A 72,089-nucleotide genomic window follows, 5' to 3' on the forward strand; every position below is an offset into this window, starting at 1 on the left:
TTAACATAACAGAAGGAACAAACCATAGAAAGCCTAATTACAAATAAAAGAATGTGATAATTCTATTTACAAAAATAAAAATTAATTAATTCGGAAGGAGATATTTTCCTGTATTCTTTCCGTATTACTCCAATATTACTTCATTACCCTTTCCTCTTCCCTCCGCAAGTTGGAGATAGCCTGAATCACGAAGAATATTTTAAGTGTATTTTCGTTGAAAAAGAAAAATACTCTTAGGAGACCTAAAAACTTTCAAGCCTATGAAGTATTGAAGTCGTCCAAGATTTGTAAGAGAAAATCGTTTCTCGAGACGTTGTCTAAGGGAGTCAATTTCTTTGTTGCCATTGCCCGTAATGATGATGTCATCTACATAGACAAGAATGTAAATAGCAGTCGGACTATTGAAATAATTGAAAAGAGAATGGTCTGACGAAGATTAAGAAACACCTTCGACTTTTAAATCGGAGGATTATTTAGTAAACCATTACCTGGAAGCTCGTTTCAAACCATATAATGATTTGTTCAAACGACAAATTAGAGTATCACATTTGCTGCTAAAAACAAGAGGAATAGTCATATACATCTTCCAAGTCTCCTTGAAGGAAAACATTATTGACATCTAACTTATGCAACGACCATCCCTGAATAGACGCAAAGCATAGTAGGACATGAACAGTTACCAATTTTACAACTGGAGCAAAAGTATCATGATAGTCGACTCCGTCAACTTGAGTATACCCTTTGGCAGCGACTCAATTTTTATGACGTTCAATCGAACCATCGAACCGATATTTAATTTTGTAAACCCATCTACAACCAATGGTTTTTTTTGCCAGGATCCGCCCCCCGCCTGAGCCAGATGTATCCGTGGGCATCCGCTATCCGAGACGGACACTACCTGTCCGGACCGCCAAGTTTAGTCTGATAGGCACGGACAGAAGGCTTTAATCGACCTACCGTCTGAGTTCGACTTATTGATATTTTTGACTTACTTAGACATTTTAATTGCACATAAATAGTTATAATCGATTAATATAATTAACATTTAGGCTACACACTTACAAATATGTGCATGGAAAGACTAAGGTTCTTATTTATAAAGCTTTACATCTCTTTCATCTCAAAGATTTACAATATGGGACTATGTTATCGTTACAAATAAATTTTATTCTTCACATTTTAATCCCACATGACTAGTGATAAAAGAAAAAGTGATTGGGATTTTCTTTATAAAAGATTTGAGAGATAGGACACTCTTGTTTGGGTTACGTTTAAGGGTTTTGCTTGGGTGAAATTTGAATGAGTATCTTTTATGGACACTCAAACAAAAAAATAGACATTGTGTCTGAGATCCGGTACTCGGATTGTCTGACAATTTAGGCAGGCTCAGACGGACAACAGACAACCAAACTTTGGTAAGTGTCTGCCTGCTTTGTCTGGATGTCCGAACAGACAAATTGACCACCAAGACTATAAACTACACGTCAGGTCCGTTCCTCACCCCTAGACAACACCTTTATTATCAACCTTTTTCTTGATCATACTTTCAATTGTAAGAACAAGAATGTACAAGCAAAACATTTTGGAGCTAGGAGAGTTTTATTCCATTCTTCAAGTAAACTATGTCAAGTTCAACAAAAATAAATAAAAATAAACTATGTCAAAGACTATAAAACAGACACAAAATAAAGAGTCTCTACGTTTATCAATTATCCCCCCTTCTTATTATTTTCGTTTTGTTATTTTCGTTTTATTAAGGACCGAGTGTCTTGATCATAGACCGCTATCGGGAGTTTCTTCATCAACTTACAGCTCTCTCTACCGATGTACCGGTATCAGAGGCGCTAACTGGATATCTGCACACCGACGGTTGACGACGAGAAGAGAAGAAAGTGAAAGAAGCTTTAGTTGTGTCTTTGTTATTTAACTTCATGTTGTAATCATCATTAGCCTTTTGGCCTTTAAATGAAGTTTTGATTTCTTAAAAAAAAAAATAATATCCCCACTTCAAACAAATGAAAGTACATATTACACCAATAATAAAAAAAACTTAAAAAATTCTATCTTTTATTTCATTTGATGTTAAAAAACCTACCAAGTACTCCACCACTCTTTCAACAAAAAAAAAAAGAAAGTACTCCACCACTGTAAGTGGTTGATTTAGAAACTTGTCAGCTTTCACAATACAGTGGCAAAAATCTGACTATAACATCGGTTTTTCTACAACCACCCCAGTCAGATTCAGACTCTTGTCGGTTTTTTTCTATCTTAAAAAAGAAACAAAAGAAAAAAAAAACCACCTAAACACATTTGATGAAAAGAGAAATTAAAAGGGTTATTATTCAATGTGATTATTAATTGGTTGATGAGAAGGTGGTGGTGGTAGTGGTGGTGCTGAATCAGATGACGGTGGTGATTCAGAATCCATTTCCGGCAGAGGTGGTGGTTGGTGCCCTTGTAGTGGCGGTGGTGGTGGTGGTGGTGGTGCATTGCCAATACTCTCCCTCTTCTTGTAAGTAATTTTGTTATTATGCATCCAAACTTTAAGAACTTGACGTTTAACACCAACTTCTAAACAAAATTGACTAATTGCAAAATCATCTTGTTTTTTTATCCTCCACCCTAATTTCTCTGCAAATTCTAACATTTTCTCTTTCTGTTCTTGACTGAATTTTGTCCTAAATCTCTTATTACTACTATTACTACTTGATAATTTATTTCCTCCACCACCACCACCACCACCTGATCTGATCTCCTCCGGTGTCTCCGATCTTCCATCGTCACTACTCTGATTATTAAGACCTAAATCAACTCCTCTACCATTATTACCATTACTAAATTGTGGTAACGCAATTGATGAAAGAGAAGGAAACCCATCTCCTGTTTTCTTCTTTTCCTTCTCCCATCTAGCTCCACCTAGTGGTGGTGGTGGTGGCGGTGGTTGAAGGTGGCGGATGTGGCCGTCTCTTCCCCCGCCGCCGCATTGAATTTCTTTTCGATGAAAATTACGATGACAACCACAGGCAGCACATCGAAGACCTTCAATTCCTTGCATGAATTCACCACACCCATCATTAGCATGACCACCAATTGAAGCTGCATGATTTCTCATACACTCTCTATACCTTATCAAAACCTTCCCTCCTCCGCCGCCGTCGCCTACCGCGGCTGAAGCCGGTTTAGCTAGTATAATCGGTTCGACCATGAACCGACCACGGTCAATTATGGTCGGTTTAACGTCTGGTGTTTCGTAATCATTACCGCCACTTTGAGATTTGTCGTCGTGGTGGTTGTTTCTCATTTGTTGGTCTTGTCTTCGACTGTATGGTACCATTTTCAAGTCTAATAACTCACTCTGCATTCTTCTGCAGGGGCCTTTTTTTAGAGAAATAAAGAGGTTTTAGAGAGAGAGAGAAAATGGAACTCTCTCTTATTAACTTAACCGAGATGATGATGATAGTTAACTAATGTACGCAGGGGGTGTGCTTTAATGAATCGGGTGTCTTAGGCGTGACCAGGATTAATAAGACTAGTAGTAGCTTTCACGACTAGTCGACTACTACCTTATCTCTCGTTCTAATTATTTGCACCCAACTTTCTCCTTACCTAATTAAATTGTGGTGAACAAAACCAAAGTTATCTTGGAGTTTCTGGGAAACCAAATGGATCTGGTTTGTCTTCAGTTTGAACATTCTTTAACCCTCTTAGAGATAGACCCAATTTATGTTACATTGTTCATAAATTGGTGTTTTTGATAGTTTATAACATGGTTATCCCATTACACAATTGAGTCATATCCAATTGTTTATATTCTACCCAAGTCTTTTGTATCTAAACCAAGTTCTAATGTTTTCTTGAAAGGGAAGTTTTAACGGTTCCCACTATCTATTATATTAAAACAGATCAGTCGGTTATTCAGGGGATAAGTCTGGCCGTCCATTTTATTTTAGAGATTTACCTTTGATTAGATCGAACGACTGATATAAAATCCTTTTTAGTGTAATTTGACTTAAAAAATAAGGGTATTAGTGTAAACAATTTCATTATTTTGAATATTCGGTTACATCTATTATATTAAAACAGATCAGTCGGTTATTCGGGGGATAAGTCTGGCCGTCCATTTTATTTTAGAGATTTACCTTTGATTAGATCGAACGACTGATATAAAATCTTTTTTAGTGTAATTTGACTTAAAAAATAAGGGTATTAGTGTAAACAATTTCATTATTTTGAATATTCGGTTACAATCTCCCTAAAATAACTATATCTCAGGCATCTTCTCACTCACGATTGCACATCCACTTTCCCCTTAATTTTAGTGGTTCGGTTAGACTTCTAAGTCAGTTCAAAATTGTATAAATACGGTTCTCCCTCTCTACTCTTCAAACACATGGTTATCACTCTCCCTTGTAATTTTATCTTATTTATGTTGTGATTTAAATTTATTTTCTTCTCTTCGAAGGCGTTAGCCAAGAGGGATCTTCCCCGTCCGTAGGACGGGGAGGGAACCTAGTTAATGTTAAAAGCTCTCCCATCACTAACAAGTTTTCGTTAATAAAGGCGCCTATAATACTTGGAGGGTTTGTCTTTAAGACTAACCGTCTTAGAAACAATCAATAACAAGTGTGTTTTGTTTACCCACTTTTAAAGTGGGTTCTTAAATTAATTAAATAATAGTAATCTATTATATAAAACAGAAGGGAAAACGATGACTGGGACAAACATCCTTTTTTAATTATGCATATTGTTTAGAAGCCCTTCTCAAATTTAAAATATAATCCTTCGTAGAAATAAAGTTACCTATTTAAAAAACAATAATCGTTTCTTTCTTAGAAATAAAAATTCTAATTTAACAAAAAAAGAAACAAAATAAATTTCAAGGGTTAAAAAAAGAAATTAAAATCTCTTTCTCAATAAAATAATAACTAATTTAAGAGAAAATAAACAAAAATAATATTAACTAATAAAAATCTCCCTCTCTCTCAATAAAATATAATTAACAATAAATTTCGTAACATTTGATTGATACAAGTGTCCGTGCCCTAGGGCACGGGATATACCCTAGTTTTGTATTAAAATGTAAGTAAATTATAGTACTTATGAGCATTGAATTTAGTAAGATTTCACGGGATTTTGTGATATAAGGTAGGCCCATAAGTAGGGAATCATAAAACAAGAAAACGGTCCAATATTTTTTTGTAGAATGAAGAAAAATAAATCAACGTGGGGGATGATGATTGGGTTGACGACTGTCTTTTCCCTGGGCTCGTGACATGTTTGTCCAATAATGGGGGGTTAAAGTGGTGCCCATAATGGTGATGTGATGATAATCTGATCCAACGGTTGAGAATTGAAAGAATCAAACAACTTGATATATATAGAGAGTGAGTGAAAGAGAGTGACGAATGAGGAAGTATGGGGGAGGCTATTGTGTTGTCTCTCTCAGAGTTTTAATCCACACGTCACACTTTTTTTTCCTCCATGCTTATGAGGTTGGTCCCACATCTAAGAAGAACAACAGATTTGAGAGAAATGAATGATGAGAGAGAGAGAGAGAGAGAGATTTGAGCGTGATTTTCAAGGTAACAGACACCACTATCCTCCACCGTCCATTACACTCACTAAAATTACTGACACCGTCGTACCGCTTGAAATGTGAGGTTCTATGTTTAGAGGAGGTGAAATTTATTCTTGTTGATTAATTCTTTTTACAAAATAGGGAGGGGTATAAATAGAAAATCAGACCCAAATTTAAATAATATATGAAAAAAAATTCATTTTGTTAAAGTAAAATTTTACTCCTGAAATTAAAGTGAAAAATATTTTTAAAAATTTCTGACAAAACTTAATTTCCTTTCAACCATTTTGTAAATTTTCAAACAAATTTGTTTTTGTTCAAAAATTATTTTGAAAAAATGTTTCGCATTTTGTCTTTTGCATTTGGCAAATACAGACTGACACTAACATTTTTGTTAAAACATTTTTCGATTGTCTTGTAAAGAAATGCACAATTTTTGTTTTGCTTTTGACAGAAAAATTAGACTAACGTATTTTTATTATTAGATTAATATATTATTTTATTTGTCTTTTTACAAAAATTAAAATGTTATGCATACTATCCTTTACATTTGACAACCTCATTAACGGACAAGTAATTGCACATATTGTTAACAAGATAATTATATATGTTGTCAATATTTTACAACAAGTCAGGACAACAACATATGTTATTAACATTTTATAACAAGTTAGGGCATAATTATGTAGGTTATTCACATTGTAAAAGGGTAAAAAGTAGATAATGAAAAATGTGACTGTCTTCTTATGGACATAACTATATATATATATATATATATATATTGTTGGGCCGGTAATTATAAGGCCCAAAATGGGGAAGTTAAAGAGAATCAGGCCCAGTGTAAAATAATAATGAGAAATAAACCCACTGGGTGAAAGTACGTAACTACCCTCATTTATATAAACTAAAGACTAGAGAGCCCCAACCCTAGTTTTGCCGCCCAAAATTCATTACGTCCCATCATCTCTATTTTCAACCATCCCTCTTTATTAGCCGAACAGAGTGAAACGATTCACTTCGACTTCTCCTTCTCTCTCTCTAACTTTTTTTTCGAAAATCTCTCTACAAAACGTTCTTGAGCTCCAACTCCATAAATCTTATCATTCTTCTCATCTTCTCCGTTTTGTTGTTAGGGTTCCGGTTTGAAAAGGTTTTTTCTTGGGTTCGATTTTGAAAAAGGGAACTAGGGTTGTGTCGTTTCCGGTGAGAAACACCTCTATATTCGACGCCGATTGAGAAGCAACTGTTTGAAAGGTATAAAAGAGTTGTTTATGTTGATCCTATAAATATTTTTGTTCGAACTCAAAACCCCCAAATGTTTCGTTTCCTGTAAGTGAACATCCACATAAAATTTCGTATTTTAGGGTTTTTTTTTATGTTTTTGATTTTAGACTACTAATGTTTTGTTCGGACTAAGCAGCCTTAAACTACTAATGTTTTTTTGATGTTTTTGATTTTTAGACTACTAATGTTTTTTGATTTTTAGGGTTCTGCTTTTTTTTTGTCTGAAGATCTTCTGAATGTTTCTAAAGATCTTCATCATGTTTGTGAAGATCTTCATCATGTTTCTTAAGATCTTCATCATGTTTTGATGTGTTTAAAAAATATAGATTTTGTTCTTCAGAAATATTTGGTATGTTGAAACCTTGTGTCATTTTCGATGGTTTTATCTTCAGATTTACATATAAAAATTCTTCGGTTGTAAACATATCTGGTTTTGGTGTTACTAGTATGTGAGATTGATGGGTATACTTTGTTTTCATAACTTGAGGGTTTGTTTTTCAAAACCACAACATATTTGTAAACAAATTTCATATTTGTTTAGATATATGGTTTTGTGCATACTGCTTTCTTGATTTTTTTTAACATCTGGTTTTATGCAGTAGCTTAAAACATTTTGGGTTCTGTTTCAAACACTTATGGTTTTGTTGTAGTTATTTTGAATTCTGTCTCAGACATTCAGGGGTTTGTTGGTGAATTTTGGGTTCTGTCCCAGACATTCAGGGGTTTGTTGGTGAATTTTGAGTGTTTTACTAGGACATTCTTATTGTCTGAAAGATTTTGTTCTCTGTTGCATTGAACCTCTTTGTCTATAGAACATTCTTATTGTCTGAAACATTTGTAAATATGTTTGTTGTTGAAAGATATGAGTTTTGACATACAAATTGATTGTTTGCATATAGTTAAATGTTCATATCTTGGCTGTTATTATTTTTTTGATGCTTCTAATTGTACTGATATTTGGTTATTTGTCTGATTCAAGGAGACATCTGCTGCTGCTGGAGGCAGAAAAGATAAAGCAATTGCGGAAGACAACAAGAAAAAGGGCCCATCAATACAGTTTAAATGTAGCTTATATTTTTAGGAGCAAATCAGGTAACTAAAACAAACATAGTTATAATTTTTCTGAGCATATACTCATGTGCTCTAAACATACTAAAATATGTTTTGTTTTACCCGTAAAAATTAAGTGTACATATCCCTAAATTATTATCTGATGAGAAAACTTTAACTTTGAAAACATATATTTTTCTAAAAAACATAATTTCATTTGTTCTAAATATATCAACATGTGTTGTCACTATACTTTAATGTGTTTATATATCTACTGGAATGCTACGGAAGAGGTAAGAGAAGTCTTAGTTGATAAAACTCGTTATTATTTGAAACATTAGTAAATATGTTTGTTGTTGAAGAAATATGTTTTCAGCAGTCAAAATGAGTTATTTGCATATAGTTAAATGTTCATAACTTGTATGTTACTATATGTTTAATGTTTTTTAATGTAGACAATTGATTATTTGTTAGCTGCAAGGACAAATCTGTTGCTGTGCGAGGGAGAAAAAAGATCGACATTAAAGAGAAAGTCATCGTTGAAGTTAATAAGAAAAAAGGGACATCACAATCTAACATATGTTAGTGGATTGGAGGATTAAGGTGTCATGTTGTGGATATTTTTGTGAACAATTTAACATATGTTCATCTGTATCGATATTTTGAAAAAACAAAGTTTGGAAAATGTAAACAATAGATGAAAAATGCTCTCGTATGATCGGCTTGTGCTACTTGCAATTTCGGAAAAGCAAGAACAACTTAATATTTGCTTTGAGCATATATATAATTTTGTTGAGAATACTTATTTCTGTTGTAAAATAACAATGAATATGGTAGGAAATCTTCTAAACACAAAACTAAATGTTGAGGAGTTCAGAAATAAAATTGTTGAGAACATTTAGTAGAAAGCAAAATAGATTGTATTTAAAATTGTTGAGAACATATGTAATTATGTTCTGAACAACATATATAATGCATTAGTCAAAATAATATTTGTTCGTCAACGGATTTGTTCAAAAATTTACAAACTTGATGAGACAAACTAAGATTTGCTCAGGAATTCAGAAATAAAATTTAAAACATCTTAATATTAGGTAGAAAGAAAAATAGATTGTATTCAAAACAAAATATTGCAAAAAAAAAAACAATTTTTGGAACATTTGGTAAAATGTTGACAACACATATAACTATGTTCTCAACAACATATATAATGCATTGGCAAAATATTATTTGTTCTTTAATGAATTTGTCAAATACAAAGAATAATATGCATAACATTTACTCAGTAAAACACCCAAAATTCATTAACAAACTCATAATGTCTGGGACACAACCCAAAATAACTACAACAAAACCGTAAATATTCGAAACATAACCCAAAATGTCGTTAACATAACTTTAAATGTTTTCAAAACCACCCAAAATGCTAACCGAAGACAAAAGTTTTTTTACGAAGTAAAACACTTAAAAATCATCAACTTTTCCCTGAATGTCTGAAACAATCACAAAGGATAATTTGTCTTCCATATTCACTTGAAGAACCAACTTTTCACTGCATTGTAACAATCTTGTCTCCTCTTCACTCTCTACTTCCAGCTCCTCCTTAACCTTGAAGAACATATAAACAATTTTATTATTTGAACAAAGTAAAATATTTCACAAAATATATGTCTTATTATCTGAACATATTAAAATATGTTTCATGCAAAACTGGACAGATGTTGGCTAATGCAGACAAAGTTTAGTATGCAAGTAACACATTTTAGGTATTTCAGAACATATCTGAATATGTTTACATCCAAAAAGAAATTGGCTCATCCAAATAGAAACATATCTGAATTTGTTGACATCCAAAAAGAAATTGTTTCCGAAATTACCTAATTTGCTTTCAGCACATCAATTTCTTTCTCCAAACCTGCAAAGAAGTAAAATAAAACATGAAATCTGAAAAACATGAAACATCAATGAAAACATACAGATGAACAAGAAAGTTTTATCAAAACGAAATTTCAGAAAGAGAAAGTTCAAAGAAAAAAATAGAAAAGGTTCAATGAAAGGCTTCCACTCCTCCATCAAATATTTGACCAATATGAGTAAACACAGGGCTCCAAGATTCAGATACTAGTGGTTGGTCCCTTAATGGTGCCTGATCTGGGTGTAGGTCAACCTCCATATGCAAATACTGTGAAAAAATGTCTTCAAATTAATATATATTATAAGAACACAAAACTTTATGTTGATGGAGAACAAAAAATACTCTGAACAAAAAAGTTTGTGTTTGTGGAAGTGAAAATATGTTTCATGAAATTTATTAAAACAGAAAACATGAAATCACAAAAGGTGAAAACAAAAAAATATATGCTTCCAAAATCAGGGAATTATCTGAACAAAAAAAGTTTGTGTTTGTGGAAGTGAAAATATGTTGCATGAAATTTAGGAAAACAGAAAACATGAAATCACAAAATTCGTGAAAACATAGAACATATGCTTCCGAAAACAGAAAATACTTTGAACACAAAAAGTTGTGTTTCTGGAAGTGAAATATGTTTCATGAAATTTATGAAAACAACAAAAAATGAAGTTTATGAAAACAGAAACACATGAAATTTATGAAAACAGAAACACATAAAATTTATGAAACAGAAAACATATTGGGGTTTTGTTAGGACATAACTTGCTGTGTAACAAAATATGAGTGTGAAAACCAAACAAAATTTCAGAGAGACAGACTTTAAAGAAAAAATAAATGGAAAAGAAATGAAGATGAAGAACAAAGAAGGTTAAGATGTTTTTTTTGAAGAACACAAACTCTCTACAAACTAAAGAAGACTCCAAAATACAGCAAACATTTTTTAGTTTGCTCATTGTATTAACATCGTGCTAACAACATATTCTAAAATGCTTAAAATACTTGTCAATTTGTCTGTTAAACATCAATATCTACTAAAACGTAATTTCTAGAGAGAGAAACCGAAAAATAGATCTAAGTTTGTACTTTTTGAATTCTTAAACAAAAAACTCTGTAAAAGTTGTTCACCATGTTAAGAAATTAATTAATGAGGAAGTAATACTCAGAGACGAAATTTCTAGAAACATCAAGAAAAACTTCATTAATGGTGTTTAAAATCTTTAGATCTGAATTTTTTTTCTCTAAAACATCAAGAAAAAACCTCATTAAATGAAGATGAACATAGAGAGAGGGAGATTGTTAATATGAAATGAAGATGCAATGAAGATGAACCTAGAGAGATAAAGTTTAAAGAAAACAAAAAGTGAAGATGAAATGGAGAAAATATGTTTTAGTTTGAAGAAATGAGGAAGATGAAACAACAAGTAATCATTTATTAAGTTGCAATAAAAGATTAAAGATGAAGATGAACATACCTTGACTGTTATTCCAAATGAGTTGAAGACCAAGGAAGAAGAAAATAATCAAATTGTGATGAAGATGAAGATGAAAACAAGGTTGTTGAAGATGATGACGATTTTGTTGAAGAAGATGACTGTTATATGGCGAAAAATCCGGTGGAGTTATATGAAGAAAAAGAAACTTTTGTTTCTCTTAAGGAGAGGGAGAGCAGAGAGAGGAGAGAGAGAAAAAAAGAAGGAAAGTTTTGGAGAGGGAGGGAAAACTATGAATTTATAATGGAAAGAAAATTCTAAAATCTGGGAAATATATATATAAAGGGTATAATAGGGATTAACAAAAGAAAGGGGTTCCTAAAGATGGAAAAACTGACCTAGGGATCCGAAATTGGGCTTGATATGGGTTTATTTTTGAAAAAAAGGGTTTGTTAAGTATTATAATTCTAGGGTGGGCCTTATTTTAGTTAACACCCCATTTTTTGGGCTTTTAACTAATTTTTTCTATATTGTTAACAGTTTAGAAAGTGTTAAATTATTTTTTTTACATTATTATTTTTGGGTGATTTTTTTTCATATTATGTTAAGACTTACCTGTCAGACTAAATTTTAAAAATGATCATCCTTGAGTGAATTTCAATGTTAATTTAGAAAAAATAATGCCCCCTAAGCTATGCAAGAGTGCATGAGAGATGCTCTAAGATCTATAAAATTAACAAAACAAAGACCTTAGATAACTTTTATGTTTCTCTGGTTCACAACCATAAGGAGCCTAAAAGATTGACAACCCCATAGAAATTAAGAGCTCATTTGTTCAAAACCACTAAAAGCAACTTTGTTTCCCCCACTATATAGTATTATTTTCAAGAACCTGAAACAACAAAGATCACCTATACATTCCATCATTCTCACCTCTGTCGGTGGAGGTCACATATCGAACCTAGAGTGCGACTCTGCAGGTTACCTAGATATAAAAAGAAGAAGAAAGTGATTTTACAGAGGCAGAAAAGTTCATGTCATTTCTATTCTGGGCCTTAAAAATCATGTAAAACGCGTTCAAGATCGAAAGCTTCTCCTTGACCCCCATTCAAAGCCCTTCTTTCCAAGCAACAAGCACTCAATTGCCTCAGTAAATTCTCCAACTGCGATCTCATGCAGCTACGCCACGAGCTTTTCATGGTTGTGTTTGTTGACAAGATCATAGTGTTAACTGCATCAGCTACAACTTCACGTTGACCCATGCCGAGAAGATATGAAACCGGAGATTTTGAGGGTTCTTCATATGCTAATAGAGCGATCGAGTCCTATAGTTTAACAATTGAAAGAGGAAACATTAGAGGGGAGATCTTGATTAAACAAGATTTCATCTCTCTTAAACAAATTAAACAATGTATCCAGTAGACATAACGTATGAACTTCTAATATAGATGAATTTTTTTTACTTCTCTACCAGAATTATTGGTTTCGCGGAGAAACTTACCCGCTTTACCCTTTACAGCTTACCTCAAGAAGCCTTAACGAAATTGAAGAACTGAAAATGAGTTAAATGCAAGGAAAAGCCTAATATCCAAAATAGTACCTTGAGTAGATCCACAAACGAAGCGATTTCGAAATATTTCGCCAGTTTAGCTCTGGCATATTTCACAGCTACCTCGAGCTCCCCAACCTGCTCAATCAATCGGTCAGATGCATGACTTAGTGAGTTAATATATTTGGCTGATCACCAAAAAGATAATCTAGCCTACTCTTCAGACTCAAATATAGTCCAATTATCGAAGAACCTGTTATAGATTAATAGTAATGACTAAAAGACAAAAGGAAACGCTAGACTGAAGGACACGGTCGATTTCATGATGCTCCGAGCCCCATTCTTGTGGCTTAAACCTTACGCGGTTCTGTCTAAAAATCGCACTGATGATCATTCAGAAATCAGAGGATAATTTCTGGTTGGATGCTCACCTCAAAAAGATAACTATAAAACAAAACAGTAACTTCAGAAACTTGCTAAGTTCTTGAATTTAGCACGAAAGCTAAAGACTGCCACCTCACTGCAATTTTAACTTTTACAATTAAGCGATTATAAGTGTGAAGGTCACGTTTTTTTTTATTTTTATTACAAGGACATATGAACAGAATTGCTTCGCAAGCTAAGCATGATAAAAGTAGTCCATGTAACACGGAGAAACACAAAGAAGTTCTCCACGACATAGATTTATCATAATTCATCCATACCAAGCGAGACCAACGTTCTACAGGGCAACAGGAAATATACAGAAAACATTTAGTTAAAAGGGTATCAAGGAATAATGATCTTAATTCTGGATCATTCGCGTTGAACAGAATACTGTTTTTCTCAACGAAGGCTTGAAGCTTCTCTTCTCTTTGAATTCCTAATAAAGCGCTAAATATATACTCACAAAATAAACAAGTAAACAATAACCTGAACAAGTTCAATAAACTTCTGGCAGTGTAGAAGAAAGCAGAGAGTTGAGTTGTCATCCTGCATAAAACAAACATTTTAAATGAAGACAGCATATATAAGTACGAAAAGTCTTCGTGGTTGAAATCCTCACAAGGAGATGATGTAGTAAATTAGGATGAAGAAAAGAAGATTAAATCTCTAAGTACATCATATTGAACATGAACAGAAAATTGCTCTTTCTCTTTCAGACTTTATGGCCAACTACCTTGTCCTGAATATCTACTCTTAAAAGTTAAAACTAATCATTCTACCAAAAACTGCTAACTTTAGACTGTGGTCTAGATGGTGCTGTGAACTTATCTGTACTGTTGTTTATAATTACCCAGTAAGCATATTTCTTCAACTATCTTAAATCATGAGAATGAACAAACAACTTCGAATGTTTCTCCTAAAAAACATGATTTGAAGTTTATGTTGAATACTCTTTTAGAAAATAAAGTTAGAACTTTTCAATTAAGCAGCATATATATTTATGTTCACAGCAAACAGGAACAACCGAGGAATGAAAGGATAAGACCGTAACCAAATGGCAATAAAGAGCATGTGCATGATTCCATGGTGAAGCAGTTTACCTGCACAATTTGAGGATACCATTCCCGGAGTTTATCAAATGTGGCATCAATATCTCCGCTTCTAATTAGCTTCATTAGTAAAGAGAATAGGTTAATCAGGTTTAAAAGAAGAAAACTGCAAACTTGTGAAAACACTATAGACAGCCAGTTATGATATTACAATAGCAAATAATGTATATGACGATTAAAAGATAAGCACAATGACTGATACAAGTGAGTCAAGTTTTTAAAAAGTAACTGAAAATCCCTCCACAAGGAGTCCCTTTTCACTTAAAATTCTGTACAGGTACAAGCTTGACGAGAATCGGGCTACTCTATACCAATTAATAATAGTCCTACTGTCTTACTGGCTCCAAGTCTACATAGGCTAGAGCTCCAGTGAGAAAATTTTAACATATCAAAGTACAAAAAGCTAGCTGGAATTGTATGTACATCAATCTAAAGAAACTTGCCATACATCCCCTGTCTACTTGTGGGTACCAACAAAATCAAAGCAATAGAACTATTAATTGTTATATCACCAAAGCAAGTGGCCTATAGGAAAATATGGGTGGCACTATTACTTTTGCCATTTCATGGAAATTTTTGAATCAACTATATAATTTTCAACGAGAGAACAGCAAGGGATGGCAGATGCCTTTTTAGGGATTTAGTTAACACTATACCGCTGGCCTCTCAGTTCAAAGATTTAAGAAGGCTCGACTTACAGGCCTTCCTGTCAGAGTGGAGTGCGAACCTTCAACTATATATACTTGTAACTTGTAAATGCGAACAGTTTTGCTCAAGCCCCTCAAGCGACAGACGGTTAACAGTGGTAACTATCTTTTGTCCTTTTGGATTTCATAATAACATTCTAAACTAGTCTCGAGAGGAATCTAGTTAGCTTAAAACGCAAAGAAAATAACACTCTTCCGTTATTATACAACATTTGACCTTTCCACCCCTTACGCAATGAAGCAAGGTTGAAAACTTTAGTAAGGTCAACTCAAGAGAACTCATTTGTCCTCGCGAAACTTCTCTATCCACCGCCCTCCTTGGCCAATCGTCACTCACCAGCTCCGTCCTTGCTTAGGCGATCGAACCCTATCTCTTGATTGATTTGACCAGAAACTTGCCTAGGTTTATGTGGTCCCGGTCCAAACAGTTGGGATTAGCCCAAAGTCTCTAATCCATCAGACCACCCCATGGGTGCCAGGATTCCAGTCTCTCTCTTCCTCCTCTTCAAATACCAACACCACACTTCTTCGTGCATAATGATATACAAGAAGCTTACTCAAGGTTAATCAAACAAGAAGGTAAGAAGACTTCACAGAAAACTGGAAAGGTTAATCAAAATAGTTTATGCACATTGATTCGTTCACCTATAAGTAGCTATAAATTCTGTGATCACCTTAATTATAACTATATACCTGGCGCAGAATCTTTCTATGGCCTAATGCATACCCATCTGCTTGCTCAGCATTACCATTTTCTTGAGCTACAGGTATTGGTGGAAGGGTACTGCTACTTGCTGCATCAAAGGCATGAAGAGTGTCTTGATACCCGTAGTGTATCAAATAAGAGCGAACAATCCTGCAATAATGTAGTATCTGGTTAAGACAAATTGCCAGCTTTGCCCACAAACAACTTCAGCGAATATGATAAGTTAAGGACGATTAATATGGTAACAAAAGTACGAAGGCAATTCTTGTCTTCAAAGTGTCAGACCCAAATTCGAACTCCTTTTTCGAACTCAATGAACACTTAGACGAGTATACAAGCTAAAGAACAGCAAACTACCACAAAATCTGCTACGCAAAATCGCAAATACGGAAATTGCATCCTAATAACTTCAGAAGAACATATTACAAGTTAAGTAAAAGCTCGAGACTGCCTCTAATCAAGAAATGTACATGAACCCAATAAAAATTACATTGTTTTTCTTAAATATCAAATAACTGCAGATGTAGCAATCAAATGTATGTGAGCGTTGTTACTTTAGTACCGGCCGTTCATCAATTTAGAAAATGCTGAAAGAACACGATACACATACAACTTCGAAGAATTGGATGAGCAATACAGAGTGATGTTTGAATCCTAAAAGTTCAATCAAGAGAAAACTAGAAGGAAAACGAAAAAGGAATATCTACGATAAGCAAGTTCTTTTTATCAAGGAATGAAATTTCGATTTGGATGGAAATTTCGGTCGGTCCAAAAGTGGAAACATTTCGATCATTGTGGAAATTTTACAAATCTACGGAAATGATAGAGTGAAGGAATATCCAATGTAGCATATAATACTCGTGTTAGTTCAAATAAATCAGCATGCTTTGAAGTATTCTTGACACAAAGAAAACAACAATGACGAAAACATACCCATGACTGACGTTAAGGGGCAAAGTTATCTTTTCAATTGTCATCTGCTGCTTCAATCTTTCTTCTGAAGCAAATGCCTAACAAAAAAGATATAAAAGAAAAAACACAAATTGATATATCTAGACGAATAAGCACTCCGATCAATGGTGATAAAAAAGACAGCAGATTGATTGAAACACACAGTCTGAAGCTTACACGGAGATTTATTATCGACTGAACGAACGATAACTAAAATTCAGAAAGAAACCTTGAAACAATTATAGAAACTGAAATGAGTTCATTAATTATTTCTAAATGGATCACTTGTTAGTTGTTACCCATGAGACATAGTATATGATACTTGTTGTCCAGGAGTTGCAAGTGATAGGGACATTCTTTACAAACTTCCAACTTCCTCCTCTGTAGAATTGTTTTCATATGCATAATATAGTACATAGTTTATATACTATTTTGTCTATCAAATGAAAATATTTGCCATTAAATGGATAGAAAACATCCTATGATGTTAAACAATATATTTTTTGAGAAGTCGTTAAACAATATATCTAGGCAAAAACCTCTAACTTCTTCCTCATCAATAGTATATTTGGAATTTGAAAATTTTATCACATCAAATAGCTGAACTCTAACATTCTTTCACATTATAAGATCCTCTTTTGTCCCAATGTTTTGCTCCTATTTTTACCCCATACTCAGTTTGTGGATAAGATGTATTATTTTCACACATTAAGCTTCACAGATACAATATATAATTACATGTAAATAGCAATATGGGACCTACTAGTCTAGTAGTCTTCACATAAATAAATATTTTGTTCACAAAGCATCCTAGCTGTCCCCTGCTAAGACAGCCATATCTCTGGCATTGCCAGTGACTAATATCCAACCTTAAATAATTGCAAGGCTACTCAGAGAATAGTTGTAATTGCAATAAGGCAGAAGGAATTTCTACTTTACCTTAATATCGAAAACAAAAGGCTTCTTTCCAAAGTTCACATCCACCCTAAGTAAGACAGCAACATTTAATCAATAAGATGCTTATTACTACCAGGCACACAAGAAGCGGATAATATCTTAGGAAAGACATTGTTAAGAACGGTGAAGAACAACTACGCGATCTTTAACAACAAGAAAAAATATCAGTACAATGTACATGTAAATTTGTTCACCATAACTGCAATAATAACAAAGTAGCCTATGACCAGAGACTCCAGAGGCTTTTGTTCGCACCATAAGAAGTACCTTGTAGTGAAAACCTAAGTAATGGATTGACTATATATAATAATAAATATAATATAATATAATATAACAATAAATATAATATAATAATAATAACGAATAATGACAATAGTACCTAAACATACACCTTGTTTTATAAAAAAGAAAAATCGAGCAGAATGCTTTCTTTTCCACATGTAGTCTAAATGTAGTAAAGATCCGTTGCCAACTTAAGTTTGAAGGATGTGAGATACGTCTCAAACGTAGAGAATGTGTAGTAGTTGTTTAATATTTTAACAGTTTATCCATTATTCCATTATCGAACTAAAAACATCCAAAAGAGCAAGAGGTTGCACGCAAGTATTGAACTTTAGCATGTCTATTTCTAATCAAGCCCCAAAATGCATGTCATTCGCAAAAGTTAGCTTTTTGTGGTTCGCGGTTAACTTCAGGATATCTGGAAAAAAAATAGTATGTTTGAGGGAATGCAAATTGAGATTGAACTCAGTAGGTAACTGTTCATGTTAAATCTGACTGTCACCATTGTACATGTTAAACCTTTGTGGGACTCGCTATCGCTGGAGCTCGACCCTATGGGTTAAGCAAATATGTTTTCTTTGTTACTATTGTCATGGTATCATTCTTTTCGTTTTTGGTGTCGCTAATAAACTTACTCTTATCTACATGAATACCTTAAAGCGAAGGATAAACACGATAATATACAACTGGGAATGATGACCTACTCCTCATTTGGGCTGTGGACAGCAATAGTAGGAAATAATGGACCTTTAACATCCTTGCACACTGCTCCAACTAGCTCCCCATTTTTACTGCACATCGACATCAAAGCCATACAAGAATAAGGCCTCATAAGAAAATACAAGAATTATTCTGTATTTATCAAATGAAGGTAAACCTAGATACCTAACAAAAACCTAGGAACCGGAAAGATAAAAACAGTTAACAGAAAAGGTTGAGTTGTAGTTGCCTTCTCAAAGTTTAAATCTTCTACAAACTTAACATAAACATGATCAAGAAACATATAAAAGGACATTCTCTTAAAAGAGGAATTAACCAATATATTCCATTAGCTACTGGATCAGAAAAATGGGGAACTGTCATACGTAAAAAAGAATTCTTGTGATGCATAGTTAATACCACCACCGACTGTATCACCGGTTGTAAAGGTCGGACCAAAACTTTCTCCTTTTCCATGTCCCCGGTAAATAAGTCCATCATCACCATGATATCCATAACTGTTAGCTTCCCAACTGCCACACAATTGTAAGTATCATTAGGTATCTCAAATAAACCCATTCTTTTATGAACAATTAACCTAGTTGAGGCAAGAAAAGTCATCCAAGAGGTTTAAACGATAAATCATTAATACCCACGTATAAGTACAACAAACAATAATTACTTAATTACAAGAAAATATGTGTTCTAGTTTTTATTAGAATAGTAACATAAGGGTTGGGACTTGCAAAAGAGTGAAAGACTAACGACCCCTTAGACTTGAGAAAATTAGCTTGCGGCAAAAAATCAAGAGCCAGTTAGCTTCAAGCAGGGGATAAACACTCGGCCTACTTCCACAACATCATTAACTGTAAAAGATGAATGAACCATTTATCATCCATCCAAGTGAACGACGAATTAAATGAGGACAAGGAGACAATCAAGGATAACGTCGTAGTAGTAGATCATTTCTCAAACTCTACAAACAACCAGTATTTTGACGAGCATTGAAGATATGACCATTCCCTCAGGTAGTGTGGAACTTTCTCTAGGTCGATGAATACATTGTGGGTACTAATGCCGGAAGGCATTGCCCAGAGTGTAACACAATGGAAGGGGTGAAGAATTCTAAGAAAGGAATAGAGCTATAGAACATCATCCCTCGCACTATCTCGTGGGCATCTGGAAGGGCAGAAATATAATCATCTTCGGAAACAATCCTGAGTATCCAAGCTTCCATTTTCCATTGGAGTAGGCAACTGCTATCGGCTAAGAGCCTTTCCTTTACAGACTTCTCATTATATTGGGAGGCTTTTATTACAACATTGTTTCACTAGCAGACCTTGTTGCCTCGTTTGGGTTCACCTTTTATAAGATCCAAAAACTCTTGCTTTTTGTTTCTTTTTTAAATAATTTGAGTGAAATGAAGAAGAGAGGGGAATGCAAGAGATCAGAATTCTATGAAGGTGGACCTCGATTTTGCAGGCTTCGCCTGCTCATAAAGCCAACAAATTACATTGTTATGATCGAGGCCTCCCAGTTTCAAGTAAAATGCAAGGAGAGGTCCCTTGCCCAGTTAAGTCTTGCTTTTTTTCTTTTCCCTTACTAATTAAAAATTGTTCAAAAGAAGAGTGTCCAAACTAGTTGCTGATCGCATTGACAAGTTCTAAAATACCATCCTCATTCTGTCTCAAAACAATCTAACCTTAATATTTTCCAATGTAAACTTTAACAGTCAACAAAATGCAAGAGTTACCTCCATCCGTGCTTCAGCACAACATGGTTTTGAAGCTGTTATATGACAATGCTCCCTAGCTCTAACTGAAGTAACCATGTGTTAAAGACTATCTGATTCTACGGTACCCAAGACTAGCATGAGTTGTCCTACACCTAAAGATACCATATGTTATACCCTTTTAAGAAATAGACCTTCTTTCTATACCCAAACTCTTATTCACGAAGAAAGACTCTGTAACCTCATACTTGGAGAGGTAAACCAGGTGATAGTCCACTAGTAACAACCTGACCTCCAACTCGGATCTATTGATCTCCTGCCTTCGGCAAGGACTACTAAGTGGAGCATGATCTTGTCTATTGAACCACAATGATTGCTGAAAGAGAGGGTTTAAGGGATTTCCCACTAGAACCGTCTTACATTATTGGATTCTTCAGGGGATTTCTCATGTGTTTGAGTTTAGTGGTCCTTATACAACCTAAACGCAAGCACTGTGGATAAGATAATTCATGTCATTTATAAGATTTGATACATATCCATGTTTACCCATTACCATTTTACAGTTTCTAACCAAATCTACAAGTCATTCAACTTGATATATTCTACATTTCTCCATTTTCCCTTAGTTCCTAACAAAAACTTCTGTCAATTCTATCATCAAAAGAATATTTCATCTAAAGTTTTATGCAGTTTCATTCTAAATTAACAATCTTTAATTGACAAAACAACAAAACGAAATATCAGAAATGAAATTCGAAAATCCTTACCCAGGTTGTCGTCTCATCTTAAAATTCTCACCACTGAAACCAATACCAATATGCCCTTTCGTTCCTGCGTTCTTCACAAAGATCTCAAAATAATAAACTAGTCTTTTTGAAGGAGCCGGACAGTTTGCTTGAATAACTCCCACATCATGTCCATGTAAATTAACGCTTGAATACCTAACAGATAATTTGTCAATTGAAACCAGAAGAAATCCACCTGAACTATTTATGGTATTAAGAAAAGATGGAACTTCTTCCTCATTCAATTTCTCAATCTCATCACCATCTCTTCGATTCAGTCCTAGCGATGGTAAGTCAATATCGAAATTAGCTCCAGTTTCTTGACTATTTACCATCTCAATCGCTCAAGATAAAGGAACTCTCAATCTTGGATCAAAAACCCTAATCTGGTATCAACAGATTAGCATGAGTTGATAGTACTGTAGTTACAAAACCCTACACCAATTAGTATTTCTTTAGAGATTGCAGTGAAAGAAGCCCTAATTTAGAGTGAAATGGGAAGGATTGTAAATGATGGAACAGAAAATGTTGAAATCTTGAAAAGGATTTAGTATTAGCTGTGGTTTTTTCTCTTTTCCGACTCTTTTATAGACTGTACGCAAGAAGGGCAAAAAGAAGAATCTTTTTCCTTTTTCTTTTTTTTTTTTGTCACTCTAGAGTAGGGGTGGTAAACGGGCGGGTATGTATGGGCATCCACGGGCCCTTGAAGCATCGGGCTGGGTGGGTCGGGCACCAAACTTAAATGACTATTAGAGTAAGCGGATTAATCGGGCGGGTAATTTTAAAATTCGCCTTGTCCATTGCCCGCCCTAACCTATTAAGAAGCTCGGGTAATTCGGGTATGGGCGGGCGGGTAGCGGGTAAGTCCATGACTTGAAAAAGCTCACTTCTTCCTCTCCCTTTATAAAGTCTCCAAACACTTTTCGTAATTCTAAAGAGGCAATGTGCGACTAAAACCAGAAGTTACTTGTATTGTTCCTTTTAGGAATTTAACCCCGCATTGAAATTTAATGAAGAATTTTGTGGGTTTGTGATAATATAAACTTATCCCACTCGTTGCTTCCTCAAAGCCAAACAATACATCACTAACCCAGTAGAAATTTTCTTGGCCCATTGCAAAGCGATGCATTGTGCCCGTCTAATTGCCCTTGAACATATTGTTTACCATCTCAATTAGGCCTAGCAACATGGTTTGTTGGGCTTCATCAACCCAAAAAGTTGATGTAATTTGGTTGGTTATCATTGAGTGATGTTGAGTGGGTGTGGGCATGGGCGGGTGGAGGTTTTAACCCATGGTCGCCCACCAAAACTTAGCGGGCTGGGCGGGTTGTGCCTGCGACGGCAGCGAGCGTCCGTGGTCCTCCTTGGGCTCGGGTGCCCGTGGGTAGTTCGGACTCATGGGCATAATTTCCACCCCTACTCTAGACACCTCCTATTGCACCATGCCACATCAGCCTTTTTATCAATTTATGGGAAAATAAGGAAATGTTTCGAGATGGAAAGTTTTCTGTGGAACTCCCAGCAATTGTCAAACACATGACCAACGTTGATGCAACATAACGTCTTTTCAACTCTCTCTTGTGCAAGACATGTGTTGTAGTGAGTGCTCAGTGAATAATGGACCGTAAGAGCACAAATCTAGGACTTGAGTAGGTTCCCCGGGTTTGTTTCCTCTAAACACCACAACCCCTTCTTCTTCTTCCTTACCGTCATCAACTCCGGTACTTCTTTTTCCCTCTTTTTTTCTCTTCCCACTCTTCAACTCTCCTCCCCCTCGTCTCCTCTCATTGTGTTCTGGCGAAGGTGAGGACTTCTTGGTCGGAACCCTCGTTTGAAAAATTTGTCGAGGTTGTCTGGTTTTACCAGACGAAGGAACCCCCTCCTTCGTCTGGTTTTGTAGACGAAAGGTCACGGCGAACGACCCTTCCCCTTTGTCGGAACTTACACAGAGAAATGAGAACATAAACGATTGACGAGAGAGAAGATGAAGAGTCTCGCGAGTTTCTCCGCCGACATAAAAGGAAGGGTGGGGGGGGATTTTTTTATTTTCCACCTTTGATTGTTTATTTCCCATACTTTCCCCAAAACATCGACATTTAACAAAGAGGTTTCTTAGTTATTTGAGTGAAAATAGCAACAAACATGTTGTTCCTGGTCAACATAGATTAGAGGATTCTTTGTCTTGAACCCTTGAGCTAGAGACTAGAAACTAACCTGAAAACCGACTCTGGTTCCAACATCCATAACATAATTTTTTATCTTTCTTATGCTTCATACAGCGATTCCATGTTGTATTAAGCAAAAAAACATGATACCGTTCCTTTTTTTGCAGTATAGAGCATCTCTAATGCAAAACTAATAAAAGAAAATTCTAATTGTCCTATATTCAAGTCCCAGTTGAGATTTTTTTTTTCCAGATGATATTACTGAGATACTCGATTCAAAAGACATCTTCACTGCAACACTCTACAAACTGAAAAATTACTTGGGTGTTATCTCCTAAATGAAAAGTTTTTTTTTTAATATTGAGTAGACAATTGAGATCCTCGAGAAAAATCTCAATATTTTCTTGAGAGATCATAAAATTAAATATTACCACATCATCTTAAGACCCATATTGAATTTTGCATTGGAGAAGTTTTCTTGCAAAACAACTAAAAAAATCTGAAGTGACACTTTGGAGTATTAAATTGAGTATCACACTGTAAATGCTTTTATAGCCTTACTTCATCATCTCCCTTACGAGAAAAGAAGTAGTCTTAGCCTTATTGCATGCACCATTTTGCTTCAAGGTATCACAAACTTCTACCAAGTTAGCAAGTTGATAATCTGGTTTATCATTAGGTGCACCATTAAATTGTAAGCTATTCTGTATCATCTAAATAAAAACTTATGGTGTGTTTGGTTGCAGGATTCCTAAGTAGGATTCCTATCAAAAGTGGAATTTTGTAGGAATCATGAATCCTTGGTCTGTTTGGCTACCAAAAATCCTAGGACTCTTGAATCCTAAGGATTCCTAATTCCAAAAATTGTATTGGACCAAAATCCCACCTTACCCCCTAAGATTTGCTAGGATTTTGGATTAATGAACCTAAATTTCAAACTTAAAATCAACAAAAAAATATTTCCTTCTACAAAATCATTATTTTTTTCAAAATCATTACTTTTTTCAAAAATCATATTTTTTCTAAAAACTTTTAAAAAATACTCAAATAATAATAAATCATAGGATTCTTAGTTGCCAAACCAGCCAAAAAATATTACTAGGATTCATGAATCCGTGGAATCATGAATCCCAAGGACTCATGAATCCGCGGATTCATGATTCCGCCATCCAAACACACCATTAGTTGATTTTCTATTTGCCTGAATAGACGAATGAGAGATACTTGAGGGAATTTCATTGATAGTCAGCATTATACAATGTCTCAATCACTCAATGTTCTTGTATTTGAAGGTCCTTCCAACTCTTTAGCCATAACTACTAATTGATTATTAGTAGATGTAGATTGACTCTCCTTTGTCAGTTTTGAAATGTATGCTCCAATTCAGAATCAAGTGGTGTAAGTTCAATTTTTTGCAAACATGCACCGACAACGAAGCCAAAAATTTGTTGCCATATTCGCAAGTATATTACCTGAGGTAATATATTAGAAAAGATAAAGTCCGGAACCCACGAGAAATATTGTATATAACTAAGTATCAAAACTAACTAATCCTAAATTTATTTGAAAGCACAAAAAGTTTAGGAGCAACAAATAAAACCAAAAATAATAATTCTGAACATAGATACAGTATTTGCCAAAACCTGTCCACTGGAGCGCCTTAATATGTCAATAGTTGGCTGGCACACTATAAAAACCCAAACTTAATTCACTAGTCGGGCGTGACCCACACGTCTTCTGACACTCGAGATGCATGGCCAACATCAGGTTTTGAAAGCCTAGTACCAGGAGATACTGGGGTTGAGCTAGCTTTGAAATCTAACAAAATCAGACTTCTTTAAGTAACTCAAGAACATACTTCTTTTGAGTCAGTAATAGAGTTAGATTGATTCATGAGTCACAACTCAATGGCAAGGAAGAAATGTAGAGTGCCCAAACTCCTTGACATAACTATATGTTTTCCTCCATGATAGATACTCACGATTCTGAATTTCTCTTCCTCCATCTATTATAGTCTGAAAGATTTCGTATTAGGTATAGAGAGAGAAACAGGAAGAAGGGGATTGAAGGACGAGAGGATTTCCATCACTGAATTATGAGCTAAGAACTCATACTTATACAGTTGAAGTGTAGTTAGAGAGAGAGAAAGTTAGTTGTGTAACAACCTAACCGATACCACAAATTATTCTAAAGGCACTCTCTCACACTCTCTCTTTATCTTTTCTTATACAAAGTTAGCCTTACTCTTACATAGTCGTCCATGGAGAAAAAACTACGTACTGTTCCATCTACATATCCTATAACCTCGTTGTGTTATAATATCAGAAATCATAAACTGAATTTCTCATTGACCAAATGGTTACAACAATTCAGCTATTTGACAGATTCCAGAGAGAGAAAGGAACAGAAAATGCAACCAACTCTAACAACTTTTCTAATAGACATTCAAACACTTTACAAACTTTCTTATAGGCACCCCTTATACTTTTTTTTGAATTGGTCAGTATGTCTCGTAACCTTGACCTCTAAGTGGAAGATTATACCTCTTACCACTCCAACCAAGAGTTGTTGACTGCACTCCTTATACGTCTTATAAGCATCGCAACTCTCTTCTAAATCTTTTGTTAGTTATACACCAGCATTATACCGCTCTTTCATACACTAACGAACTTGATAGTATTTTTTGGCCGCGACTTCGGGGAATACAAAAATTCTCCGAGAGAATAAAATTTGGGTAGTTTTAAAGGCGCCTCCTATGAGTGTTATAGGCTCCTCCCTCAAGGTAAATTTGAGAGGGAGTTTGTGCAGGAGGCGCCTATAACACATGTGGGACAGTGGGAGGCCCTCGTAAAACTTCCCATAAAAATTTTGTCAATAAATATTGAATCATGGACACATATATTTTTAGTCCGAAAATTGACTTGATCAAACATTGCCCCTTAATCTTCATCTTTTCTCTCCCTATCTCTAGCTCTCTCTCTCTCCCACTGTCTCTCACCATCTCTCTCTTACCCTCTTATTTTTTTCCCTCTTCTTCTCTTAGTCTCTATCTCTCGATTCCTCATTGTTTATCTCTTACTATCTATTTTTATTGCTCTCACTATCTATGTCTCTCGACCTCTCGTTGTTTCTCTCTCAATCTCTCACTGTTTCTCAATCGATCTCTCATTGTTTCCCTCCTCGCTCAGATAGACACCGTTCCGACAAAGGGAAGTATTCTCTTTGTCAGAACCTGACTTCGAGGAGAGTTTCTGGTGAGACCCTCCTCGAGGATTTTGTGACCACAAAACGTTTTGTGACCATGACCATTTCGTAGCTACAAAACGTTTCTTAGCCATGAACTTTGTGATTTCCACAGTAAGATCTATACAGACCGAGAGAAAGTAAGAGAAAGATTGCGAGAGAGAGATTTAGATAGTGAGAGAGATATGTTTACAACGAGAGAAATAATGCGATTGGTCTACAATGAAAGATAGAGAGAGATCTAGAGTGAGAATGAAAGAGAGATAGTGAGACTCTGAGAGAGAGAAAACTGAAGAAACAAAAGAGAGAGAGGGTAATAGTGGGTTAGAGAGGAAAAAGAAGAGGTGGCAATGGTGGGTGGAATGGCGGTGGTCGTAATGGTGGTGGTGTGAAGTTGTGGTGGTGAAGGTAATAAAGAAGATGAAGATTAGGGAACAATGCTTGATCGAGTTAATTTTTGGACTAAAATAACCCCGAGAATGTACAAAAAGACATGGATTCCCTGGAGAATTTATTCTCCGGAGATTATTCTTTATTCCCCAAAGCCGCGACCCTTTTTTTTGTTGCCAACGAACTTCGTTTTTGTTGTTGTTGAAAATGTTGCAAACAAACTTGATAGTTGAAAAGTTGATTTATTGTTAGTACCAACCCTGACTTTTGGGGGGGTCCTAGGCGAACGTATCGACGGGTCTCTTACACTTTAGGGGGGGGGGGGGTAGTGGACTGGGACTTTAAGGGACATTCATAGACAGAATGCCCCGTAGACATTTCAGATGATTTATCTATAGACAAAACGTCTTTATAGACATTTCAAGACATCAAGTTTGTAGACAAAATGTCTCTACATTTGATCCATAGAGAAAATGTCCTGGGAACATTTCATGATATTGAATCTATAAACCAAATGTGTAGTGCGTATTATTTTACGACTTTGGTAGACATTTGTGAATATCTGCGGACATTGATGGACATTTAGTAGACATTTATTATTTTAATATTATTATTATTGTCTAGTCACATGAAATAATATATTTCTACTTACGTTTCAAAAATATAATTTTCGCCTTTCGCAAACATCCGTGAATACCGACGGCCATTGATAGACATTTGGTAGACGCTTATTATTTTAATATTATTAGATTTGTCTAGTTATATGAAATAATATATTTGTACTAACATTTCAAAAATATATTTTTCGCCTTTCGTAGACATCTATGAATATCCGCGGACATTAATAGACATTTGGTGGATATTTATTTTTTTAATATTATTATTATTGTTCAATCCCTTAAAATAATATATTTGTACTAACATTTCAAAACTATATTTTTCGACTTCTGTAGAAATCTGCAAATATTTGTCTTATCATATAAAATAAAATATTTTTATTCATATTTTAAAAATATATTTGGGGAATTTGACCAAAACTCCCTAAAAATTTGGCCTTTGATTAAAATTTTTTTTTTTAATTTTTTACAAGCTTCTCTCCTAATGACATTTTTGTGAATTATCTAATATAGGGCAAAGACAAAACTGACCTTATTGCAAAGTAGTGCAAACCAGATTGCAAAGTAGTGCAAACCACTTTGCAAAGCTCTGCAAACCAGATTGCAAAGTAGTGCAAACCAGTTTTCAAAGCTCTGTAAACCAGATTGCAAAGTCATTGCAAGGCAAACCAGATTGTAAAGCAGTGCAAATGGGATTGGAAAGTTCTGCAAACCAGATTGCAAAGCTCTGCAAGCAAGATTGCAGACCAGTTTGCAAAGCTTCGCAATTTCAACATAAACCCTAGCAAAATAAGTAACTAAGAAGTAAGATTATACATCGAAATAATAGCAGATTCTCCTTCCATTAGTGTCTATGAGTTTAATTATGAAGAAAATAATGCATAAACCCTAGCAAAATCGTCTCATAGTTGATCAATTTGTACTTTTTCTCCTAGTTTTTTTTTCACAAAAACCATAAAAATCAACTTCCAACACCAATTACAGAGATTCAAAAAGCTAAACCTAAAATAAATTGATGATTTGATAGGCAAAAATCGATAGAAACCCAAGATACAAAAACTTTCACTCGTTTTTTTGCTCTAAACTTAGAAAGTATGGACAATTTTAAATCTTATGGTTTCTTGATAATTCCCCTAGATACAAAGGTTATTTAAGGTATGAAAGTGAGGGGGCTTTTAAAATTGCCCTTGAAGCCTATTTCTAAAGTTTTCATGGTTAAGTATAAGAAGAAAAAGATAACTTGTCTTTTTGACAAAAAAGAAACATGAAATTGGCCCTCCAGCCCAATTTCCTGAATATATTTTTTGACTTTCGTAGACATCCGTAGATATTGTGGACATTATGGACAATTAGTGGATATTGATTATTTAATATAGTGACATTTTATGGATTTTGAGCACATGTCTCTTGTTTTCGTAAAGACAAATTGGGCTCCAAATTTGTTCAAAATCCTTCATAAAACCCACCAAACTATGAAGTCTACCAAAGTCCGTGCACATTTTGTCTATAATTGAATGTCACTAACATACGGGGAGTTGCAAATGTCCAGATTTGAATGCCTCAAACATTCATAGACTCTCAAATGTCCGGATTGGAATGTCTCGGACATTCAGAGACTTTCAAATGTCTAAATTAACATTCGGTGATTTTGCATATTTCGATGCAAAATCACTAATCATTTTTGTGTAGTCATTCTTAGTTAAGTCATGTTCAATTGGTAACAAAACTAAGTCATTTAACCTTTCTTGAGACATGGTAGATCACAAGTAAGAGTTGATTAACTTCAATTGAAAAACTTTCTGCAGAAGCCACAGCAACCGCAACGGTAAAAAAATTCTATAAGCGATCCGCCATTCGGACACCATTCATCAATTTTTTTTTCAGAGCCGCATAAATATTTTCTTGGAGCCATAACAATCAAATGAAAAACAAAGAAAAATTAAATGAACAAAAAATTTACCTCTATGTAATTGTTTGATAAACTCTTGTAGAGATTCTAGAGAATAAAATAGAAATGTGAAATTGAAGTAAATATGCGTAAACTTTTAAGACTCAACGTTTGAAAGTAGATTTAGATAAACTTTGTTATTTGGTGTCTACAATTTTTTTTTTAGTGTCTCTTTTTTTCTAAAAAAAAAAAATTATCTAAAAAATAATGTTTATCTCCAACCCTTAACCCATGGACTTTGGTTCAGTAATGGGTTTTGAAATAAGGCCGAAGTTGCCTATGGCGTTTCCCATTGTGGAACATAAGAAAACAACCAGATGATTTGACTAAACAAAGTGTCACTCCAAATAAAGTGTAAATTAATTATTCACGTGATAATAATACATGTTGGTGCTACTACATAGATTTTTTAATCTGAATGTTCCCTCCATTTGAAGAAATGGGGACGACTTCCAACAAAATAAAATAAAATGAGGACAACGAAGGCATGCTAGATACGTCGAATCAAGACATCAACAATACAAAAAAACAAAAAAAGATACATCAATAATACATGCCTGCTTATTGCCTACATGTGATTATTATGAGATGTAATATATCTTTGGTGTTGTGGTTGAACCCCCTTTCGTAAACTCATGAAGTCGTGAGATTGAGTCTTGTTAGAAGCAGTTCGCCATCAAGATTTATTTTATGTAATTTTAGGTAATAAATATAATAAATTATGTAATAAATTTGTTAGGATTTAGGTCTTATTCACGTTGTCAGACTTTAAGCCTCTTTCATTAATGGTTTAAGTTGGGCGGTTATCGAACTTATCACATCTTCTTGGTGTATCAATGCTTTGTAACGACTAACGTAGATCGTAGTCGATTTCTAAAAAAAAAGCATTAAAGATCTACGTCAAAAAGAAAATGTGGGTGCTAGTCCAATTTATCAGAATTGACGAGACGAAAACAAAAAGAAGTTACATGCATTTTTTATGTAATCTTCTCTTTACCCATCACGAGCATTTTTATCTGCGTAATGGCGCGAAGATCATGAAAGATAAGATCGGTTTTTGTTAGGTATATATATGTAAGAGTTGTATAACATATTATTTATTTACTTTTGGTTCGTATTAAGAGAGATGTAAATGAAACCTGTGATTCTTTTAGATCCATTAATTTGTGAATGAAATCATATTTGTTTCTTTGTTGTGACAAAGAAAACGTGTATTATCTGGCGTATGTCTTAAACATTTTAGGGTTATTTTCCTATTAGCCCCTAACTTTGTGACCAGCTTCCTGCCTATCCTTTAACTTTATCAAAAATTTCCAGATGACCCCTTATTTCAGTTATCGCTAGAACGTCGTTAACCAGTCATCAACTCTCTCTCCTACATCTCTTCCTCTCTCTCTGCCACCTCATCTTTTCGCCACCTCATCGTCTTCTCCGGCAAGGTTTCTGGCCCCAGGCGGAGTGTTTCACGCGTTAGCTGGGCCCCTGATCCGCGTAGACCAAGGGCGAACACTCATCGTTTACGGCATGGACTACCAGGGTATCTAATCATGTTTGCTCCCCATGCTTTCGCAACCTTCAAACATAATTTTTTTTTTTTCACTTTTCCTCTCTCTCTCTCTCTCTTTCTCTAACACTCCGGCGAAGGGAAACCTGTCAGAAAAATTTTTTGTAATGTCGCGAAAAGATGAGGTGGCAGAGAGAGAGGAAGAGATGTAGGAGAGAGAGTTGGTGACTGGTTAACGGCGTTCTAACGGTAGCTGAAAAAAGGGGTCATCTGAGAATTTTTTACAAAGTTAGGGACTAGGCAGGAAGCTGGTCACAAAGTTAGGGGCTATTAGAGAAATAACCCTACATTTTAACAACCTCCTATGCATTTTTATCAATGTCTTAGGCACTCTAGTTGGACTTTCTTTTATTTTCTCTTTTTTTTTTTTTTGTTAAGAGTTCTTTTATTTTCTCTGCCTTCGTTGTTTGATGCATGATGCATTGTGTTATGTATAGTACATTTTTTTTTATGTCTTGTACATTTTTCATTGTTTTTCTCTAATGGTGTGTTTGGATGGCGGACTCATGAATCCACGGATTCATGAGTCCTTGGGATTCATGATTCCACGGATTCATGAATCCAAGTAATATTTTTTGACTTGTTTGGTGACTAAGAATCCTATTATTTATTATTATTTGAGTATTTTTAAACGTCTTTAGAAAAAATATGATTTTTGAAAAAAATAATGATTTTGAAAAAAAATAATGATTTTGTAGAAGGAAATATTTTTTTTGTTGATTTTAAGTTTGAAATTTAGGTTCATTAATCCAAAATCCTACCAAATCCTAGGGGGTAGGGTGGGATTTTGGTCCAATACAAATTTTGGAATTAGGAATCCTTAGGATTCAAGAGTCCTAGGATTCTTGGTAGCCTAACAGACCAAGGATTCATGATTCCTACCAAATCCCACTTTTGATAGGAATCCTACTTAGGAATCCTGCAACCAAACACACCATAAATTGTAAATGCACTATGGTCTATGTATAATACAAATCTAATAAAAAGAATTATATTATACACAGTTTATAACATTATATGGTGGGATAGAAAAATATGTGGAGTTCATTCCTTTTTTTTTATGAAATATGGGGGGTTCATATTTGAGAAAGCTAAGATGGTTTTTTTATGTTGAGGAAAGCTAAGATGAAGTTCAAACCTCTCGTCTATGAGAAGCATTGTGCTCTCTCATGCTCTAGGTAGGGTTGGGTTATTTTTAGTAACTAATTAATCAATTTCCATTACTCAAATAGTTATAGGAAAAGGAGAAATATACATAGATGCGAATGATGGCAATGTGCAACCCAACTCTCTAAGCAGGCTGGAAACCATCTCGACTACCATTTGGCTCCTCTGGAAACACAGATGTGACATAACATTCAAAGATGTACAACTGAATACTGAGCTTCTCTGTTCAACCATTAACAGTTATCTTGGTATCCAAAGAATGTGCCTAAAGAATTATCACATGAAATCTCACCAGTTGCTACAAAATGGTGTCCACCTCCCCAGGGATTTCAAAAAATTAACAATGATGCAGCTTGGGATAAGTTATCTTTAGAAACTTATATTGCTATTATCATTTCTGATTCCACAGGAAAACAACTTGTAAAAGAATCCTCCTTCTACTCAAGTAGATCAGTAGATGAGGGAGAGAGCAAAGCCTGCTTTCATGCTATAAGTAGTGAAAACGATTCTCATTAGAATGAATTTGAGATGTTTACAAGTATATAAAGATAAACCCTAACAAACTTAATAACAACTCTAACAGAATTGTGTTTTCTCTCTCTAACTGTCTCAACAGATTCTCAACAAACTAACAAGCTTAAGTTATGATACATTGAGGGTGGACAATGGTTTTGTCCAGCACTAACCAACTTAACCACTCTTGAGTCTTCATGATTCTGTGAGAGAGAGCTGAATAAGAAATCCACCAGCTCCTATTTGAAATACACTCCATTACCCTCCCTCAAGCTAAGCGATGGGTAAGAGCTTAAGCTTGCTTCGAAAAAGAGAGAATTGAGGACCAGGTAGTGCTTTGGTTAGAACATCTGCTGGTTGAGAGGAAGTGGACACATAAGCAAGCTTAATCCTTTTGTTAATTACCAATTCACGAATGAAATGGAAATCCAAAGCAAGATGTTTTATTTTGGAGTGAAAAACAGGATTAGAAGCTCAGGCTAAGGCCGAGACATTATCACACCAAAGTATTGGTGGAGCTGAGATAAAAACATGAAGGTCTTGAAGAAGAGAACAAATCCATAGAACCTCAGCTGCAGATTGAGCAAGTGACCTATACTCTGCTTCAGTGGACGACCTAGATACTGTTGGCTGCTTCATTGCTGACCAAGAGATGGAATTTCCCCCTAAGTAGATGATGAAACCAGAAGTGGAACGACTATCACAGGCACTACCAGCCAAATCTGCATCTGCATAAGCTTGTAAATCCAAGAATTTTGATTTTGTGAAATGAAGACCATAATTGACAGTTCCTTTAAGATATCTTAGAATCCTCTTGACAGCCAAAAGATGAGAAGTCCTAGGCTGACTCATGAATTGACAAACAAGATTAACAGAATAATTGATATCTGGTCTGGTCCATGTTAGATATTGTAGAGCCCCCACCAAGCTTCTATAATGAGTTGGATCATCAAGAAGGTCACCATCATTTGGGCTAAGTTTTGTTCTATGAGGTAATGGGGTAGAACAAGGTTTGGCATCAGCCATTTGAGCCTTTTTGAGAAGATCAAGAGTGTACTTAGTCTGAGTAAGATAAAGGCCAGACTCATCTCTTTTAACCTCCATTCCCAAAAAATAATGAAGGGGACCCAAGTCCTTCATAGCAAATTGAGAGCTAAGTGTAGCAATGAGAGAGGCACAAGCTGATGAGGAGTTACCTGTGACTAATATGTCATCAACATACACCAGCACATATAGAAGAACCCCATTTTCTGAGTAGACAAATAATGAAGTGTCTGAGAAGGATTTCTGAAAACCAAAAGCCAACAAAGAATCAACTAACTCCTCATACCAAGCTCTAGGAGCTTGTTTTAAGCCATAGAGTGATTTGTGCAATTTACATACATAGTTAGGCTTTGATTTATCTTGAAATCCTGGAGGCTGAGTCATGTAAACCTCTTCTTTGAGATGACCATGTAGGAAAGCATTGCTAACATCTAGCTGCTTGATCATCCAGTCATTCTGAGTTGCTAAAGAGAGAAGAACTCTAATGGTGGTTGGCTTTGCTACAGGACTAAAGGTTTCTGAGTAATCAATTCCTTCTCTTTGATGGAAACCTTTTGCTACTAAACGAGCCTTGTACCTCTCAATGGTACCATCTGACTTCTGTTTCAATTTGAATACCCATTTGCAACCAACTAGATTCTGATTAGGAGAAGAAGGAACAAGAGACCAAGTGTTTAAATCTTCTAAAGCCTTAAACTCAGTAGCCATGGCCTCTCTCCAGTTAGGATCCTTATTAGCTTGAGTAAAACATGTAGGTGTGGGTGGTAAAGAATCAATTTGTAATGATGAGCTAATAGGATGTTTAGTTGAGGCTAAAAAACTTTTGGGCTTGTGGATACCAGACTTGGACCTTGTTTGCATAGGATGTATAGACTGAGTAGTGGTTGAAGAGATAATAGACCTAGGTAAGGCAGTAGAACCAGATGTTTCAGTAGGTAAGGTAATAGGATTTGATGATATTTCAGTAGGAAAAGTAATAGGATTTTGGTGTGATTCAGTAGGAATAGAAGAATCACTTGAGTTTGGTGATGTAATAGGAGATGGGAGTGATTCATGAGGAGAATTAGATATCATAGGTGATGATGGTAGTTGATGATCTAAGTTTAAAGTTTGAGTGACTAAGGGAGGATAAGAAGATGACTGAATTGGGGTAAGAGAAATGGGATAAGTGGCTGAATGTGGAGAAGAAGAGGTCAATGAGGAATTATTTAAAGACTGTAATGGGAAGTATTCTTCATTGAATACCACATGTCTCGATATATATACCCTCCCAGTAGAAACATCTAAACATTTATAACCTTTTTGATTAGTAGCATAACCTATAAAGACACATTCTTTGCTCCTAGGATCAAGCTTGTTGGAAGTATAGGGTTTTAACCATGGGTAACAAGCACACCCAAAGACTTTAAGGAAATCATAATCAGGAGAACAATAAAAGAGTTTTTCCAAAGGAGAAATGTTATCTAAATGAGCTAAAGGTAATCTGTTAATGACATAGTTAGCTGCATTGAGAGCTTCAAGCCAATAAGAAGAAGAAAGAGAAGCTTGAATAAGAAGGGTTCTAGTTATATCAATGAGGTGTCTATGCTTAGACTCAGCAACCCCATTTTGTTCTGGGGTGTGAGGACATGTTAGCTGATGATTAATCCCTTTAGTTTGAAGAAATAATCGAAGAGAGGTAGCAATAAACTCCCCACCTCCATCTGTCCTAATCATTTTAACACTCTTGCCCAACTGGTTTTCAATATTGTTCACAAAAGAGATAAATGCAGAAGTGAAATCAGACTTAGAAGATAAAGGAAGGATCCAACAAAACTTAGAGAAATCATCTATCACATTAGCATAGTATTTAATACCACTAACAGATACAGTAGGTGCAGGACCCCATAGGTCTATATGTAGCAATTCTAAAGGAAAGGAAGCTACATTATGTGAAGGTTTAAAGGAAAGCTTCTTGCTTCTTCCTAGCTGACAGTCTGAGCAGAAAATAGGTTTGAGAGGTGCAGAAGTGAACAGGTGCTTCAACTTGTGCATTGATTGAAAAGAAGGATGACATAATCTCTTATGCCAAAGTGCAGGAGAAGTAGATCTAGCAAGGAAAGATGTTATTTTGGGTTTGATTGAAGAAGCACTCTCAAGCTTGATTGGGTATAAGCCTCCTTCAGCTGGCCCTTGGAAAAGAGTCTGGTTCGAATTGAGATCCTTCACATAATATTGAATAGGATCAAATGTTAAAGAACAATGATTATCTTTTATGAACTTATTAACAGACAACAGATTATGTGTGGCTTGAGGAACAACAAGAACATTCTTGAGAGAGAAAGAATGATTATTATGTGAAAAATTAGAATCACCAAAGTGTGTAATTTTCATACCTTGGCCATTAGCTGTGGAGATTACTTCCTTTCCTTTATAAGAAGAAGAAGAGGAGGAAGCTATGTTTGAGACATCTGGGGTGATATGGTGTGAAGCACCAGTGTCAGCAAACCAGGGATTTTCTCCAAAAATGTTGGCAGTAGCAAGCATAGCTGCTATGTTATTTGGTGGGTTGCGACCTTGATAAGCAAAATTCATACGATGGTAGCATTCAGCAGCTGTGTGTCCCACTTTGTGGCATATTTGACAAGTAGGTTTGTCTCCATTAGAGTACCTTGAACCATAACTTTTGCCTTGAGGATTACCTTGAGAATTACCTTGAGAATTACCTTGAGAAGTATAATTTTTACTTTGAGAAGAATGATTATTGAATTGCCTTGAACCTCTGAATCGACTATTTGATTGATTGGAAGAATGACCAGTACCTGACCTTGGTTGATTGAATCGATTAAATGAAGAAGATTGAGATGAATGAGGATTAGTGAAGAGAGCATGATTCACATTAAGCATAGACCTCTTTTGTCTTTCTGATATAGTTATTTCCTCACTAATAAGAAGGTTTTGAAGTTCAGGTACAGACACAGGAGGTTTTCTCAATCGAATTGCAGCTGAAAAAGAGTCATATTCAGGAGGAAGAGCACGCAAAATACTCACAACTAACTCGACACTCGAAGCTGGACTACCAGCAGCAGCAAGTGAATCAGAGATCTTCTTCACTTTTGCAAGGAATTCAGGCATTTTATCAGTATCTTTCTTCAAATCACGAAGATTCTCCTGTAATTGAAAGATATGAGAGGTAGAAGCTGCAGCAAAAGAGTCCTCAAGATTTCGCCATAGTTCTCGAGAAGTAGTATTACCAATGACATACGGAATTACTGAATCTGAGAGTGTTGAATTGATCCAAATCAATAAAGTTTGATCTTCTTCAACCCAATCAAGATAATCAGGATTTATTTCCTTCTTTTCCTCATCTAAAAACTGATCTGGTTGTGGACGAGAGCCATCTATTAGATCAAGAACATTATATTTCTTAAGTATTGGTAAGAATAATGATCGCCAAGCAAGATAATTGTCGCTTTGAAGCTTGATTGGGATAACATTTCCCATAGAATTGATAGACAGAGAAGTGATTTTTGGATGATCCATTGAGTTTGAGATGATTTTGTGTTTGAAATCGAGAATTAGAAGATGAAGATTGAAGTTAGAAGAAGATGAAGATTGTAGTTCGAAGAAGATGAAGATTGAAGTTCGAAGAAGATGAAGATTGAAGTTCGAAGAAGATGAAGATTGAAGTTCGAAGAAGATGAAGATTGAAGTTTGGTTTTAGAGAGAGAAAGTAGAAATGAGAATTTCAGAGAAAGAAAAGCGCATTAGCTCTGATACCATAGTGAAAACGATTCTCATTAGAATGAATTTGAGATGTTTACAAGTATATAAAGATAAACCCTAACAAACTTAATAACAACTCTAACAGAATTGTGTTTTCTCTCTCTAACTGTCTCAACAGATTCTCAACAAACTAACAAGCTTAAGTTATGATACATTGAGGGTGGACAATGGTTTTGTCCAGCACTAACCAACTTAACCACTCTTGAGTCTTCATGATTCTGTGAGAGAGAGCTGAATAAGAAATCCACCAGCTCCTATTTGAAATACACTCCATTAATAAGATGGCCGTTGGAGCATGGGATAAAGCAAGTTATCTTGGAAGGAGACTCAAATAATGTGAATAACTTTTTGAATAGCCACAAGCATTCAACACATTGGACTGCTAAGCATGTGTTGAAGGAAGTTAGGAACTTAATTCCATCTTTTGTTAGTATTAACTTTTTATGTGTTAATAGAAAGTTTAACAACTTAGCTCATAGTCTAGCTGTAAACTCAAGAAAAAACAAGTCTTGTACATCTCTTTGTTTTCCTTATTGCTCCCTATCTCACTATAAGGTCATGAACTTTGATGGCAATCAATAGATTTTATTTTATCTCAAAAAATCGATCATGTGGTGGTTCTCCCAAGGGGAGGTAAGAATCTTGTTGTGTCCTTTGGGGACTGAGTCAGGAACGATCCAAGTAGACTATAATAACTAGGTCTGAGGAGAAATGAAATAAATGGTGGCTGGTGGAAGACAAAAGCATGATTTGGTCAGCTAGGGATGTAGGGGATCAGAATGATGATTGACTGACTTTACCACTCTCTCTACTCATCAGCAGGCATGTTGTTCCCTGTCTTTTTTCAGTTTGTAGTTAGGTTATTCACATGGCAGTTCATATTTTGCTATCTCCTTAGAACATCCACCATTCCTCCTCCAACCAGAGATCTAGTCAACCACATGTAAGTTCCATTTTTTTTTGTAAGTCTGGAACTACTTGTCTTTGTAGAGGTTGAATGTGGAGATAGTTTTGAATGAAAAAATAATATTACTTGTAACTTTACAAGTGAATAAAATAAAGATATCATATGAGAAAGTGAAATTGTTATTATCTGTTGTCACGATATCTGATATTTGTCACAAAATTTACTTCACAAATCCACAAATTTATTGGTCGATTTTAAATTTTCACACAAAAAATTTAAACACAAAAATAATCCGAATAACATAAATCAAGTTACATGAGCCTCCCACTTGGAAGACTATTGAGTTTACTCTAAAAGGCGATTAATGTGTTTCCTTACGTAAGCTCACCTCCAGTGTATATCTAAATTTTATCAATTAAAATTTACGTATACAGTTTTTTCTCGTCATTGTCTAAGAAACTCATACCGAAACTTATACGCGAACATTTAATTTCAACAAATACCACATAAACTAATGACAATATGCATTTTTTTCACTTGCCAATGTTTGGTAACTTGGAGATGAAACTAAAACATATGTATATATATATAGAGGTTGCTACACTAGGAGAACAACAAAAACAATTTAGTTAGTGCAGAAATTCAATAAATAGGTACAATGAGAAGTTCTTAAAGATAAGAGGAAGGTGATGTATATTTAAGCATGTTATCCTCGTTGAACTTGCATTGAATATTGAAGGGGGTTGCATATCAAACAGATCCCATGTGCCAAAGAAGAAAACAATAAACAAAGTCCAAATCATCATCAAAACCAACATATCTTCCACTCACGGAACTGTACTCTCTCTCTCTCTCTCTCTCTCACCTAGCTTAAAGTTCATTTATTAGGAAAACTCACCACCCATTTAGCTACAAGTCAAACATCTCATACATCAAGTAGGAGTGTAGGACCCTACCTCATGAATTAGGGTTAGGGTTTACTTGTGTTCTTGGTTCATCCACGTTTTCACCATTTTATTTACTACCTTTTTTCGTAAGGCCTAAGGTATATAATTGGTTGGAATAATATTTGATCCCAAAGATTTTTGTTACTATGTCCTTATTATGTTACATCCCTGGCCATCTTACCCTTATTTAGAAATTTACATTTTTAAATGCAATGCACTGTATAATTATAAGAGTAATGTTAGAGGCGACTAAAAGTTAAAGTCCACGCCATCTTACCCTTATTTAGAAATTTACATTTTTAAATGCAATGCACTGTATAATTATAAAAGTATGATAGAGGCGGCTACAAGTTAAAGTCCACACCAGACATGCAGGAATCAACATTTTTATTTTCGAATTAATTCTTGTTTTTTTTTCGTGATGGTTTTTTTTTACTTTCGTTAGATAATTGATACTTATTTATCTTCTAACGTATTTCTAGTTTTATTACTTGGATGAACTAAACAGTATGACTCAATACAAGACTATCTATATTTATCTAATAGTTGTCTGGTTTTAATCGTCTATAGGGAAGATAGAATAAAAGAGATTTATATGGTTTAAGTCATGACTCAAGCTAACCGTTACAAGGTGTCTCTGTTGGATGGTCATGAACCTCTCTCACTCCAGAAGCTAGTTGTAAGGCATTTTTAAAATTAAACTTACAAGCTCGTACCTCTTCCACTACTAATGTGAGATTATCCCAACGATCTCCCTTTCACACATTGATTTTAACTTCAATAGTCATTTGTTCGAGACTTGTTATATCACGCGCTTAAGAGGTAAACTTTTCCTACACATAGTACCCATGACCGTTTAGAAGTCAAAACCATGGCTACCTTGACTGGTCCTTCAAACAAGCTCCAACATCAAGGTAAAACAATTGGCAGTAATACATACACCGCTTAAGTGGACCACTTTCACGATCGTGTCATATAAAACAAGGGATAAAATCGTTATTTCACAAGTGTTAAATATCCATTTTGCTTCTTGTCCTATTATTCTATTAACCACATAGAACATGTTCTATATGGCCTGATCATATACCATTTTCCTTAGTAATTAGTTACTGTTGCATGGTAAAAAAAAGATGAGTTACCAGGGTAGTTAATAAAAAACCAATTATTGTAGTATCTCTTGTTAGAAGACTGTAAAGTACTGCTTTTTGGTTGAAACTATATTGTAAGTCAATCATTATATAATGAGTGAAATGAATAAGTTGATCCACCACAAAATCCGACCCATTTATGTCTTTATTTGATAGATCCAATTATGTTTTTGTACCTTATCTTACATGTATGAATGAAAGATGCTGATGGCACAGTCTCCAATTGATCTTATAAATATCAACATACCCATTACTCTTCTCTTTGAACTCTTCTTCTCTCTCCCTCTCTCTCTCTCTCTCTCTCTCTCACTCTACTTTCTCCTTCATTTTGTGTATTTTGAACTACCCTTTCATTACTTTAACTTAAAGATGCCAAATAAGATAAAACAAGAAGTGATGATGAATAAGGAAATGAGTAGTAGAAGAGCTCCAAAAGGACATTTTGTAGTATATGTTGGAAATGAAATGAAGAGATTTGTGGTTCCAACTTCTTACTTGAAAAATCCACTCTTTCAACAATTACTAGAGAAAGGTGCAGAAGAATATGGTTTTCATCATAATAACATGGGAATTCTTCTTCCTTGTGATGAATCAACTTTTCAAATCTTAATTTCTTTCTTAGACAAGTCTTCATAGATTTATAGTATCTCATCAATTTGTTTTGAGGGAATTTAGAAATGATTAGAGCAAGCATGCATGCATACATAGAGAGAGTTTTAGAGAGTTCTAAAGAGGGAGGTAATTTGTTTGTGTCTTCTCATGCAGACTATGTAGTTGTTCCTACTTTTGCTATCTACTAATGTAAGTATTTTTAGTCCCATCCCATAAGAAATTGGCGATTTTTTCAGTGCCAATAAAATATCAGATTTGAAGATTTCTAATCTATTGACAAGTGAAGATTTAAGGGAACCACACATTCAAACACAGTGGGATCATAATCCCACTCCCAAAAATCTCCGGGAGAAATGTTATTTGGTCTGAAAATTGGAGCAGACACAGACTAAAAGTTGATGTTATTTCCATCAGTCAGAATGTAGAGAGAAATAGCCTAGCCAATGTGTGTGGACCACATTAACCTTTTGGTTTGTGACCAGCTTTATTTTTCGGGCAAAATATTATATATATATATACTGACAACTAAAATGCTAATGCAATGATCAAGTGTCAGAGTTGGCACAAAAGATCATAACCAGTAAGTAAAAGCCCAAACAAGAAGAAATACATTTTGGACATCAGTGTTTTCCAATTTCAATTACTCCATAGCAAAAACGGAATGTAATTACCATAAAGCAATGTTTGATGTGCGGGACTGGATCCACAATGTTGTTTCGCTGGTGAAAATACAGGGAGAATCTCATTATGGAGGAATATGATTCACCCAGAAGGGGATGGCATGAGGTTGTGATTCCCTATATTAATTTGTCGTGAAATTTATGGACGGAATAATCCTTAATATAACATTAAGTTAAAAAGCTTCATTTGCTAGTGAGGAAGAAACCCTTAATCCTGGTCCAATTTCATCAACTAGAACCTCAAATTCTAACGAGAACGTTATTGACAATCAAATAACTTTGCCAGAGTTTGGGTCTCAGGGCGCCCACACTGGCCCCCCAAACACAAAGGGCCCATTTTTTATTTACTATAGATGCTCCCTTATAATATTCGCAGATTCCTGTTTTCAGCGAGACAAGCAGTAGTTAGCTTAGTTGGTAAGTGGAGGGGCGTTTCACGTGTTCGACTCCCATGGCTCCCATTTTTATTTGTTTTTTTGGTTGGGATCTATATAGACCCCCTAGCTATTGTATTTGACACCTTTAGGTACAAAATTGAAAATTCTCTGTGTAATTGGGCGCCTAAAACAACCATAAAGGAAATTCTATAATTATTAGCAACATTGATACATAATCAAGATAGAATAAATAAATCTTTTTGCTGACCGGTGATTGTGAATTCCTAGACTAGATTTCCAATAAAAAAAATGAATTTTTTTTCTTACGACTACTTTCTTCGAAATACTAATGTATTCATTTATGATTTCATCTATCGACTGATGAATTATCTTGTATTTGTTTATTTTATTTTTTTTGTAATTTTTTATTACACGAACGACCCATGTTCAAATTTCGCACAGGGCCCCCTGATTCTCAGGCACGACCCTGGTTTGGGAAACAATACGGTTTGATTGTAAAAATTGTTGAAGGCATGATATAATGCATAAGAAAGATGGTTGTACCTCATACTCATAACCTGTAAATTGAAACAACAATAAAAGTGGTAACAGAATATCATCAGGATTGGATTTCGAACACATGCTAGAAGCAGTTCATATCGTCAATAGCGAGTATTCAAAATCATTCTTTTCTTTTTTTGCGATGCGGAACAAGTTCCATCTGTATTGGGTTGTTAGACTTCTCCAAAAGAGTAAGTCCCAAACATAATAATAAACATTTATCAAGTTTCAACTTAGAATTTTATTGTGAATAAAAAACATATCAAGGTCTTTATTTTATTTAAATAAACATTTAAATCTACAAATTTTTATGGGTAGTAGTGCTCACAAAATTATATTAGAATTATAAAGTTGTATATCTTTTTTTACAAGGAAGATAAACTTCATTAGATAGTCACACACTCACACTAAGGAGAATTGTTCCAAAATAGAAGAGTCACAAGATAAAGCATAAGTCGCCAGTTTATGGGGTTGTTTATTACATTCACGAACACAAAAGATAAAATGAATTGATTGAAAAATCTTGCCCTGAAGTGGATGTCGGAGATGATTTGACGATATCGTCAAGGTACTTGTTCCAGGAGACTGTTGATAGCAGTCATAATAACTTCTGCGTCACCTTCTATGAAGCAATTTTGTAACTTCAGTTGAATGGCTATATCCGATCCTAAGAGAAATCCGTATTCCTTAGAAGTTTGGGCATTGTTGGAGTTGAGTAGTTGGGAAGCAATACCAATAATAGTGCCTTCATGAGTACGAGCCACTGCTGCACAAGCCGAATTATCAAGTGAGTAAGCTCCATCTATATTTATTTTGATAATATCTTCACAAGGGGGCACCCACGACAGATCTCGGGCAAACAGTTGATGAGGGAGGATTTGGTGGACAAGATCGGAATTCCACAACTTGATGAAGACCAGATCAAACAGGCAGAAGTGGCCGATTGACATCGCTGACACTGGAAGCTATTGGAAATCTATCCCTTGCTATTCCCTCCATTCTCTAATGAAATCTGAGACTATTGGAAATCTATCCCGTATCTAGTGAGCAAAGAGAGAAGTGAGCGAACCTACCACTTGACAATGCAATAAATTGACAGACATCTCTTCTTCGTGCTTGCAGTAATAGCATCTTACCATCATTAATTGTCCTTTTATTGTCCTCTCTCCGTATCTTCTTTCCTTTGGATCTTCTACAAGCCTTGGCGGAATGTCTATCTACTGCAGTGTTCCGCCTGAAAGTAGTCGGAGATGGAGACTCCATGCTTTCTGGTTATTACTATCAATTTTGTCTGACTGTGTGACATTCTTCTTCTTTGACAATCTCTAAATATGGGGGAATACCGTTTTTCAACAGTTGAATGTTACATCATGCCATCATGGGTCGTCCCAGACTGTGTCTTCTGTACCAGTTCTGACTATTACCGAACTGCTCCCTCTAATTACGTTTGCAATTTTCTTCCTTACTCCAATACATGAGTGGTCCTCACTGGTTCTGGTAACCAGTATTTTAATAAACCTTCATAATTATTGCTGATAGTCTTCTTCCAACCATGGTAAGCCGAATCTCCTCATCTCCAACTTTATTTGGGCAAAAATACCATGTTTGCTTATGATGGTTCTTACTCCCAATCCCATCATTTCTTACTTGAAGTAATTGTAGCTCACTGAATCAACAGAGCTTCTTCTATGACATTTCCCAGCACCATAGAAAGTTTCCAATAATATGAATCTATGCTGAGCTGATAGAGCGGGTGAGAGGAGGTATATTGGCTAGCCAAAAGTTAGTCAAAGTTGGCTTAATTAGGACTACTTCCCGATAAGTACTTCCATGGACCAAGCATTTTCTAAAGTCTACCCCTGACCACTTCCGAAATCATTGATGAAAATGAATGTATTGGCATGCCCAAGTAGGTCACCTCATTGTATAAAGGACGCTACCTGTTTCAGCCGTCGGATGTCCATGGGCACAAGGGTGCGACTGCTTTCCAACTCAACCAAATGAGCTGGGTATCTAGCTTCAGGTCATTTTCCCACCCCTTGGCTAAAGCATCGGTACTTGTGTTTCATTTATGGTGCATTGTGAAATTACATCTCTTGCTCTCATCATTCTTGACGATTTTATGGTGCAAGTCTCCTAAATTTCCTGAAACTGAAAGTTTGTCCTGCTTCTTTACTTCCGGGATTGTCAGTAAAAAAACCATAATCATGGTAACTCAAGTACAATGTCTACTTGATTAGTTTCCCAAAACACTCTATCAACTTTTTCACTCCTAAAAATGTCTCTCAAGTACCTCTGCAAGTCCATTAATCACAAAATATATATTTACACAAACAGCAAATAGCCAAATAGTCTAACAGGTTAAAGGTAAATAACTCGTGTTCTCAGAAATCTCATTAATTTACAAGGTTCCTGTTAGAAGAACGATTTACACATTAGCTATACTTCAGAGTATATCTGTTAAAGGGTTGATCTTTAGAAAGAAAGCCCAATCGAGAGAGAATAACTAAAAAATATCAACTCAAAACCAAACAAAAACAACAACATACAAGATGAATGGTGAACAAAACTCACACACCGACAAGATAATAACACAATTATAATGTGTTAAGAATACCTGCTTATCTGCTTCAGGCGGCTGCACCATATAACTCTTGCTAGAGAACTAGATCAAGTTCCACCTCCTCATGAAGGTATTGGAGGAATATTGAGTTTAGACCACTATCAGTAAATTGCTAGATAATATTCGACACTAAGTATTGTCTTAATTATCTTATTAACAAGATGGTGAAGCAAACTCAACAACCAGGAAGAGATGGGGCGGAAGCAAAAGGAGATATATTTGTGGCCGATTCATTATGACGGAAAAGGAATTGATGGCGATCAAAAGAACCAACATAACTTGATGAGGCGTCACTTGAAGTAGGAAGGCACGGGGATACATATTGTGAATCAGAAGAAAAAAAGTGAGCATTTAGTGATATTTGGGATGACACATTTCTGAGATCTGTTGAGCTTCTGCTTGAACTTATTGGCATAGGTGAGTTGCGGTAAGATCTCAGTGAGTGTGAATTACAGTGAATGCTAGATACAGAATGACCATGAGAAACTGATAGGGAATGTGATGACCCACGGGCTATTTGTATGGCAGATGATGATCGAAGGGATGATACTGAATGAGAAGGAGAAGCTTGACCTGATAAAAGTAAAGGAGTGTGTTCTGATGGTGGAGGGTTACCAGAGCTTGTCCTTGCGTCACGTTTGCAAACAGGACAAAATGTTCTCCATGTGGTAAGCCAAGCATCCACACAAGCAGCATGAAACTCTGACAAAATTTCATCAAGAAAATGAGGTGTTGTTACAAAACAATCAAAATAACATTACCTTTTTTATATTACTTCATCGAAAAATATATAACTTTTATTAATAGCCAAAAAATGTTGCAACAAAACTAATATTTCCAAAAACTGGGAAATGGCAATCGTGGAGGACCATTACCCAAAGAAGATGGATGATTCTTGTTTCTGTTGTAAAGGTCTAGGCAGCTGAGCTCAGGTTACTCGGCCAACTCGGCCGAGTTACTCGGGGCTCGGCTCATGCTCGGGGGTATCCCGAGCCAATCCCAAGCCAAGCTCCCAATCCAGGGGTAGGAGAGTCACTCGGCTAGGCTGGCGCGACTCCACGGATCCTAGCTGAGTCCTGAGCCACCCAGCCCCACCCACTGACCCGTCGTTTTTTGGCAACCTGCTGTTTTATTATTTTCAGATATCTGTTGTTTCTAAAATCTCTATAAAAACTAGAGTCAAATCAAGAGTGAAAACTTAATGTTTCTTTCTCAACTACTTATTTTCCTCTTCCATTTTCTTACTGCTTCATTTTTTATTCCTTACACTAATCTTTTGTTCTTTTGTACTTTCCTTTTGACTTTGTTGTACTCTTTATACTTCTTTCTAAATTCTTTCCTTTTTTTCTTTTCCTTCTTCCTTTACTTTCTTTGGTGTGAAATTGATAGCTCATTTTGGACCAAACAAGTAAAATTTGTGAAATGATAAGAAATAACATATAGAAGTATAGAACTAAATATATATAATTATGTTTAGTCTAAACTTGGCCTAACTCGGCTGAGCAACTCGGTCTAACTCGAGCTCTGTCCTCGGTAGATAACGAGCCGATCCCGAGCCCAACTGCTTAGGTAACGTCCGTTTTTAACGACTGAATCAGGCAATGAGGCGTATAGAAAAGAAAGAACTTACTGTGACGACATGGCAGTACTCTTAGCTTCTCCCCTACGCAATAGTCTTCAATGCATATAGCACATGTCACTGAAGTACAATTATCTTCTAAAACCGAAGTAAATATCAGGCTAGGTAAGGCTTTTACCAAACGGCTGCTCATCCCATGGAATTCCCGTACATTACGAGCTCTTGGCCTTTCTCGTCTCATACGGTGTTTACGTATTAAAAAACAAGTGGCCAGTACAGCAGACATGGCAAGAAGTGATATGAACGAAATAGCAATTATTGACCATGCTGAGTTTTCAAAGTTGGAAGAAAGCAATATCTCTGTGCTAGGAATGGCAGCGTACTTTTTTAGCATTTCACCAGCTCGGTTGCTGACAAACACGGCATGTATTTTGATACCTATCGAACTTCCAGCCACTGCAATTTCCACAAAAAAGAGCAGGAATCAACATCATGTATAAGTTTTTAAGTTTCAAATATAACTAAACTGTTCGTCAAGAATCTGGTAGTCTAAAATGGTTTGTCAGAAAGAAAATCAAAATTTACAGGAGAATTTGATGCCACGAGGAAAGGTTAGCTTAAAAAAATTATCGGTAGCCTTCTAGTTCCACTCTTACGAACTTCACTTCAGTTCATTGTTACAATTTCAGAACATTTCTCAAATCTCAATCTCTATTCTAACCAGAGTTGGATCTACCAAAAGAAATCAATGTTGTTTAAACATCCAGGGCTTTTAAAGATTTTTCCTTCTCATTTATAGATACAAAACTCAATTGGACCATTATTGGTCCCATCCACATTGCACATCCATGATCATATATTTGCACCTTCACCTTTAGATTCTTCCTCTAAATCCCTTCTCATCGTGTCATCTTGAATACAAAGATGTAACTGTAATAGACAAGTGGAAGACATAAACCGAAAGTCGTGATATCTTGTGGTGTACCACCCCCAGAAGTCAAAGACCATAATCAATTAAGAGAAGACACATCCAAGTCCAACAAAGTTATCCACAAAAATAACTCAATTCAAATCCTTAAATTGGTATTTCCTTTTGAATCCAGTTATCCGAATATCTACATCTACAACTCACTGCAAAATGACAGTACATATTTCTTGAAATAGTTTTTATTTTGACCAATGATCTAGTAAGCCAGAATATATGCTAGTGACCAGATCCTAAAAAGTATCTATAATCATGATACTGATATTTACTGAGATTTTGCTAAATCGTCGAATATCCAAAATCAATTACTGTAACAATTTGTCTTGCCGACAACAGAAAGGGATTACTAGATCTAATAATAACCCACAATCTAGACGGAGATTTATCTTGAGGTCAACCCTCATACATAAGGTGCTAAAACCATATAATACAACCCAACCAGAGCACTCAATAAACCAAAGCGAAACAAAAATGTCATGATTTCCATTTTCCATTGTCTCCGTTTTTCATCATAGATATAAGGAGATGTTCCCTCTAATATCAAACTTGGCTGCATTCCCTCTAATATCAAGATGCTGATGGCACAGTCTCCAATTGATCTTATATATATGAACATACCCATTATATATATGAACATACCCATTACTCTTCTCTTTGGAGTTGGGGACAGAAAATAGTAGGGATTACTAGGCCTAACCCTAACAATACAAAACATCCCCTACAAGATTCGCAAACCAGACTAGTAAATTGATCCTAGACAAAGTACAATACTTACTAAGTTCAAGATACCGTGATATAATCTAGAAAAGGACAACAGAATTTCATGTCATATTCTGAATGAATTCACTTGCTGATAACGAAATCGTCAAATATGAACGAGTTTTAAACCCTAGCATTTATTTAAAGTCAAATATCAATCAATAACAATTTTTTCAGAGGGAAAGAAAGAAATTACTTGCAACAAGAGCATCATTATCCATATCATTATAAACAATAGCAGCTTTAAACCCTCCAGTTTGAGCTGTTCTAACTTTATCCTCAAAAGTACAACCTCCTCTTATTATCAACACAAATAGAGGAAGTGAAGAACCTTCATCATTTTCATTAATTTTATTCTTTAATGGTGAACAACCATCAAGAGGTTCAGCAACATACAAACTCCCAAATTCACCAGATGAATTCAGATATGGACCTACAAAATTGAAACCAAAATCAAACTCAATACTAAGATTGAAAAACAAAAACAAACTTGAGAAAATTCGTAATTGAATTTACCAAAGTTAGCTTCGATGTCATCAAATGAGAGATTAATATCGTTTGAAAGCAAAACCACATTAGCAGTGACTGTTCGAACCGAGAAGAAGAGAGAGATTGAAATGTACAAGAGAAAGAGTAAGAATACTGATAATCTTTTGAACTTCTTCATCTCCATCAAACAAAGAGAGAGAGAATCGAAGAGTCGAATACGAAAGTATGCCCTAAATTGCTATGCTCGTTGAATTTTCTTTGTAATCAAGACATCTGCTTCCATATTCTTCTTTTCTGAATTTTCTAAACATCTGGAATTTTTCTCCGGTTTGATTTCTAGAGAGTAGAAAGGAAATGAGAGTTGATAGTAATCGATTTGGTTTATGATCAGTTAGAGCATCTCCAATGCAAGTCTCAAGAAAAACTTTAAAAATCCTACGTGTCAAGTGCGAAAAATGGATCTCTAAATGGTCTCTTTCCTATTTGGTCATTTAGAGACACTCTATTTCAAAACCATCTCCAATGCAACACTCAAGAGAAACTCTAAAAACCTTTATTTTGGTTTAAAAACTAATTGATTTGCTTATGTGGCACTTAGAGAAACTCAAGAGGACACTCTAAATTTAGAGTGTCCTCTTAAGGATCTCTAAAATAAATCTTGACACATCACTTTAGAAATTCATGTTGAGTTTTGCATTGGAGATAGATTTTAAAGAAAAACTCTAAAAAATCTTATGTGGCACTCTAAGATTTAGAGTTTGAGTGTTGCATTGGAGATGCTCTTAGGACATTTGTGAACAAAAACCCTAGAATTTTTCCCCAACTTGTCAGATTAAGCCGTTGACTCAAATACTATCAGTTATGAGGTACCGTTGACTCAAATACTATCAGTTATGAGGTATCTGATATTGTTGGTTCGAAATAGACATTGGTTGATAGATTGAATCGTGTCCGTTGTTAGACCAGATATTGTTGCTTCGAAATAGACATTAGTTGATAGATTGAATCGTGTCCGTTGATAGACTGACTTCTTTAGTTTTGGTAGTCACATTAGGTTTTGTTCAACTAAATTTGTATGGACAGGTTTACTACTTGTTAGGATAAGCTTATGTGTGAGTATTGTCAATTCTTAATGATATCTATGCTAGATCGTGGAGAGTAGTTTGATGACGCATGGTTATGGATCCCTTTTTTTTTCAAAATTTAATCAAATTAAAATGCACCCAGATTATGGGGTACACATAATGGAGTCAGATTATGGACGGTCTAATAAGTGACACATATAGGTTACTAGAGCTCCTAGTTTAATAAGTGACCCAAACAAAAATAAAATTTTGTAGGCTTGTGGGATATCATCCAAGCACCCGACTCCTCTGCAACTCAGGTTAACATCAGCCCTGCCCCTTCGATTTTCTCTTTATCCCTTGCCCACTTCTCTTATTTTCCAGCACATCTTTCTTCACTTATTTTTATTCTCATCTCTATTTTTTTGCTCATGTCTCTGCTAATATAAACTCTGAGTCACCCAGACCTAAACACCTAGTTAGTTGAAGTAATAGACCATGAAAGACACATACAAGTATACAACCCCCATTTGGTTGTGAAAGATTGATTTAGAAATCCCTAATTCTAAGAAACTTTCCCTTTATATGGTGTATGAATGCTTTAGGACATGAATAATATCTTATAAACTATCACTTGTGCTTTTTGGGTTTTTGTTAAGGAGACTGCAATGTCATTAAACATCACCAAAGTTATATATGAGATTGTTGCAGCTGGAAAAGAATGGCTTGAACAACTATAATCTAGAATTTTTATGCGTTCTCGACCACTTAGCAAGTGTGTCCGCTTTATATTAACGGAACAATTTACATACATAAACTTTACATTAACAAAAGTAGTAATAGGACTCCTAATATTATCCAAAACATGAACCGATGTCCAGTGTAAGTGATATGTTCTTCGATCCTTTTGGTTCAACATGCTAATAACATTCTTGGAGACTCCACAATTCGCTGTCCCTTATCGATGGCCCATCGTACTGCCCACAAAAGTGCCATCGACTCTCCTTCATCTATTGATCGACATCGGATGACCTTTGATTCTCCGACAATGCTTTTACATGTATTATCAAATACAACAAAATAATTCCAGTATCTTCAGTAGTCCGTATAAAAGATGCATCAAACTTTATACATATATCGAACAACTGATATTCCGAAGGATGTGAAATCGAAGTTGGACCATCTATAGTTTTTTTTTTTATCATTTGTGCTATCATCAATTTGGCTTGGTTGAGAACTCTTTCAATTGAGGGGTTAGTATTTTGAAAGACCTTTGAGCATCTTTCCTTCCAACAATACCATATGACAATCATTAGTTAAGACGTGAGGGATATATCAGTTGGTGAAACATCACTTTTTATCACTCCTAGCTGAGTAATCCCGTCTTTGAAAGAGCTTCCTTCCATTCTATCTGTATGCAGCCCATTGCTTATCTCATATATGATACTTCTAGTAAAAGAGCATCCTAATACAAAGTGTCGCCATGTTTCATTAGTTTCGTTGCACAAAGGGCATAATATAGATGCCAAATTCATAAAAGAACTATCGAGTCGTTAGCTTGGAGTGAATATTAGTGATGAAATGAATAATTCCCTAAAACTTGACCTTTAGATAGGTCCAGTCGTTAGCTTGTCCTAAATGGACTATCCAAATTGTCAAGAAGGGAGAAAGGTCAGACTACCTTGTTTGTGAGATAAATCGAGTACAAGGGTTTTAAGGTCTCGAACTTAAATGTCCATGAGCTAAAGCACTTATATTGGCCCAATTTGACTAACAAAACAACCCCAGCTTTTTTTTACAAACTATCGGAATGATAGTCCATGACCTAAGACAACCATTACAACTTATTTCAACAAAAAAAAATGACCTAAGACAACCTCCCGAACTGGTAATTGTTTGAGACCCACTGGATTAGACAATCTGTGGGTTTTGTGTTTGTCATTTTTTGTCGTCTCATATTTTTACCTTTTATTCGAAATAAGCGATTATAGTTGCACGTATTCCTCCTACAGTTAAACGACTCTTTAGCAACAGCGCAATATAAAAGATGATAACCCGAATAAAAGGAAGAACCTCATGTTTCGGTACAATCTCTTGACCTTTCTACTGGAATAGAAAGGAATCGCAGGGTTACGATAAGCTAATAATTTTTACATGATCTTTCGACCAGTAGAAGAACCTCAGTGGTTACACGAACATAAAAATCGGGAATATCTTCTTTTGCAAGTGAGTCGGACCCTCATTATGGAGGTCTATCTGACCGTTCATTGTTGAAAGGCTTCGACAAACACAGTTCCTTCCAAATATGGACCAGTGACCTTAATTCAGAATTATAATCCACAACCATTTTTTCATATTTTTTGATTTACTGATTTGAAATGTGTTGTGTTAAAATAATAATGAGTTCATTAAAAGGTTTAAATCTCAACTTAACTCTGTCATAATGGTCAATTGACAATATTTTTTTGAGCTCGCGGCACCTACTTTAGTGGCACGCGGTAAGCAATAGGTAAACTATGGGTGAAACCGGTCCATTGATTTTGGCCTTTGAACTTGGTTCAACACATGACCGTCGAGGAGTCCTCAACATTCATGTGTTGGCCTTCAGTCTGTAAGATAAAAGATGTGAGAGGGAGAAGTGTTGTATTGATAGTGAGTTAAAATGCTTAGCTATTACATATGAAGCCTTTATATAGGCTCAAGGAACCAACACTAATAATAGCCCATCCAATGTGGGACTATCTAACATAACTCATATGACTATCTATTCTCTAACACTCCCCCTCAAACCAATGTATTTATCAAGATATTGATAAGTACAATGGTTTGATACAATAAAACTTACTCATTACAATAACATTTAATAACAAAATAAAAATAACTTAAAGGCAAAACAACTTTTGTTCTTCTCTTGTATCAATGGTGATTTGGCTTCCTCCATAATACTCCCCCTCAAACTAATGGGACTTGCAACTGTAGAAGTGTAGAGAAGACCATGAGTTTGTGTAGATACCGTTGGATGATGCTTTAAATTCTTACTACTAATGTTGGTGTTGCTTTAATATGTGTGCTTGAGATAAATAAGATGTAGAATAGTGGTAACTTTGACCCACTTGGGCTTTAAACAAGAAAGAAGAAGCATGATAGCTAGGCCCACTTGAGAATGAAAAAAAACAAAAAAAGATGAAAAGAGAGAAAAGTTTAAAAGCTTAGCCTACTTGGGCTTGAAAGAGAAAAGAAAGAAAACATTGATAGCTTGGCCCACTTGGACTTAAGATAGAAAAAAAAAAAGCTTAATAGCTTGGCCTTGAGAGAGAAAAGAAAAGCTTTAATAGCTTGGCCCATTTGGACTTTAAGAATTAAGATTTGTAAGATATTTAGAGTGAGAAAGGTAAAGTATGAAAAAGATTTTTGGAGGCACACTTGAACACATCATCACACCAAGTTATAGGCACCAGAATTCTAATAAAATATATATTTTTTTTTTTGAAAGCACCAAAAAGTTGAGCATCATTCTTAAGAGCACACAAGTGGAGAAGTCCAACAACTTTGACCTTTTTAATCCAAAAATCTTAAAAGCACCACATACTAAAGAAATGAGAAACCCTAAATCTCATTTAAGAACAACAACCTTCTTCTTCTTCCCTCTCACTTTCTCTTTCTAGAAAATCTGCATTTCTTAATGTTAAAACACACTCTCACTCTCACCATCACCAACAAGCACTACCTATACAACTCATATCTGACCTCAATCACCTCCCCAACAACCACTTCATCAGAATTAAGAAGAGAATATAGAAAAGAAATGGACTCTCCATGAAACACAAATACTAATTACTGCTAAAAGGATGGATTATAATAGAAGAACCAAATCCACTAGTACCCAATCTTCTTCCTCCATAATACCACATGGTTATTCGTAGTCACATTAAGTACAGGACCAAGAAACGAAATGTTGATTAAAAGAGTAAAAATGAAGATGAAACTGAAACTGAAACTAGAGAGAGAGAGAAAGAAAAGAAGTTTTAGAAATAGGGAGATTTAGAGGTAAGAGGGGTTTTAGAAAAGACAAAGAAGCCAATACGAGTTAATAAATGGACGAGACGAACATAAAACCCTCGAAACCCTGTCTGCAACTTTTGTAAAAGGATAGGAATATGGGTATTTTAGAGTGGGAAGTTAGGTATACGAAGGAATTAAAGAGGGGAAATATGTTGTTGGAATCTGAGTCTGAACATGATTAGAGTTTGGTTTTTGAGATTGTGGGTTGGAAAGAAGACCACAAGCAAAGTTGAACAAAAAATAGTTGTTTGTTTTACTCTTTTAGATCACCATCTCCTACTATTAACAAATAGGCATAGATATATCTAAGAGTTAGAGATTTATCTTCAAAGCTTCAAACTTTTAATGGTGAAAACCATACATTGTTGAAGACTTACATGAAGAATCAAAATCTTTGAAACTAAACTTGACTACTAAAAAAATTATTTGGATAGAAAAAGTAGACTAAGTAACTAAAACTAAATTGATACTCCGGCGGACGGTAGTCATTGACGGACTACCGCCGCCGGTAAATCGGAAACTTAAGGAACCAACACTAATAATAGTCCATCCAATGTTTGAATTGGATGGTATATGAAGCCTTTATATAGGCTCAAGGAACCAACACTAATAATAGCCCATCCAATGTTTGAATTTGGGCTTTGGGCGTCAGCCGACTAGAGATTCTCTTCGTGGCACGCGGGAAGCAATTGGAAAACAATCTTAATGTGTAAGTCTCAGTGAATAGACAATCCAACGGTTGCGTGTATATCCGACGGTTAAAATCATAGCGCGGACAATGTCTCTCGTACGTCAGCGTTACTCTTAAAACTCATTTATATAAGTCGGAGATCCCAAAGAGAGAGAATACTTCACGAGAAAGTAATTCTGTGATTTTAAATTGAGAAAACAGACTTTCATGCCTAGGGTTTCAATTTCATTATCTTCATCGATCCTTGTGGTTTTGTTGGTATTAGTTCTTAGAATTATGGCTAACTCTGTTGAAAATGAAGAATCCGCTGTTCACATCGTTTACTGTGAGAAACCTGAGGGTGAAGAAGCTGAAGCTTTTCATATCAGAACCCTAAGTTCTGTCCTGGGGAGGTTAATACTAAATCTCTCTCTCTCTCTAGAATTTTCTGTGTGTTTTAGACTAGTGTTTGAATTGAATGTTGTTGATTACTAATTTGATTCATGTATTTGGGTTTCAGTGAGGAAGCTGCCAAGGGAGCTCTAGTTTACAGTTACAGGACTGCTGCTAGCGGATTCTCTGCCAAGCTTACTCCTGAACAGGTTTCACAAATCTCAAGTACGATCTCTCTCTCTCTAAATTGGGTAGTAAATGGTTTTCATTTGTGAATTTTAATTGGGGATTTCCTTGTTGTTATGATTTCAATTTGTACAGGGAAATTAGATTTTGAGTAGAGTATTTTAATAATCCAAGGTTACAGTATTAGTTTACAGTTCAGGAATTGTTTGGTCTGGAGGTTTCAACAAAAAAAAAATTGTTTGGTCTGGAACATGTCTCTAGCTGTGAGAATAGTCCCACATGGACAAGGGTAGCCTTGTGATAACCTAAATAATGTCTGTCTTGGACTGCGAGACGCATTGCCTATTGGTTCTGAGTTTGATGTCCACAAACTTGATATCTTACTAGAGGTAGCCCACAAGATATGGACCCAACCATAACACAAGCTGCATGTAACCCAATAAAAAGAAAAGACGTGTTAGGCTCCAATAACTCCACGTGTTAGGGGGTGCGTGAGAGGTGAGACTAGTCCCACGCACACAAGGGTAGTCTCACGACCAACTAAATAATGTCTAGGACATGCATCCCATGAGCTTCATGTTAGCCGATGAAAGGAGAAGACAAGAAACTCCACATGTGAGGGGGGCACGTGAATGAGAATAGTCTCACATGGACAGAGGAAAGTCTAATTACCTAATTACCAATTAAACAATATCTAGGATCTCTCCAGTCGTTGACAATTAGTTTTGGGTTGGATGCTGAAAAGTTGATAGTATCATCTCCATTAAGCTCTTATTTTGTGGTGATAGTATTATTTTTGGTGCTTTGCTTGATTGTTTTGGAAAATTGGGACTTGGGAGTCTCTTTTACGTAGGTATACCCATTTTTATGTTGCAGAAGAATTTGACCATTTATGGAGCTGGTCCAAATGTCCAATTACGTATTTCCTTAGTATTTAGGTTGCTTCAGATTTCTGTTTCACTGGAGACAATAAGACATTGTCGAGGGAACGGCATTGACCCTCTTATTGATCTGCACCCAAAGGACCTGGATAGATAGTGGAATTTTCTTGCTTGCTTCACATTTAGTTTCTATCTGATATTTAAATTCCAATTTGGTTAATAGGTACCTAAACCTCTGTCGTTAAGTTGGTCGTTCGCCAAATCTTGGTTTCGTCACTTTAGTCTGAAAAATGATAACACCAAGATGGATTTCTTTTTAAATTGCCTAGCTTATACTTTTCCTTATAAATCAAAATTGAAAGTGTATCTTTTATATTTCATACGCAAAGAATCAGTCGATCAGTACAAATATAATCTTTGTTTTCATCTTATCATTAGGTTTTCCCATCTCTCTGTTTTAGTCTGAAAATGACAAAAAAAAAAAAAATTGAATGCGACTTCATCAGACTTTTAGGAAGATCTCATCCCAAGTAGTTGGGACTATCCATTCCATCCCCTCGTGGATCACATCCGGGTCGATTGAGACGATCCTATGCCGACCCTCGATATATAGTTATGTGTGGAATTTTCACTTTTTGGTATGCATGTATGTATATCTGTAGATGCATGTATTTGTTTAATGGATCCCAAGTTCCTTAAAATTATAAGCTAGTTTGTTATTTGCAGAGGAACCCGGTGTCCTTCAGGTGGTACCGAGCAGGACCTACCAGTTGCACGGTGGGGTGAACCGGATTAACTAGGGGAGAAGAAATAGTGCAGGACAAACTAGCAGCAAGTAATCAGCAACCCACCATTGAAAAGTGTGATGCTTCCTATAAAAAGTGTGTGCTTATTATATATAAACTTCTGTTTCTAATATAATAAGGTTTGCGGTTGCTTGATTGTGTGATTTATTTCCAATTTGAATGTCCTTCACTTGTGTTTTTCCCATGTTTTTTTTGTTCTTGATCTATTTCCTGTCTTCAAATCTTGGGAGTTATTTCATGTTAGAGTGATGAAGATTACAACTATGAAGTCATGTCGACTATATTTGACAAGAACTTCAATTATTCACCGATATTTTGCATTTGAGGAGAACGCAGAAAAGACAACAAAGAAAAGAAGCAAAGTTTAATGGCCTTTTCATTTTAGTATTAAGAATATGGAAGAATGTATCGGTTAAAAGAGGTGTAGAGGGTCTAAGTGTCCACCTGACGAGCGCCACAACTACGAATGGTTCAAATGAATATTTTAACTATCAAATCTATTGTTATAAATAAAGGATTAACGACAAGTCAGTTTCACAATGACGAATGGTTCAAATGAATATGTCGACGATCAAATCTATTCTTATAAATAAATGATTAACGAACAAGTCAGTTTCAGATGGATAATTTAATTACAAACAAACAAGATAAATAGAAGTCCTAGAGGCAGTGTGTGAGAAAACCCCCTTTGTCATCTTTGTTCCTCTAAATCTTGCCTTGCAAAGAGTTTCTAGAAGCCACCCAAGAAAATCTTCTCCAAGGTGCAGCCAAAAAGTCTCCTTGTCATGGCTGAGACACCGTCATGCTTGCGTCCTTGCCCGATTGAGTGGCCGTCTTGGTTGCATCCTTTCCTTGTAGGACACAAAGGCCACCTCTCGTCCTTGCCTTGACCCAACACTTTCCTAGACGTAGTTCCTTGCTCTGGACCAAGACGCACCCCTAGTAGTTCGAGCTGCTACTCGTTCTGGGAAAAAAATCCTAACCTCCTCTTTCCAAGGAAGAAGAACGCATGTACAACATCCTATTAAACCACTGGATTACTGTTGAACCAAATATTGGTCAAGATCAGTAAAGTAGTCAATCCGTTGACTTAGGTTGTAAGTGTCGGCGTCCATGCGCACATGGGTAAACCCACGAACAAAGCCATCATGAGAGTTGGACACGATAGAGCTCTAACACCTTGATCCCAACTCTAACAGAGAGATTGTTGAGTGGTTGGCGTGAGTCTCGTAGGCACCTTTAACCTTGCGCTGGTATAGAGGCGAACAAAGAGGTGAATCGGAGTTAGCTTCGTCCCTGAGCCTGACTGGGTCTTGGAACAAAGTAAGGAGATCTACAGAAGTCAACTTGACACATTTAGCTCTAGCTTGTCTCGAGGCAAGCGAAAAGGTGGATCCAAGCCAGCTATTCCCCTGAGCCCTGCTTGATTAGAGAGAAAAAGTGAGGAGGTTTGTAGAAGTCAGCTCGATACCTTGATGTCTGCTTTGCCCAAAGAAATACCCCAGGGAGGAATAACAAGCAAGAAAAACACAAATGAGTTGAGCGTGCTCATGGCTCGTCCTTCCAACGCCTACCAAGTTTGAGGAAATGCTAGAGGGAACTTAGAATTTTGCGTCCCAGTCACAACATGTTGTGCCCCGTACCAAGCTCGGTCCCTACTATGTTTGCTGGGATTGGAGCTTATTAGACCCTGACTTTTTGGGACTCCAACCAATGAACTTATTTCTTTAAGGAGAATGAGGAGTAACAAATTCAACTGACACAGATAATAGACGAAATCAAGTACAAAAAGACGGGGTCAGACCAAGCATGGTCACAGAGACCCATCCACCTCTGCTCAGGCTTCTAGCGTGTCAGAAAACTACAAATCCAAATACGATAAAAGTAGCACAGACTATTTTGTAGTAAATTATTCATCAAGTCAATGTTGGTGAAGATAATTGTCACATGTGAAAGTAGAAAAGATATTAATGAAAAATATAGAACTCTAGGGGACAAGAATAACCACACTAAGAAACATAGCACCAACATTAAATAATTGAGAAGTATTATGGTAAATCGTTGATCCAATACTATTCTCCCTTGTTTCTCTAACATGTCATCTTCCTCTTTTCATTTGCAATTTCATCTTCAGTTCCATTTCCAGTAGTACTTTTAGCCTGATCCTTATACTTCTTGGTGCTATAAAACACTAACTCCATTAATAACTTATGTTGCAGCTAGATCTTCTTGCTCTTTTGCTCCTTCTCTTGGGGAAGAAAGAAGTTAATCATGCTCCAGGAGTGGTCCACTTCATGTTTTACTTAAACATCGAAATTCCAAATTAAAAGCTAGAGGTAAATTACCAAAGATCTTGGACACGAGTTCGTCATAAAGTTATATACATGAGTTCGCCATACAGATATGGACTGGTAAGTTGATCAGCCTCTGCCCTGTCCTCCTTCTCCTTCTTGTTAGATGATGGAAGGTGGCTGATAGTATCCATCCCAGTTAGATCACCTTCAAATCTTCAATGTTACTAGCTTTCCACCCTAAACAAAGCCCATGTTGTGGCCCTCCAAAACCTGATTTTGGGGCATGCCCAACAAAAATTCAAGCGACAAATCTTATTTCTGTTATATTGCATTGTCTACAAAAAAATATCTGTTTGGAATACTTGTAGTTATGTACATATATATTACATTTAATGAGCAACTCTTGTACCTAAGTAGATGGCTAAAATATACTGAACTCAGCAATTTTTCAATGAAGAGAAAGAAAAAGAGGTTCCAAAGAAAAAGTGGGAGATAATAAGTTTATAACTTCAAAACCCACTATAGAATCATTGTTTAGGGCCTGAAAATTCAATTGAACAAAATAGAAGCCAAAGGATTCTATCATTAAAATGTTATGGTCCATTAGGGTATTGTCCTAAATTTATTGTACATCATCAAGGATATAACCACTAAAAGCAGTTCAAAACCTGGTGAAAGTTAGATCAATCTAGTATAAGTGAAATTGAAACATGTGAAGATAGAAATTAAAGGTGAATAAATAGAACATGGGAAATAATTATACCGACGGTAAGAAAGCATGGTCCAATCTCCAAACGTAGAGGCATGTTATGGTAAATCGTTGATCCGATCATTGATTGTAGCCCTCCCGTTCCTTGGATAGATAGAGAGGGAGGTCTGCCCTCCCATTCCTTGGATAGATACAGAGGGAGGGCAGCTGTGGCCTCTGCCCTTTCATCCCTTGGAAGATTCAGATTAGGCCTTCTGTTTGACTTAGAAATTTTGACAAAAGAGAAACTAGATCAGCTTCAAAAAAAAAAAAAAAATCAGCACTTACATCTATTACTTGGTAAGTCTAAACTAAAAAGAGTCGAAAAAATTAATCAAGAACACGTAAAACTGAAAATTGTCAAAATAAAATCATTTTTCAAAATTTTATAGTACAAAGAGTCTTTGGTCATCATCTTCTCAATAACTAATAACTTTAAAATTTCATAAACAAGAAAAACGAAAGAAATTTTTGGTGGAAGATCCAAAATATGAACCTTAATAACACAATAAGCCCCTATCAACACAAAATAAACCAAAAGTCAAAATCAAATACAAATTTTGAAATGTATCAAACAAATTATTTTTGCACATACCATTTTTTGAGATTCGCCCGATAAATCATTGTTGCATGCCATGTTTCTTCTCTCATAACATGACAACAACAAGGTATAGACCAGATAGGGAAATTGTACAGGATGGTAGTGACGGCTGTTCTAAGAGAACTTATAACCTCATTTTTTGTAGTGTCGGTTTAGGGCATCACCAATAAAGAGGATTACGTGGTACACGTTTAAACCACACAAAGCGTCTTTTCTAATTTAGGAAACTAAATCCTGGTGAATCATTTTGATATACTTCTTAACAAATGACCTCTTACTAAAGGAAGGATTCTTCTCTGGAAAACTAAAAGATTTCTTTTCCTGACTGAGTGTAATAACCAATATATCCAAAAGATATTATAGCATCTCCAATGCAAAATTCAGTCTTAAAAATTTAGAGTGTCACATAGGACTTTTTGAGTTTTTCTTGAAAAATTATCTCCAACACAAAACTCAATTAAGATCTCAAAGATGATGTGTCGAGGGTGGAATAAAAATATCTCAAGATGATTGAGATATATCTAATTGTCCAACTCATCGATATTTAAACATCAACCAATAAAAATCGAGTATTCGTATATTTCTAAAATAATTGATTTTTCTTTTTTACAAAAATAACAATGTCACATAAGTAAAAGAACAAAATTAGACTTTTGTATTGGAGACATACAAGAACCGAGGATCTCTATTTTCGTCACTTATGTCAATTAGAACTGGACAAAACTTGAAATCTTATTTGTTTCTATTATAGGCAAGGAATCAGCCAATCAGTACAAATATTATCTTTATTTTTTTCCTTCTGTCATTAGGTTGGTCGTTCGACAAATCTTTGGTTTAGTCACTTTAGTCTGAAAAATGACAACACCAAGATGGATTTCTTTTTAAATTGCCTTGCTTGTGCTTTTCCTTGCTAAATCAAAACTGAAAGCTTATTTTTTGTATTTTTTTTTTTTGAATATTGACTACAATCGTCAGTACAAAGGCATTGGTATAATGTGATAAGCACGATAACTGCTAAATCAGTACTGGCTTGAAGTCTGACGAAATTAAATGACCTAAAGCCCGATCGTACTTCATCGTCGGAATTTTAGGAAGACCTTATCCTAAGTTGTTATGAGCCGGATCGGTGGTAACCTGAGATGATCCTATGCCGACACTCGATATAGTGGTTATGAGTGGAATTTCACTTTTTGGTATGCATGTATGTATATATATGTAGATGCATGTATTTGTTTAATGGATCCCAAGTTCCTTAAAATTATAAGCTAGTTTGTTATTTGCAGAGGAACCCGGTGTCCTTCAGGTGGTACCGAGCAGGACCTACCAGTTGCACGGTGGGGTGAACCGGATTAACTAGGGGAGAAGAAATAGTGCAGGACCACCTAGCAGCAAGTAATCAGCAACACCATTGAAAAGTGTGGTGCTTACAACTACGAAGTCATTGTCGACTATATTTGACAAGAACTTCAATTATTCACCGATATTTTGCATTTGAGGAGAACACAAAAAAGACAACAAAGAAAAAAAGCAAAGTTTAATGGCCTTTAGTGCTAGAATTACAAAAGATTTTGACAAAAGAAATTACCCAGCAGATATGACGGTTGTGATATTCATCTTTCAACGGCCTAGATTTAGTCAAACTTTCAAACGAGGTGGCTGTTCATAACGAGGTGGTAGAGAGAGAAAACATGCTGGAGGAAAGAGAAAAGAAATGGAAGAGAGAGACTAACGGTGTTATAACGGAAGGGGGTCATATGGGTATTTCTCGTAAAGTACGGGGCCAGGCGGAAAGCTGGTCACAAAGTTAGGGGGCATCAGGGAAATAACCCTATTTTCTATTGTCAAAATCTTTTGTGATTTTAACATTTCCCTTACGTTTTAGTAACCCAAGTGTAAGTAGTGAAGTAATAATCCACACATGAATTGGTATATGTAAATCAAAGACAGAGGAGAACTAAAACTTATAGCTGAAATGATGCTAAGTTGACAATCAAATAAAGATCGGATAAAGTAGATTAAGAATATTGAAGAATGTATTGGTTAAAAGAGATGTAGAGGGTCTAAGAGTGCACCATGACGACAAGTCAGTTTCACATAGAATATGTCGACTATCAAATCTATTCTTATAAATAAAGTATTAACTACAAGTCAGTTTCACAACGACGAATTAACGACAAGTCAGTTTCACATAGATAATTCAATTAACCATACAGACTGCATAATCATCACCAATTAATCCCTAATCTCAATTGAAGTATAAAACCCAAGGAACTACAAACAAACAAGATAAATAGAAGTCCTAGAGGCAGTGTGTGAGAAAACCCCCTTTGCCTTATTTGTTCCTGTAAATCTTTCCCTGCAAAGAGTTTCTAGAAGCCACCCAAGAAAATTTCCTCCAAGGTGCAGCCAAAAAGTGTCCTTGTCACGGATGAGACACCGTCCTGCTTGCGTCCTTGCCCGTCTGAGTGGCCGTCTTGGTTGCATCCTTTCCTTTTATGACACAAAGGCATGCTCGCGTCCTTGCCTTGACCCAACACTTTCCTAGACGTAGTTCCTTGCCCTGGATCAAGACGCACCCCTAGTAGTCCGAGCTGCTGTTTGTTCTGGGGGAAAAATCCTAACCTCCTCTTTTCAAAGAAGAAGAACTTAGCATGTACAACAAGCTATTAAACCACTGGATTACTGTTGAACCAAATACTGGTCAGGATCATTAAAGTAGTCAACAGATCGACCTAGGTCGTACGTGTCGGTGTCCATGCGCACATGGTAAACCCACGAACAAAGCCATCAGGAGGGGTGGACACGATAGAGCTCTAACCCCTTGATCCCAACTCTAACCAGAGAGATTGTTGAGTGGTTGGTGTGAGTCTCGTAGGCACCTTTAACCTTGCGCTGGTATAGAGGAAAACAAAGAGGTGAATCCGAGTTAGCTTCGCCCCTGAACCTGACTAGGTCTTGAAACAAAGTAAGGAGGTCTGCAGAAGTCAACTCGACACCTTTAGCTCTGGATTGTCTCGAGGAAAGTGCAAAGGTGGATCCGAACCCGCTATACCCCTGAGCCCCGCTTGATTAGAGAGAAAAAGTGAGGAGGTATGTGTAAGTAAGCTCGGCACCATGAGGTTTGCTTTTCCAAAAGAAATGTACTCCAAGAAAGAAGAACAAGCAAGAAAAACACAAATGAGTTGAGCGTGCTCAGGGACCGTCCTTCAAACGCCTACCAAAAGGTTTGAGAAAATGCTAGAGGGAACTTAAAATTTTGCGTCCCAGCAACAACATGTTGTGCTCCGTACCAAGTTCGGTCCCTACTATGTTTGCTGGGATAGGAGCTTATTAACCCTGACTTTTTGGGGCTCAAAACAATGGCAGGTACTGTATCACGGTTGATAAACTTATTTCTTTAAGGAGAGTGAGGGTAGCAAATTCAACTGACACGGATAATAGCCAAAATCAAGCACGAAAAGAGGGGGTCGGGCAAAGCATGGGCACAGCCGCACAGAGATTCATCACACCTCTGCTCAGGCTTCTAGGGTGTCATAAAACGGCAAATCTAAATACAAGTAGCACCGACTATTTTGTAGTAAATAACTCAATGTTGGTGAATATAATTGTTACATGTGAGAGTAGAAATGATATTAATGAAGAATATAGAAACCACATTAAGAAACCGGGTACATCCTTCAACGAAAAAAAAAAGAAACCAGACACATGTTGCAACAAAAAATGAAACCAGGCACTAGCATTAAATAATTGAGAAGTATTATGGTAAATCGTTGATCCGATACTATTCTGATAAATCTGTTTTTTTACACTTTAATGTATTCATCCTGTTAATTAATTCATTATGACCATTCTTGTATTTCTCCCATGGTTGTCTAACATGTCATCTTCCTCTTTTCTTTGGCAATTTCATCTTCAGTTCTATTTCCCATTAGTACATCTAGCCCGATCCTTATACTTCTTGGTGCTATAAAACACAAACTCCATTAATAACTTATGTTGCAGCTGGATCTTCTTGCTATTTTGCTCGTTCTCTCGGAGAAGAAAGAAATTCGTTGATCATGCTCCAGGCGTCGTGCACTTGATATTTTATTTAGACATCTGAATTCAAACTTAGGAGCAAGAGGTAATTTACCAAAGATTATGGAGACCATTTCGTCACAAAGATATGGACTGGTAATTTGATCAGCCTCCTCCTTCTCCTCCTTCTTGTTAGATCACCTTCAAATCTTCAACGTCACGAGCTTTTCATCCAACACAAAACCCTTGCTGCGGCCCTCCGAAACCTGATTTTGTGGCATGTCCAACAAAAATTCAAGCGACAAATCTTATTTCTCTTGTATTGAATTGTCTACAAAGATTTATTATTGGTGTGTTTGGATGACGGAATCATGAATTCGCAGATTCATGAGTCCTTGGAATTTATGATTCCACGGATTCATGAATCCAAATAATATTTTTTGGTTTGTTTGGTAACTAATAAGAGTCTTATGATTTATTATTATTTGAGTATTTTTAAACGCTTCTTTAGAAAAAATGTTGAATAAACCTTGTTCTCGAAACTCGTTTTTTCAAATATCGTTTCATTCGAGGAAATATCAAAATTTGGGAAAAAACGGGTTTTAGAGAAAAACAATTTTTTTGAAGAAAAAATGATTTTCAAGAAAAAAAAAAGTTTTTCCTGGGAAAACAGATTTTGGGGAAAAAATGATTTTTGAAAAAAAATAATATTTTGAAGAAAAAATGATTTTCGGGGAAAAAACTGATTTTTAGAAAAAAAATGATTTTCAGAGAATAAATTATTTTTTGGGGAAAAAATAATGATTTTTGAAAAAATGATGTTTTTAAAATAACTTTTTTGTTGAAGGAATTTTTTTTTGTTGATTTTAAGTTTGAAATTTGGATAAATTAATTCAAAATCTTAGCAAATCCAGGGAGTAGGGTGGGATTTTGGTCCAATACAAATTTTGGGATTAGGAATCCTCAGGATTCAAGAGTCCTAGGATTCTTGGTAGCCAAATAGACCAAGGGTCCGTGATTCTTACCAAATCTCACTTTTAATAAGAATCCTACTTAGGAATCCTGCAACTAAACACACCATATATGTTTTGAATATGAGCAACTCTTGTACCTCACGAGGTGCCTAAAAATACTCATTATTTTTATTTTTTATTTTTTTAATGAAGACAGAGAAAAAGAGGGGCCAAAGAAAAAGTGGGGCCAAAGAAAAAGTGGGAGCAGAGAGATAAAATTGCCGTACAATTTTCAAATTTTTTGACTTAGAGATAAAATTTCCACCAAAACACTATACTATGTAGTTACATCAGTATGCTTGGTGAAGCCTTATCCAATGTGGATAAAATCTTCATCAAGGTACTTCTTTTACACTAAATTTTATTTTTTTTCATTTTTTATATTTATTTTATAACTAAAATAAGATAAATTTATTAGAATATTAATTGAAATTATAAGATTTAAATTACAAATTAAGACTATTGCACATTTTATTATTTTATGGAGACTAAACGGAAATATTTTATAACGACCAAATGCAAATACTAAAATGAATATGGGCAGGGACGGAACTAGGAGTAGTAGTCAAGGGGGGCCGAACCAAAAAAAAAAGTGAAAAATCTAAGTCTATTTGCTCGAACCCAGGTCTCTCACGTCCAAAACTCGGACCTCTACCATCTCACCCACGCTAAATATATGTTATATGTATGACTCGAACTTTATTTATGCGTTAAATCAGAAAGCAATCAGCATTTCTAAAACAATTTACGGCAAGTCAAGGGGGGCCATGGCCCCCTTTGGCCTGCATGTAGATCCGTCCCTGAATATGGGGACTAAAAAGAAAAAAAACAATTAAAAAGAGATGAAATATAAATTTTTAAAATAGTGACCAGGTTCACGCCCTGGAAAAGGATGGTGTTTTCCAGGGTCGTTGTGTCTCCAACTCCCTCCATAACACCAAATAATAGTCCTTATGGAGGGTAGTTGGAAATGCTCTTAAGACCTGAAAATTCAATTGGACAAAATGGAGGCCAAAGGGTGGTGTCATTAAAATGTTATGGTCCTTTAGGGTATTATCCTAAATTAATTGTACATCATGAAGGATCTAACCACTTAAAGCCGTTCAAAACTTGGTGAAAGTTAAATCAATCTAGTATAAGTGAAATTGAAACATGTGAATATAGAAAATTAAAGGTGAATAAATAGAACTTGGGAAATATTTTACCAGCGGTAAGAAAGCACGTCCCACTGTCTAAGCGTTGAGAAATATTATGGTAAATCGTTGATCCGATCATTGATTGTGGCCCTTCCATCCCTTGGATAGATTGATAGGTAGGTCTGCCCTTCCATCTCTTGGATAAATAGAGAGGGAGGGCAGAGTTGGCCTTTGCCCTTCCGTCCCTTGAGAGATTCAAATTAGGTCTTCTGTTTGACTTGAAAATTTTGACAAAAGAGAAACGAGATCAGCACTTACATATATTACTTGGAAAGTCTAAACTAAAAAGAGTACAAAAAGTTAACAAAGAAAACATGAAACTAAAAATTGTCAGAATAAAGACATTTGTTTAAAATTGTCTAATACAATGAGTCTTTGGTCATTATCTTCTCAATAATTCATAACTTTAAAATTTGTTAAACAAGAAAAGCAAAAGAAATTTTTGGTAGAAGATCTAAAATATGGGCCTTAATAACACAATAAGTCCACTATCAACACAAAATAGACCAAAAGTCAAATACAAATACAAATTTTGAAATGTATCAAACAAATTATTTTTTCACATACCATTTTTTGAGATTCACCCAATAAATCATTGTTGCATGTCATGTTTCTTCTCTGATAACATGACAACAACAAGGTATAGACCAGACAAGGAAATTGTACAGGATGGTAGTGACGGCTGATCTAAGAGAACTTATAACCTTATATTTATAGTGTCGATTTAGGGCATCACCGATAAAGAGGATTACGTGGTACACGTTTAAACCACAAAAAACGTTTTTTCCTAATAGGAAACTAAATCCTATTGAATCATTTTGATATTACTTCTTAACAAATTGCCCGTTACTAAAGGAAGGATTCTTCTCTGGAAAACTAAAAGATTTTTTTCTGTCCGAGTGTAATAACCAATATATCCAAAAGATATTATAGCATCTCCAATGCAAAACTCAATCTTAAAAATTTGAGTGGCCCATAGGACTTTTTGAATTTTTCTTGAAAAATTATCTCCAATGCACAACTCAACTAAGATCTCAAAGATGATGTTTCGAGGGTGGAATAAAGATATCTCAAGAGGATTGAGATATATCTAATTGTCCAAAAAAAAATCAGCACTTACATATATTACTTGGCAACTCTAAACTAAAAAGATTCCAAAAAATTGATCAAGAAAGCATGAAACGGAAAATTGTCAAAATAAAGTCATTTCTCAAAATTCTCTAATACAATGAGTCCTTGATCATCATCTTCTCAATAATTCATAACTTTAAAATTTCATAAACAAAAAAAAAACAAAAGAAATTTTTGGTGGAAGGTCCAACGTATGGACCTTAATAGCACAATAAGTCCACTGTCAACACAAAATAGACCAAAAGTCAAAATCAAAAACAAATTTTGAAATGTATCAAACAAATTATTTTGCACATACCGTTTTTTGAGATTCACCCAATAAGTCATTTCTGTATGACATGTTTTGATGGCGGCCATCCCACCAGTGGGCCTCATGGCCAAACCAATAACGGGCCCAATGGCCAAGATCCTATATTAATATAAGTTCACAGTTTAGTATTTAGGGTTTCCATGCTTAGAGTTCTAGCAATCAAAGAAAATATCATTAATAGTTACCTTCTTTCTTTATTTGAGTCTAACTAGGAAAAATATAATCACTATATAAGAGAATTCCAGTCTGTTTTATAACACACAACTGAATTATCAAATACAAAACCCTTGATTGCATCTTCTTTGTTTACAATTATTTCATTTATCTTTAGTTATTTATCGTTTCTTCGTTAGTTTTATTAATGAGTTCTAATACTTTTACGCTTTCGCCAAAGTCTACATAAGCTGGTATCATGAGCCCTCAAAATCCTGATCAGAAAAGGGCTAATTTTTTTTCATCAACAAATCATTCGGAAAGAAATAAGGTTTTCAAATCAAGACTTGCAATTAACAACAAAGTCTGTGATTTCATCATCGATAACAGTAGCGAAGAGATATGATTTCCCAACGCCTTGTCAGTGCTCTCAAACTACCCACAACGACACCCAATCCCGTACAAAATTGGTTGGATTTCTAATCCGAAAGAATTATCGATACGTCACCAATGTACTTTCTCTTTCTCTATTGGTTCTCACTATCGCGATTCTATTGGTTGTGACGTCGTGGACATGGATAATTGCCATATTATCTTTGGACGACCATGGATTTTCGACGTCGACGCCACACACCATTGCCGCGCTAACACGTTTGAGTTTTCTTGGTTCTGAAGACATCTAACACTACTACCATTATCGGAGGAACCGACTACTACAAACGCACCAACCGAGACAACACCACCACCACACCGTGACAACACCACTACCGACCGTGATAGCACCTCTAGCCCATCCGAAATCGTGACAAAACTACTCCCACACCGTGGTTTCCTCCTAGCAACGAAAGATATCTCGCCTACCGAAACCACACCACACCCATCGGTTCAATCTCTACTCAACGAGTACAATGATTTAATACCCTCAATAACCCCACCTTCACTTCCACCATTACGGGACATTCAACATCAAATCGACCTTATCCTGGGAGCAAATTTACCAAACTCACCTCACCATAAGATGAGTCCACAAGAACATCATATACTACAAGAACAGGTGGAGGAATTGATGAATAAAGGTTTAATTCGAGAAAGTCTTAGTCCATGCGCGGTGCCAACTCTATTGGTTCCCAAGAAAGACAAGACATGGCGTATGGGTGTTGATAGTAAATCTATCGACAAGATTACAATTAAATATGGATTTCCGATCCCTCAACTAGAAGATGTGCTTGACCACCTTACAGGTGCTACCGTTTTCGCAAAAATCGATCTCAAAGCAGGTTATCACCAAATTCGTATTCGAGAAGGGGATGAATGGAAAATGGCTTTCAAAACAAAGGAAGGCCTTTATGAATGGTTAGTCATGTCTTTTAGACTTTTTAATGCACCTAGCACGTTTATGCGATTCATGAATCAAGTTCTCAAACCATTCTTAAATAAATTTTTGGTCGTATACTTCGATGAAATCCTCATCTTTAGTAAGTCCAAAATTGACCACCTAGACCATATTAAAGCAGTTTTTGATGCCATGCGTCAGAATTATTTATACATGAATGTTCCGAAGAGTCTTTTCTTCCTAGAAGAGGTTTATTTATTGGGATTTATTATCAGCAAAGACGGCATGAAGGTCGATCCTGCTAAGGTCCGAGCTATTTCAGAGTGGTCAGCCCCTTCCTCCCCATCCGAAGTTCGCAGTTTCAACGGATTAGCTTCAATTCTTTCTACATGCATTTTATACGGGATTTCAGTACAGTTATGGCTCCACTAACGAATTGTTTAAAGAAGGGCAAAGTTTTTGGGGACCCCAACAAGATGAGAGTTTTGCAACCATTAAGCAAAGACTTTGTTCCGCACCAGTTTTGGCATTCCCGGGTTTCTCCAAACTTTTCGAGGCCGAATGCGACGCTTCTGGCCTTGGTATAGGAGCAGTTCTTTCTCAACATAAGCGACCTACCGAATTCATGAGTGAAAAATTGGGAGACGCAAGACGCAAGTGGACTGTGTATGAGTCCGAGTTTTATGCCTTCTACCGAGCCCTCCGTCATTGGCATCGATTTCTTATAGGAGTGGAATTTGTCCTCTTTACGGACCACAAGGCATTACAAACTTTAAATGATCAACGAACCGCCGATCCAATGCATATGAGATAGATTTGATACATCCAACAATTCAAATTCGTAATTAAACACAAATCTGGATCCTCTAACACCGTGGCCGACGCCTGAAGCCGACGGGCGAGTCTTTTACGACCACGACGGTCCACGTTCCAGGCTTTGACGTCATCTTCGAGCATTACAAAGACGATCCAGATTTCGGCTCAATTTGGGACAATTGCACTAACAATCGATCGTCAGGTGAGTTTTATCGCCTCTGGTTACTTATCTCACGGACAACAATTGTGTATTCCTATCTCATCACTACGAGAACATATTATACGGGAATTACATAACGAAGGACATGTCGGACGCGACAAAACAATCGCTTTGGTATCCGAATAGTTTTACAGGCCAAAGCTAAAGCGGGACGTCTCCCGCATTGTTGAAAGATGTTATACGTATCAGACAAGTAAAGGCAAAGCTCAAAATACTAGTCTTTACACTCCTTTACCAACTTCGGTTACTATTTAGGAAGACTTGTCAATGGATTTTGTTCTTGGCCTTCCACGGTCTCAAAAGGGGCGTGACTCAATTTTGGTCGTCGTCGATCGTTTCTGCAAGATGGCCCACTTTATTGCATGCAAGAAAACGGACAATGCGTCAAATATAGCAAATTTATGTTTTTGGGAGATTGTTCGTCTTCATGGGTTACCAAAAAGTATCGTTTCCGATAGAGACGTCAAGTTTCAGAGTCACTTTTGGCACTTCTTATGGAAGCGGCTCAATAGTAAGCTTAATTTCAGTAGTACTTGTCACCCTCAAACTGACAGGCAAACCGAGGTCGTCAATCGTTCCCCTCGAAAATTTACTTCGTTGTATTACTAAAGACAAGGGTGTCAATTGGGAAACGACACTTCCTCACGCGGAGTTCGTGTATAGCAGTACTATTAATCGTACGACAAAGAAGGCTCCGTTCGACATTGTAAACACCTCACGACCGAAACATGTTCTTGATCTCGTCCCACTCCCATCGATTCTGGACTTCGACTCCACCGCAGACTCTTTACCGTCCCGTATCCTTGAGTTAAAAAGTGTTCTCTTGACTTGGTCAAAGCTGACCATATTTTGGATCAACACACCACTTAAGTATCAACCTGAAATCAGACAAATAATGATCGATGTAGGTTCTTGTAAATCATTTCATCCGTGATTAGTTTTCTATGTCGGTGAA

General features: G+C 35.8%; 3 protein-coding genes, 2 long non-coding RNA genes and 1 pseudogene across 8 annotated transcripts; 1 reads left to right on the plus strand and 5 right to left on the minus strand.

Moving 5' to 3' along the window:
• Positions 1-2,050: 2,050 nt before the first annotated feature.
• On the minus strand, positions 2,051-4,030 carry LOC147551849 (zinc-finger homeodomain protein 2 pseudogene; annotated as a pseudogene). The gene has a single exon (XR_015237248.1). The product of XR_015237248.1 is annotated as a zinc-finger homeodomain protein 2 pseudogene (transcript).
• Positions 4,031-9,127: 5,097 nt separating this feature from the next.
• Positions 9,128-11,539, minus strand: LOC147551850 (uncharacterized). The gene is made up of 3 exons (XR_015237249.1): positions 11,297-11,539; positions 9,790-10,094; positions 9,128-9,520 (listed from the first exon to the last, which is right to left on the minus strand). It is a non-coding gene; the product is annotated as an uncharacterized LOC147551850 (long non-coding RNA).
• Positions 11,540-11,993: 454 nt separating this feature from the next.
• Positions 11,994-21,812, minus strand: LOC147551851 (ran-binding protein M homolog). Its single transcript, XM_086667665.1, has 10 exons — positions 21,140-21,812; positions 19,027-19,173; positions 18,646-18,732; positions 17,642-17,687; positions 16,685-16,761; positions 15,739-15,901; positions 14,330-14,398; positions 13,716-13,775; positions 12,855-12,941; positions 11,994-12,579 (listed from the first exon to the last, which is right to left on the minus strand). The coding sequence occupies exons 1-10, from the start codon at positions 21,490-21,492 to the stop codon at positions 12,310-12,312; spliced, it is 1,359 nt and encodes a 452-aa protein (XP_086523791.1). The 5' UTR covers positions 21,493-21,812; the 3' UTR covers positions 11,994-12,309.
• Positions 21,813-45,169: 23,357 nt separating this feature from the next.
• Positions 45,170-50,354, minus strand: LOC147551852 (receptor homology region, transmembrane domain- and RING domain-containing protein 2-like). Its single transcript, XM_086669852.1, has 5 exons — positions 50,030-50,354; positions 49,268-49,640; positions 48,948-49,184; positions 47,059-47,463; positions 45,170-46,130 (listed from the first exon to the last, which is right to left on the minus strand). Exons 2-5 carry the CDS (start codon positions 49,422-49,424, stop codon positions 45,604-45,606), a joined length of 1,326 nt encoding a protein of 441 aa, XP_086525978.1. The 5' UTR covers positions 49,425-49,640; positions 50,030-50,354; the 3' UTR covers positions 45,170-45,603.
• A 4,765-nt stretch (positions 50,355-55,119) lies between these two features.
• LOC147551853 (Proteinase inhibitor, propeptide) lies at positions 55,120-62,341 on the plus strand. Of its 2 annotated transcripts, none has more exons than XM_086669727.1 (3): positions 55,120-55,449; positions 55,557-55,654; positions 57,223-57,486. In XM_086669727.1, exons 1-3 carry the CDS (start codon positions 55,265-55,267, stop codon positions 57,294-57,296), a joined length of 357 nt encoding a protein of 118 aa, XP_086525853.1. In that variant the 5' UTR covers positions 55,120-55,264; the 3' UTR covers positions 57,297-57,486. The 2 variants fall into 2 exon arrangements, with proteins under 2 accessions (XP_086525853.1, XP_086525852.1); XM_086669726.1 differs by lacking the exon at positions 57,223-57,486 and adding an exon at positions 62,229-62,341 and having other exon boundaries at positions 55,211-55,449.
• Positions 59,200-61,038, minus strand: LOC147551854 (uncharacterized). Of its 2 annotated transcripts, none has more exons than XR_015238127.1 (3): positions 60,940-61,038; positions 60,360-60,567; positions 59,200-59,866 (listed from the first exon to the last, which is right to left on the minus strand). It is a non-coding gene; the product is annotated as an uncharacterized LOC147551854 (long non-coding RNA). The 2 variants fall into 2 exon arrangements; XR_015238128.1 differs by having other exon boundaries at positions 60,360-60,601.
• Positions 62,342-72,089: the final 9,748 nt, after the last annotated feature.

This window comes from Eschscholzia californica, unplaced genomic scaffold, assembly GCF_041429995.1.
Source record: "Eschscholzia californica isolate CP2 unplaced genomic scaffold, dmEscCali1.0.p SCAF_3, whole genome shotgun sequence".
NCBI classification, from domain to species: Eukaryota; Viridiplantae; Streptophyta; class Magnoliopsida; order Ranunculales; family Papaveraceae; genus Eschscholzia; species Eschscholzia californica.

Excerpts from the sequence above, each read along its gene's own strand:
- LOC147551852 (XM_086669852.1), bottom strand. The coding sequence starts at position 49,424 with ATGGAGATGAAGAAGTTCAAAAGATTATCAGTATTCTTACTCTTTCTC. Across the intron at positions 49,185-49,267 it reads TGACATCGAAGCTAACTTTG|GTCCATATCTGAATTCATCT; the intron begins GTAAATTCAATT and ends TCAATTTTGTAG. Across the intron at positions 47,464-48,947 it reads TAATGATGCTCTTGTTGCAA|TGGCTGGAAGTTCGATAGGT; the intron begins GTAATTTCTTTC and ends TGGAAATTGCAG.
- LOC147551853 (XM_086669727.1), top strand. The coding sequence starts at position 55,265 with ATGCCTAGGGTTTCAATTTCATTATCTTCATCGATCCTTGTGGTTTTG. Across the intron at positions 55,450-55,556 it reads CTAAGTTCTGTCCTGGGGAG|TGAGGAAGCTGCCAAGGGAG; the intron begins GTTAATACTAAA and ends TTTGGGTTTCAG. Across the intron at positions 55,655-57,222 it reads ACAGGTTTCACAAATCTCAA|AGGAACCCGGTGTCCTTCAG; the intron begins GTACGATCTCTC and ends TGTTATTTGCAG.
- LOC147551851 (XM_086667665.1), bottom strand. The coding sequence starts at position 21,492 with ATGGTAAATAGTCAAGAAACTGGAGCTAATTTCGATATTGACTTACCA. Across the intron at positions 16,762-17,641 it reads CTTTTGTTTTCGATATTAAG|GCATTTGCTTCAGAAGAAAG; the intron begins GTAAAGTAGAAA and ends CTTTTTTGTTAG. Across the intron at positions 15,902-16,684 it reads CCCCTTAACGTCAGTCATGG|GATTGTTCGCTCTTATTTGA; the intron begins GTATGTTTTCGT and ends ACATTATTGCAG.